At 36.2% G+C, this 72,089-nt stretch overlaps 1 long non-coding RNA gene across 1 annotated transcript; it reads left to right on the top strand.

Annotated features, from left to right (window-relative positions):
* Positions 1–21,724: 21,724 nt before the first annotated feature.
* Positions 21,725–69,412, top strand: LOC134810905 (uncharacterized). Its single transcript, XR_010159655.1, has 2 exons — positions 21,725–21,847; positions 69,201–69,412. It is a non-coding gene; the product is annotated as an uncharacterized LOC134810905 (long non-coding RNA).
* The last annotated feature ends 2,677 nt before the right edge of the window (positions 69,413–72,089 follow it).

Raw genomic sequence — 72,089 nt, 5'->3', positions numbered from 1 at the left:
CAGCATAACTTATTTTACAAGATCCAAATATTGTTAGAGAAAAAAATATTATTACCTCAGAAGATGAGAAAAAATGATGGGTTTGTTGTATGTGAATGAATGTGTTTTAGATTTTAGTATTGTTCTCCAAAACTTTAAAATCTGTCTTTTCAGTGTCTCATTTCTCTGCATTGTTCATTGCTCTTTGTATTGCAGGTGGTATTATGATTACTTAAACCAGCTTAGATAAAATTGACAGAATTAAAAAGCCTGTCTAATCAACAATTAGAATATTTAGTAATGGAACTTGACTCAGTAATATTTATAATTACAGGCTCAAATACTTCTAGGCATTTCTCTATCACTTCTCTGAATGTTTTATTTTGTTTTCTCATTGAGCACACTGCTTTTACTCTCATGCTGACAAAATATTGAAATATATGTTTTAATATTTTTGCCACTTAAGATTTTTGAAGAATCAAGTTTTTAACATTGCAGAAACATGCTCTGATTTTTTTTTCTTATATCAAGTATTCTCTCTTAGATCAGGAACTTGGAGCTAGTGGGACCATAATGTAATACAAAAGATTTTTCTGGAACCACAGAGTAAAGGTGGAAAGAGGACCTAGTAGAAGGGACTATTTCATGAGGGAAAGAAAAAGATGTTTACCAAAAAACAAAATGAAAAGGAAAAAATGTCCACTCTATTCTAAAATTGATGCCGTTATTACAGAGTTCATGATATAACAGAGAGATGTTCAAACATGACTTTTAGTATCAGTGCAAATCTAAATTGGAAAAGTAGAGTTAAAATTAACTGTTAAATATGAGAAAAAATTCCGAGATGGTTTGATCAGGAAAGTTTGTACTCAATAGCAATATGTAAAACCTTTAGATGACAGCAATATGTATAAACCTTTATTTTGTTTGAAAGAAGGGCAGAATAATAACATTATTATGAGTCAAGCCCATCAGTCATTCTGAGTATTACATCAGAAATCATTCTGAGCTCCAAAATATTCATCAAATACAGTTTGGAGTATTACATTGATTAGTATCTAAAAACAGAAAGATCATATGCAATGTAATAACTTTTAATAGTCAGTCTATCACATTAATCCCACTTTTCTCTACTATTTTTATACCTTGTCTTTGTCATGTCACTCATCATATAGTCTTGTATTTATTTGTTTAGTATCTGCCACTATTACTTGACAGTGAGTTTCTTAAAGGTAGAGACTTCGTATTTATATCCTTCGTAGTCTATAAAATGCCAGTGTAGTGTGTGTTCTGGAAAAAGTATTTTTTAGCCACACACACAAAAAAAAAAGAGAGAAAGAAAGAAATAGGACTAACCAAAAGCAGAAATTTATTACCATAAATCAAGGATTTATCATTATAAAAATACTAGAATTTGTAAATAAGGAAAATAATCTATCTGTAGTTATTTTAGGTCCAAAACAGAAGAATTTTAAACATAGCAACAAGAAAGAACATGAACATTGGAAGCATCTTTTACAAATAGAAAAAATCAGATCTACTCGATATTGGATCATTGAACTATTGACCACAACTAAGGTCATGTGTCATTTAAGGACTAAAGAATAGTTGAGCATTTAGGTGAAATTCAGGAGGTTGCAACTTCAATGCTTTTAGATATACTAGATCAGACTATTTCATGTTTTTTTTTTAAATAACAAATGCAAATCTTTTGTACCATAGCAAAAATAGATTATAAATTGTGATACTAAAATAGTTAAATTGTTCTCTCTAAACTATATAAGGCATAGTATTTCAGTTGTAAATATGTTTTAAGTATAAAATAAGGAAAGCTTAGAGTAACAGGAGGTAAAGATTCAATATAGATCGGATAGTTCAGGTTTTTTTTAATGCCTGATTTTTAAAAATACAAACGAAATCAAATAACAGGTAAGACAAAAAAATGGGAAGACTTCAGATGGTTTTCATTTTTTCTATGCTTGTTACTAATGGAGATAACCAGATAGGAAAATGTGTTTAACAATTTAACCTAAAACTTTACTATCAAAAACAATGAAATACAAAATAGTGTAAAAGAATGGTGATATTTTTGCATAAATTATAAAAGTAAAATGTAAGACAAAATAATGGGACTAATATACAAAGTATGAGCTGTCTTTCAATATCTCACTTTAATAATACTAGCCACAATTTCATGATAAATTATCATGATAAAATGTATTCTAGAGTTAAAATGTTTACCCCCATAAGATATGGAAGTCTTAAGGTATCAGGTGATAGTAAATTACTTCTTTCTAGTCACCGTGTTCAGGAATAATCAATTTAGTGTGTCCTGTATTTAGAACATACAAGCTAATGTCAAATCATTAAATAATTATCACAGTTTTATTAATAATTGTAATATATTTATGCTATATTTCATAATCAGCAAGACTGGTCCAATAATTTGCTCACTACGAATAAGTTCTATACTTTGGAAAATAATTAACTCTCTCAGGCTGCTAAGCACCATTTAACATACTAAAATTGTGATTTACTAAATGGCAGAAGTTAACCTAAATGAAACGAATGCAGTTCTGCAATTTTTTTTTTTTCTTGCTCTGTCGCCCAGGCTGGAGTGCAGTGGCATGATCTTGGCTCACTGCAAGCTCTGCCTCCCAGATTCACATCATTCTCCTGCCTCAGCCTCCCGAGTAGCTGGGGCTACAGGCGCCCACCACCATGCCTGGCTAATATTTTGTATTTTTAGCAGAGACGGGGTTTCACCGTGTTAGCCAGAATGGTCTCAATCTCCTGACCTCGTGATCCGCCCGCCTCGGCCTCCCAAAGTGCAATTTTTGATTATTGTAGTTTTTGTGGCCTCTGCAGTTTATACTCTATATTGTGCCTCATCTGAGTAATGCTCTTACAAAAGTTTAAGGAGAATACACTTCTTCGGATTGTTACACCTAATATACTATTATGACCAAGACCATAGACTGTTGACCTCTGGGTGTTAGGTGCTTCCATTGGGTGGCTTCTAAAGACACACCAAGGGAAGTAATTAGAACTATGTGCATGACAAAATTAATAGATGAGAAATGTCTGAGTGCCAATACATGTTTATTCTAAGAAGCCTTTCATGCAGTTGCTGGGGATCAAGTCCACATCATATTTTTACAAATTTTACAATTACAAATTGCAATTATAATTACAACTTCACATCAGAGTACACAACACCTGTAATTAGAAGTCATGCTTATTTTGTCTTTTTCCTTAGTCATCACAATCAGGACACAATCATGTTCATTTCTTGTGACTCATGACTGTGCCAAGGAGATAACTTGAAAAAAAATCCAAAGAAAAGAAACTAGATGAGATTTTTCAAATATTGGTTTTAATTTGGAGATATCTATACTGCTCTTGAGTTTTCCTAAGGAAATGCTGATGTTCCTAGTATTATTTCCAACAAAATAAAAAGAAATAAAAATAGATTTGTATATGCCCTTATTTTTATTAGAATATAGATTTTTATTTCATCTGGAAACACTTTTTAGTTATTTACTTGGTGAAGAAATCTGAAAACAAAGACATGTGCCAAAAATATATAAAATTCATTAAGGCAATTTTATTGTATGATTTCTTGTGCCTTTGCAGCACTGAGACCTATTTTTCAATATTTCTGAATGTTGAAATAAATGATCACAGGTTCTTATATGTCATAATACCAACAGTGGACATTTTGATTGGTTGCTTAAAATTATTTGTTATGAAAATAAATAGCGAGTAGTGACAGTGAAAATGTCATGATCACAATATAAGATGTTAATTTGTAAGACTGAAATTATTTAAATTTCAACAAATGTTTTGGACAACTTACAAATGTAGTTAATATGACAGACAGACCACGGTTTGGAAAATGAGTAAAAAACAATATTTTGAAGCAGTAATATAAATAAATGTGTAAAGTATTGATCTGAGAAATCTGAAATATGCATTGAAAAGGTTTTGAAATCTTCTTACCATCAACATTTCTACATCTTTTCAAATAACAGTTCTTCTGCCTCTCTGCCATAAATAATTTACTTAGTTCTCCTAAATTTCTAAATTCTAATAACAAAATTCTTAATTATATCTAAAAGCAAAACTATCTCTTTGCATTACTGAAATGTCATGGCCAATGGTCAGTTGGGAATAAAAGAATTAACAGCTGGTCTGTAACTTGTTTTCTTCTCTGAAGCACCTGGGAATAAATAGTCTAATCAAATTGCCCTCAAAACATACTAATTGAATCTCTTGATAGCATTTATTAGAAGAGTGTTTTCTTATTTATGGAATGTTTTTAGCAAGATATACCTGGTCTGTCTAGGTTACTTATGACAAACACACCTGAAATTTATGGATGTATGTGGTATGATACTCTGGAAAAATGTTTCAGTTAGAGATGGAATTATCAGAGAAATAAATATTGGTATTTCATGGTTGTGCTGATTATAAATTCATTGCCTCTCAACCACAAATTCATCTTTTTAGACTGCTCTGGGAACATAGATTTGGGTCCTTTTAAATGTTTGTTTTTCCTGTGCCAGTTGGCAGAACGTTTTGTCAGCAGAGGGCACTGCAAGAGAAAAAGAGCTTTGTTCTGTACTTCGGATATGTTGGCTTTGTAGGTTCCTATAGCGTTCATAGCTTCTCTAGTGCCTAACTCTCTCAGCTCAAGTCAGGTAGCAATATCTTCATAGCCAGCAGCTTCCATGACACGTCCCATCTCCAGAGCAGTTTTGAAGAAGAGTGGCCTTTTCCCAGTGTCCACTTCTGCAGTGTGTGGCAATCGGTGGCACTTCACAGCACCTCTCAAACCACAGGCACTTCCACAGTATCTGGCCCCTGCAATGCACATAGGACAGCAGAATCATGTAGTAAGCAGCTTTGTCCAGTATCCCGGATAGTGGATTTCTGGCAAGTTCCAAAGGCCATATTTCCAGCAAGTTCTGCTGGCATGACATCTCACGACTTCTCTGTCATCCAGTGAGCAATAGCTGTGCCCTCTTCTACAAAGTTGAGAACTCAACAACTGTGTGATTTTCTCTCCTCTTAGGACCCAGAATGATACAATAATCTAACTAGCTCTGTTTCTGAAGGTGATGCTCTGATTATATCATGTAGAAGCATAAATGTTAAATTTGGATGAGTGTCTTACAAAAGAGATCTGAGTGATGGACTGGCAGTCTCAGGCTCTTCTGCACCTTGTCTGTGTCTTTCAATTACCTGTAACGTTTGAGTTTGATTCTGAGCAAAGTATTTGATTTTCGTGTCTAATTTTACAACTCACCTTTTTGTGTTATCTCTGTATATGTAAAAGGAAAGCACAAACTGTCATAAAAATTACATTGCTGACTCCTAAAAATAAGACAAAGGGACAAACATTCACTATGAATATATATTACAAAAGCAGTGTTGGAAGAGTACTAGCATGTTCTAAATAAAATATGTTAAATGGCTTCACCAAAGAAAAAAGATAAATTTGCAAAATGTAGAGTTTTTGGAATATGAGTATATTATACCTTCATTTAGTTCTATAGAATCCTTTAGGTTTGGCTATCATTTTAAAAAAGTATTCTCAACTCTGGATACTCTACTAACATCTATTCTCCATTTCCCATACACACAAGTATCTTTCAAAAATATACTATTTTATTGTAAACTCGATATTTTTAGCACTCTTAGGGCAATGAAAGTGAGAGTAGATAACCTAAGGATTGGATGAAAACAGATTTAGTAACAATAGTTTGACTGACAATATGGTTTGGCCCCTATAATCCCCACATGTCATGGGAGGGTCCCAATGGGAAGTAACTGAATCACAAGGGTGGTTTCCTCCCATGCTGTTCCTGTGATAGTGAGTGAGTTCTCACGAGATCGATGATTTAATAAGGAGCTTCCCCCTTCGCTTGGCTCTCATTCCCTCTCCTGTCTTCCTGTGAAGAAGTGCCTTCCGCCATGAATATAAGTTTCCTGAGGCCTCCCCAGCCATGCTGAACTGTGAGTCAATTAAACCTCTTTTCTTAATAAATTACCCAGTCTTGGGTATTTCTTCATAACAGCATGAGAATGGACTACTACACTTGATTACTATTTAATAAAAATTAAGAAATAAGACAAATGCCCAAAATCAAGGAATGTGTATTTTTAAATATTTCCTCATTTTTTATTTCACAAATAAGACACAAAAAACTACTAATTGAGTTGTCATGAAGATTCAATGAAATAATGAATGTGAACATTCTCTCTTTTTTATTATTATTATTCAGGCTATGACAACTAATCTACAAAACAACCAGTTCTAAAATTATGACGACTTATTACACGAAGGTTTAGGTATTGTTCACAATACATGACTATGACTAGGAACTCTCTCACTTCTCCTTACCCCAGGACTCAGACTGAACTGAATGAGCAGCCACCAGACTAAATGTTGGCATTCTGCTGGCAGAGTGAGAGAGATCTCTGGATAATCTTACATCCACAATTAAATGCTCCAGTTTGGAACTGGAACTTGTTATTGCCACTAACGATGCATTGGATAGAAGTAGTTATATATCAGCCTCGCTAAAAGGGAGCCAGAAAAAGTATATCAGGGTTCTGAATATACACAAAAGCAGAACTACTTATAAAGTCAGAGTGATAAATACCGTAATCTGTCTTCTTGCTGTGAAATATTTCACTCAATTTTGAACTCAAAACACAATAAACCTTTTCACTGAAAGACACCTCAAGTCCAAAATCATGTATGATGTGCAATAGGTTCTATACCAGGTAGACCTGATCCAGACATTTATAAAGTGAAAAAAAGTATCTGCCCCTTAAACACTTCATACACCACATTAAATGCTCCCATTGACAAGAAAGAGAGAGAGTAGAAAATATAGATCTCACTGGTTTATAGCAAAACAGAAATTCTGCTGTGCAGTTATTATGGGGACCCTTCATTGTGGATGGAGAATGTTTCTTGATTAGGCCAGGTTATTTTCCTAAAGAGTGGGGGATTCCAAAATGATATTCCTCCATGAACTTTGCCTCTGCCTTCTAAGATTTTTTTTTCCATTTTTCATTATTGCTTGATTAAATTTCAAGTGGGCATTAGAGGATGTGTTTGCTTATGGGGCAGTTTTCTCAAATTGTTTTACCGGAGTTACTTATATCCACAGTTAGTTTTGAGAACATTTTGGTTCTTAGATTTGCTATATTTTTTTTGTAGTTTTTGCTTGTATGATGCTCTCTTTTGTGTTTTGTCTTTTTGTTGTTATTTTCTGTTTTAATTTCCATTTTAATTTTAGACTCTGGGGGTACGTATGCAGGTTTGTTACAAGAGTATATTGCATGATGCTAAGGTTTGGGCTTTTATTGATCCTGTCACCTAGCTAGTGAACATAATACCTAATGGAAGGCTTTTCAGCCCTTGCCCCTCTTCCTCTCTGCCTCAGTCCTTCCCACTCTCCCAACTTTTGGAGTCCTCAGTGTCTATTGTTCCCCTCTTTATGTCCATGTGAATTCAATGTTTAGTGAAAATATGACATATTTTGTTTTTTGTTTCCACATTAATTCACGTAGAATAACAGTCTCCAGCAGCATACCTGTTGCTGCAAAGGACTTTCTTCTCTTTAATGTTAGGTAGTAGTCTGTGTGTATACGTGCCACACTTCCTTTATCCATTCTACCACCGATGGGCACACAGGTTAATTCCATGTCTTTGCTATCGTGAATAGTGCTGCAATGAACATCAAGTGCATGAATCCTTTTGGTAGAATTATTTATTTTCCTTTGTGTATGGGATTTCTGGATCGATTCGTTGTTACGTTTTTAGTTCTTTAGAAAATCTTCAGATGTTTTGGTGATCTGCGTTCCCATCAACAATGTATAAGCGTTATCTTTTCTCTACATCCTGCATCTGTAATTTTTTGACTTTTTAATCATAGTCATTCTGATTGGTTTGAGATTATATCTCATTGTGGTTTTGATTTATATCTCTCTGAGGATTAGTGATGTTGAACATTTTTTCATGTTTTTGGCCACTTGCATGTCTTGGTTTTGAGAAGTGTCTGTTCATGTCCTTTATCCACTTTTTAATGGGGCTGTTTTTTTCTTGTTGATTCATCTAAGTTCCTTATAGATACTGTAAATTAGTCCTTTGTTGGATGCATAGTTTGAAAATATTTTCTCCCGTTCTTTGGGTAGTATATTTATTCTGTTGATAGTTTCCTTTCCTGTGCATTAGCTCTTTAGTTTAATTAAGTCCCATTTATCTATTTTTTATTTTGGTCATCTCACCAGAAGTGTATTAAAAGGCTTGAGAAAAGATTGTGAGCAGTGTCAACCATGGATATTATGTTTGCTCTTATTCTTTATCTCAATGCTTTATTCTTCCTAATTATAAATCCTCACCAAGAATATTATTTCTCATATTTTATTGAAGATTTTATAAAACCTATAGATAATAATTAATCAGGTCTGTAATGTACATTTAAACCTAATCCACATGGATATTGACTCCTACTGTAAATCCTTAATATTACATAGTGCATATATTAGTTCATCGGACATAGCACATTTTAGTCAAGACGTCCCTCATCAACATGGATATCCCCTACCAATTTTTGATGTCTTAATCTACCAAACTCCAAGAAATCATCATCCTGCTCTGGAGTGCTACCCTCCTCGCTCCAGGCCAATGATACTTGGGGGTGACTACACTGAAACTATACCTGGCATCCAGTTCTTACTTCAGGGCCATAAAACTAAGATCACCCACATATTCCCCTTAAATAAGACATCTCAATGGGCTAATGACTACCACCATATTAACCAGTCACGGGAGCACTGTCATGCATTTGGTATTTTTAATTTTGGGGGTGATATCACTTAGCATCATAGAAGACCTCGTCCCTGCCAAATCCACTGTAGACAGACTCGGATGAAGTCCATAGTTTATATCTCGGCTGATATGAGCAACTAAAGGGAAGGCAGTTGAGGTGTAACTACAGCCGAATGGTCCACTATTTCCATGCTAAGGGTGCTTCAATATTTTTCATCTGCCTCTTCTTACACGTTGGCTGAGGTTTATACTATGGATCATTTACATTTCTAGAAACCTGAAATATCGGTATTATTCTCCTACTCACAACTATGGCAACAGTATTCATAGGCTAGTGCTCCCGTAAGGCCAGATATCATTCTGAGCAGCTACAGTAATTACAAATCTACTATCAGCCATTCCATATATTGGAACTGACCTTTTGCAATGATGATGTGATGTAAAATCCATCATCAACATAATGCAAAGTAACTGAAAACCTTGGGATATTTTCTGACAAAACATATGTTAACTTCTCATTGGTGATTAGTGGTGATTCAAACATAATTGAGTGAAAATTAAATAAATGTGCCATTTTTAAGTGTAAAATAATTACTGTCACTTAAAGTATGTATGTAAAACTCATAATTTTCTAATTTACATTGACATAGGTTCTAAGGCTTTAATAAAGGTTTTCATCAGGGAAAATACATACTGGAAAGTTATCTGTCTCTGAGAAAAATATGAAGTTATGCAATAGAACTAATAGTCTATGCACAGGTAGCAAAAGTCAATATTGCTAAGGCCTTGCTCTGGGTAAATATTGGAGAGGATGAAAAGTAACATGAGCTTAACCTCGTTGTAGATTAGCATGGACTGAATGTTTATGACCTGACAAATTCATATATTAAAATTCTAACCCTAAAGATAATGGAATTAGGAGGGGGCCTGTGGGATATGGGATTAGTGCCCTTATAGAAGAGACTCCATAGAGATCTCTTGCCCCTTCCATCAAGTGAATTTACAGAAAAAAGATGGTTATCCAGGAAGCGGGCCATCATCAAACACTGATTCTGCAAGCACCTTGACCTTGGACTTCCTAGGCTCCAAAACTGTGAGGAATAATTTTTTGTTGTTTGTATTCTACTCAATCTATGATATTTTGCTGTTGTAGCCCAAACAGTCTAGCACAATGTCCCAAAGAATATGAGTATACATATACATACATATATGACATACGTATGTAAGTATACAAACATTGATTTCTGAAAAAGTCATTCTTTAATATATGTTATATTTCTACATTTCTATTTTATTGTATATGCTAAGATAGAATGAACCACATGAGTTGCTTCATTCAATTTCTTGTTCATTTTCCAGTTTGCACTTATATCATGTCCTTTCTTGATTTCTAATATATATCTCTTCTCAAGACTAGAGAAGTACACCCAAGTCCATCTTTCTACAGAAGTTTCCTGGAGAAATAATCTAAATAAATCGCAGTCATCCCTGCGTATCTTTGGTTTCAACATCCATGGATTTAACCACAATTGATCAAAAATATTTTTAAAAGTTGTATCTGCACTGACTCTGTAGACTTTTATTTCTTGTCATGATTCCCTAAAGAATACAGTGTCATAAGTATTTACATAAAATTTACATTACATTAGGTATTATAAGTAATCTAGAGATGATTTAAAGTCTGTGGGAAGATATGTGTAGGTTATATGTAAATACTACACCATTTATGTAAGGGACTTGAGCATCCCTGGATTTTGGTATCCATAGTGGAGTAAGTCCTAGAGCCAACCGCCAACAGACACCAAGGGATGACTCTACTTCAGCGAAAGGGAATAAGCAACAAAAATAATCATTTAAGGAGACCACTCCATTAAAGAGACCACTCTTTTATTTGTTCTTTCCAAAAAATTGTTCGAAGACAAATCACATGTAAATTATTGTCATTTCTAGTCTTTATAAATAATAGAGTGAAATGAGAGGAAAAATAACTTATTTTACCTATATTAATAATGCTTTGTTTGGGGTTTATGCAACTTGGGGATGGTTGAGCCAAAAGAAAAATCATAATAATGACAATGACAATGATAATAATAAAGAAGTAGAAGAAGAAAAGGAGAAAAATAATTGAGTTGCTTGGTTCCAGATAACACTGAAAGTTTTAATTTTGAAAAATGCGTTTTATGATGAAGAAAAACAGGAAGAAAAATGAGAAAAAGAGGCAAGAGAAAAATAATTGGATTGCTTAGTTCTAGATTACACTGAACATTTTTCTTTTTGAAAAATATATTTTATATCTAGTTATAATATTACTATACTGATGAACTAAAAAGAAAATAGAACATTCTTGGTATGCTCTTGCTGAGTTATTGTTTTAGGAATATTCAAGTATTCACCTGCCTACTTATCATTTTTTTTCTTGGATGTCTCATAGGAAACTAAAACACAGTATGTCCCAACTAAAACTCTTTATGCTATTTCCCAATACCTGCTCTTAGTCAAACAAATACATCAATACTTCCTGTATTTGTAAATGTTACCAATTTAAACCCTATTACTGAAGGCCAAAACCTAGGAGTCACAGTTAAAACTTCATCTCATTCTCTTGAAATGTTAACATAGAAGAACAGGTGAAGTAAAAGTAGAAGGCTAGACCCTCTTGCGCTGACCCCTCCCTTTTTACCTCAGTATAGATTCTTAGTAAATTGTAGGGAATTAAAATTCCCCAAAGGGTACATTTCTTCTGTACAATATTTATTCAGGCTATATAATTGAAGTAGAATTCCTTTACACCAGAGTGTGAAGACAAATTGCCTGCGAACCAAAAGTAAAACCCCAAATACCCTGTAGAAAAGGAAGTTCTCTATTAAATTTCATTTAATTCAGGCTTTTCTGAGTGAAATTAAGTGTCTATGTTAGGATCATGCTTGTTCCCGAAGGATCACCCATACAAAGCTACAGCCATACCAAAAAAAAAAAAAAAAAAAAAAAAAAAGAAAAGAAAAAGAAAGAAAGAAGAAGAAATAACATTATGCGATATAATAGATGGAGGGTTGTGTAAATAAATAAACAGATAAATAAAAATGGTAAAAATCAACAGAAAGGATCTTTAACTTGTTTAGCTGGACAAGAAGAATTGGATAGTACAAAGATTTCTGCAGGTCATATGTTTGAAAGGGCTTACCAGAGTTTGCAGGGTGTACTCATGTATGGCTATTATTTAGGTAAAGAAAAGGGACAGCAAAAGATTGACTGTCCTGCATGTCCCTCTTTTAAATCAGTAAGGTCTGTGCAAAAAATGCAAGTCGGATTTACAAGTCAAATTTGTTAAACCCATTGGGCCAGTTGCAAACCATTGTTAAATATACTGACCCCAAGGGTCCTTCATCAAGTTTCAGACTTAAAGAGCACATTGTAAATCCACTGTTCTCATACTGGCCAAGTTTAAAGAAAGTATTTTAAGTTCATCTGTAAATCAACTCTATCTCCTGAAACAGCCTAGTAAATTTCTTAAGTGACTGCATATTTATATTGAACATAAATGAATTACTTTGTTTCAACATGTGTCTATAGTAGGGTTTTTATTTGTTTTTTAGTTTGTCCAGTAAAAATGTACAAATTAGAACTCTAATAATTTATGCAATATTAATTGGGTTAACAGGGATTCCTGATTTTCCAGAAAAAATGGTTAGATTCAATAGTTCTATTTTGTATTAAATGGTGATACATATCTGTATATACACATATATATATGTAGCTACATCTATATATAATTGCAAGAAATAAGGTTAATTTTTCCTTTTATTTTCTTTATTTAATTGGGAAATTTATTGTAGATGTGTGTGGATGTGACTGTGGTGTGTGTGTTCATCTAGTAGTAAGTGACTTTTCATTATAATTTTATTTTTATTTTTTAATTTATTTAGATTTTGTTAGAACAGTTTGGAGCTCAGGTCAAAACTGAGCAGAAAATAAAGAGTCCCCATCTACCCTCTGCTACCACGCATGCAGAGCTTACTCCACTATCAACATACTCCAGAATGGTATATTTGTTCCAATTGATGACCCAACATTGACAGGACATTATCACCCAAAGTCCATAATTTATATTAAGGGTCATTCTTGGTGTACATACTATGAGTTTTGACCAATGTATTATATTTTTATACTATTATAATATCATCCAGAAAAGTTTGACTGCCCTAAAAATCTTCTGTGATTCAAATATTCATCCCTTTCTTTCCTCTAATTCTGCGCAACAATTAATCCTTTTACTATCTTCAAAGTTTTGCCATTTTCAGAATGTCATGTACTACTACAGCTGAATCATATAGCACATACAATTTCCAACTGGCTTCTGACACTTGGTAATATGCATTTCTTTCCTCCATGCCCTTTCATGGCTTGGTAGGTCATCTCTTTTTAGCAGTGAGTAATATTTCTTTGTCTGGATATACTATTTTATTTTACTCAGTCACTATTGAAGAGCATCTTTATTGTTTCCAAATATTGGCAACTATGAATAAGCTGCTATGAATAGCTATGTGCATGTTTTTATGTAGGCATCAGTTTTCAATTCATTTGGCTAAATACCAAGGAGTATGATTGCTGGATTATATGCTAAGAGTTTGTTTAGTTTTGTTAGAAATAGCCAAACTGTTTCCAAAGTAGCTGTACAATTTTGCATTTCACCAACAATAAATGAGAGTCATTATGGTATATTTCTCCCCCTTGAGTTAGAGCTGGTGCTGTTAGGAACATCAATGACAACATTACCATAATCATAGCCTAAAATACACCCCAATTGCCTGGAAATCATTTCTTTTCTTTTCCTTCTTTTTAATTTTTTTTTCTTGGCTGATAAAAGATAATGGAGGTTATAATTTGGGGATCCAAGAAAACTCATACGGAATTAAAAATATAGACAGGGGAATATTATACTTTGATCTACTTCCTAGATCATTCAGATGCTGGTATTCTAAACCACGTGAGTAATTTTCTTCTCAAATTGTAGAAAAATTGGTATCTTAAATCTGCTTCATGAGATTAATATTCTCTGTTAAAACAGCTTTTAACAGAGACAAAGTTAATGTGGGAGAAATTCCTACAGAAATGACTAATGAGAAAGATTTTGAGTAGCCAGTTTTTTGCACTGTTTATGATGCATTACATAGTTTGGACAGAGACAAATTTCCTGCTCACAGTATTTTTCTTTAGGAAAATAGTTTCTTAAATCCGTAAAAATTCTAGTAGAGATTAATACAATTTAAAATGAGATTGATTCAATAGCAGAAAGAGTTAAACTCTAAAAATCTACTATATCCAGGTCAAAAGCCTTGACAGACTATCAATTTAGACAGTAAAAATTTCTGGGAAGGAAGCCAAGTGAGATAGCACCAAGATAAAGAGCCGTAAATCTGAAGAATGAAGTTCTCTCTGCTTCTAAAGGACCACCTTACTTATCCTGCTCTTTTTAAATTTAAAGATATTTGCTTTATAAAGTCTGAGGAAAATGGTGGGGACTTATCAAGGGTTAAAGGCAACAAGCATTAATTTTTGCCTCCAAGTTCATTAAGACATCAGACATATTTAGAAGAACCCTAAGCTGTATGCCAGAGTTCAGGTATTTAGGATGAGATAAAGTTTATTTCATTCTTTTTTCATAGTGGGATTACCTTAAAAGAAAAAGACTACTATAATTTTGGAGGAAATAAATAAACATAAATCTGAGTTTGCAAAGTTGAAGTAACTGGAAATGTCCTCATGTTTCCCTGGGTATGTTTTTAGAATTAGTTTATTCTGCTCTTGCAAAAATACCATTCTTACCTAAATAGAGCAAAGGAATACAGGCCATTGATTACTGGGCATTTTAAGTGAGACAGCTCAGAGATGTTAACCTTCACCAAAATTCTAGCATTCAAGATACAACATTTGATAGTAGGGTTAGTGAGTAAAACTAGAACAATGATACAGATTTTGAGGAAGGAGTGATCGAATCCCCTATTTATAATATAATTATGTAACTGATGCCTGTGAATTACCTCTGGTTATCAAAAAATAAATGATGTTGTATCTTCTATTGATATAAGGGCATCTGATAGAATTTTATTTTGAAATATCTCTCTGCATTTCAATTTGTTTGGTAGAAAGTCAATGATCTGGGGAATGCATCAACTTCAATACAAGTTCATGTTGACTGCCAATACAGGTTCTTTCACATTACTTTGGCAAAGCAAAAAAAAAATCATATTTCCTGTTTGGTTGCCGGAATATATAAATTTATCAACATTTCCATAACCTGAAAAAAATAGATTATAAACCAATGAACTTTGAAGTTGGGTTTCTTTGGGAAGTAGAATTTGAAACAGAGGTTTATATACAAGGATTAATTAGGAACTGCTCTTTTAATAAACATTATTGAGGAGTGAAGAAAGCAGAATTGGCAGAACAATAATTTGAACTAAGATTTGGTTACAACAGAGGTCTTGGCTGATCAAACTCAGAGCTCTGGCATGGGGATAACCCTACAGACTTGTCTTGTATTGAAGCCAGGCAACTTGCCTTTACATTCATTGCCTTGGCCAGATATTGAACACTGCCTTCTTGGGTAAGAGAATATAACTTTAGGCAAGAAAACTTTTTTAGATGAGAGTCATTCTTAAAGAGGGGCTCAGGAGATAGATGTGAGCTGCCAACACTGCAAAAACCTGAAAGAAATGAATGATTTATTCTGGTAGCAGGGGATCTCTAGGAAGCCCTAAGAGCGTAGACCACCTCTTGTGTGACTTAGAGCTGCTTGTTTGTATAATGTGATAAGAAAATACATTTTAAGTAATTTTAGCCAGCAGCTCTTCCAGGAATAATTACAAACTGATGTTTATGCGTATGCATTAAAGTTCCTATTGCTATACCTTGTTGATATTATATTCCTGCAGTTATATGCTCATAACTGAAACTGATTCTTATGTTATCTCTAATCTACTACCAAGTCTAGTTTTGTCTTGTGTTTGACTTGTGCTTCTAGTGGTTTCAGAGATTTACCTGACGGCTTGACTAAGAACTTTATCCCTGAGTGGTCTTAACTCCTGATCAACAAGCACTTCTCAGATGATAGTTAGTGAACTTTCCCACTTACCTTCATTATTTGGCAAAGAATAGATGCACAAGTGAGTCACTTGGGTGCCTGAATATGTATTATTAGTTCAACTATCTCCTGATGATTTAAGTTCATTATCTCTAAAAAGAACATGACTTGTTTCCATGTCAGTGGTTCTCCTGCAATGAGGAGCCTGAAGTGAATGAGTGATAGCCATAGGTTCGAATTGAATTGGACTCTTGCTATTTCCCTAATAGAAGCATTTTCCTTCTGAGAACCAGGCTCCAAAACAAAACCTACAGTTGTGTAGATAGGAAAGGCAAAATCTCCAAGTGTGTTTCTGGAGAATGCTGAAAAGTGACACTACTACTTATGCGCTTTGGATTGTATTTTACTTATTAAGGACACAAGGCTTCATAATTGTCACTGATGTAGAGTGTATAATTTATCTTTGCATATAGTGTCCATCACCACAAGGCATCATATCCAAATGGCACTTCAACTTCACCTTGAACAGGCCATTCCTTTGCCCTGTTAAGCCAGCACCTTCTGTGTACTGAATGGTGCAGTAATATGATAGGACTCTTGGATTTTAGATCATGAGTTGCAAAATTCTTGATAAATAATTGGTCTCTTAATCCAATTCAGTATTATTCAGGATCCTGTGTTGGTGAATGAAATACTCTGTAATCCTTAAATATTGTATGGGCAAGACATTATGTGCAGCAAAGGCAATACCATACTTTATATGTGTTGATTCTAGCCAAGATAAATTGCCACACCTTTTGGGATTGAAGGGGTCCAAGGTAATGTCTCTTTGCCACAACAAAGTGGCTGGTTAATCCCCTTAAAAGACAGTGACATGTTAACAGTTCATAATTTTTCACTGTGGGTTGCAGTTACAGTAGCTAAATTGCCCTTCTCACTTGATGTTCACCACGACAGTTCTTTTTATATGCCTCCTACTCATGGTCTCCTAGTCTGTCATTTCAGACCTAGATCAACCAGCCCAGTCAAGCCATTCATACTGGGGTGTGTGTGTCTCATACTTTTCTCAGGCTTACTCTCTTTTCTCACGGAGTGAAGGTCCAGATTTAATGTGAAAACTAACCATCAGGAAGGTTTTCCCTCCCCACTGCCTTTCAAGGGCACCTAAAGGAGGTCTGTAGTATACTCCAAATGCATTTTCCGCTTGCCCTGACATATGAAGTGAAATCACATACCATATCAAGACAATCCATCTGTAAAAACAAGCATGGTCTTTCTACTCCTTCTGCTGGTTTTATTGGAACCACCCTAAAGGGACACAGTGTGAGCTCATGGAGAGGCATGGTACAAGCATCGGGCATGGTACAAACACAGTGGCTGGCTACCTGCTCACACAATTTACTTCCATCCTCCAATATTGCTTGTGAACTGGGTTTACCACTTTTACTTCACCATGAAATCCTGCCTACCCATCCAGTTTTACGAATTAGTGAGTGCAACAGAACTTACCTCATGGTTGGCATTTCTAGCTACCAGGCACCTTGGTGTTTTTTGGACAGGCACTTCATTTCTACCTGGATTCACTATCGTGTCAGGAACTGCTTTTCAAATGGTATTTTCCTCTGTGGATGGCATAGTTTTATCAATGATCTATCAGGCTGCCTTATGATTCTCCCATGGAGGCTTGCTATAAACTCCACACAGTGTCTTTCTGTAACACTAACAAGTCTAGAACCATAGGGTCTGCCAAATCCTATAATACAAAAATAGGATGGACTTGCATTACATTTCAGACCTTCTTCAGCATCCTTTCCTGCTCTGATACTCACCAAGAGTTGTTAGTCTTTTGTGTCACATAGTATATGAGTTAAAACATCATTACAAATTGTGGAACATGGTAATTCCATAAACCCAAAGCCTACCAAAGATTTTGTGTGTTTGTTTTTCTCTCTTATTGTGGAAAGTGTAAGTTACAATAATTTCTCTATTACCTTAAAGGAGCCATTCCAGTATATACATACCCTAAATCACTGGAAGCCTAATATTTCCTACTAATGATGAATGCCCCTGAATATATTTAAGCTTTATTTCAACCCTCTGGAATGCATGTGTCTTACCAAAACTTTTAACCTACTGGCCACTTCTTGTGAATTGGGAGAATTAATGTAATACAGTTGATATAGAGGATCAATGTCATAGTCTCTATTTCTCTTCAGACCATATTATGGCAGAGAAAAGAAGAGTTGGGCAAGACCAGAAATGTATGTTGTTTAGGATCCCATCTATATGCAAATTGTTTGGTTTTCATTGTTGTTAGTTAAGGTCTTTTGAGAAGCACACACAAAGACATAATTAGACAATGAAGACATTTAATGGGCAGGAGAAGGTAGGCAGAACCTTGTAACCTTGACATAGAATTTATAACTATAAAAACAAGGGGAAAGAAAGAAGAATTGATTTGGAAGAGTCGCAGACTGCAGTGAAGCTCTGAGAAATTCTTGACCAAGTAAATGAGAAGCCCCAGAGGAAAAAATGCCCATTAGTGGAGTACTACATTGGGCTAGAAACAACCCAACTTTATTCCCTAGTCATGCTTATTCTTTGTCTATAGGAAATCCGGAGAGAATGCAGCCTTGTCATGAAACTGCTGGAAATCCAAATGTGTGGCAGATGGAGGATTATTACCATCTACGCTGCTCACAACAGGTTCTCTTGAAAGGACATCTGAGCAGCACAACTGCATGGCTGTCAAAACCTGACTCTGATCGGGTTTTAACACTATATTTATAATTTTCTTTGGAAAGAAAGCATCTATTTTTTGGATCAGACATTAGAATTAATTACAGCAATAACAACATCACTTTCCCTTATCCCAGTCTCTCCAAGGCAATGAAATAAGGGCAGTTGTCAACTGCACTTTCGGGTCTGTGCTACAGAAGAGGAGCCCTCAAGTGACAAATCTAGGATCTTATAAGGAGCTGCTGTGCAGCTACCGCCCTCCCCTCCTGAGGAAAGAAGAGAAACCTTATTTTCCTAATGTAAACAAATCTCAAAGAAAAGTCCCTAGGTTTTTGTCTTCCTTCATGGCTTGAGGTTTTATTCCTTTTCAAAGTGTAAACACATGGTTCAGAAAGAAATAAACTTATACATCTCTCAGGAGTATTTTATTCTTAGGTTTCTGTTCAACAGTCCATTAACCTAGATTGCCTGTATTTGTTGCTCTGAAAGCCATGAACATTCAGAAGCATGAAAACATTTTTTGCTACAATTTCATACTTTTTGCACCGCACAAATACACTTAACATATGCACAGGCAGGAAGCAGCTCCTCTATGGCTCCTACGGGCCTCTCTTTCTCAGTTCAAATTTAGAAGAGGGAGGTTAGTGACACGCAGACCCAGCTCCGTAGTTGTTTTCAAGGCCAAGCTTGGCTTCTATAGCCTTCTTCCTCTATTATTTATTCTAAATTCTCATGCTCAGCTATCATCTTTGCAGTTTTGGTTTCTTATGTGGTAACGGAACTCAAACTCTCATTCCTGAGTGATGTGAGTTCTTGGTAACCACCCTCTTCTGAGGCCAGAAATGTTGCATGAATACATTTATGGTTACAATTAGAAAGAAAACACTAAGGGATACTAAAATGAATTGATGGCATGAGTTACACACCTATTTCTTCCTTCCCTAATTGTGTAAAACCATCTGTACCACTTTCTGCTGATCAGAAGAAAACACCCTTGTCAAGATAATGCGTTCTTTACTTATCTTCTGGTCCCTATACACAAATGTCTAAAGTGCTTAGGTGGCAAGCACCTAAAAAGCTAAAACATGTAGTTTAATGTGATGCTTACTGTATCATGAGAAAGTGATCTTATGTAGTCTAAAATTCTCCTTAATTCATTATTACATTCCTCCACCCTTGATTCAGCACCTTCAGAATCCAATCACACACATACAATCCTGTCTCCTTCTAGTAATTGTTGGCTAAGATCTGCAATTCACTTATGACGTATTCTGTACCATTAATAAAAATGTCTATTCCTTTCCATACCGGATAATATTATGAATTAATGCTTGTAGTAGGCTAAATATGGCCACCCCCAAATATTAAGTCCTAATCCTTGAGACATAAAAATGTTAAGTCCTAATGCTTGTGACATAAAAATGTTATGAGGCAAAAGGGTCTTTCAAATGTGTTAAGAATCTTGAGATGGGAATATTATCCTGAATTACTAGGGTGAGCCCCAAATACAATTACATGCACCCCTATAAGAGGGAGGGAGAGGGAGTTTTAACACAGACAGAAGAGGGGAAGGCAGAAGGCAAAGATAGAGGCAGAAATTGGAATGATTAAACCACAAGCCAAGAAATGCCCGTAATGACCAGAAATCCTGACAGCACTTTGATTTGGGATCACTGATACTGACTTCAGACTTTTAGCCTCCACTATAAGATAATAAATTTCTGTTGTTTTAAGTCACTAATTGTGCTAACTAGTTAAAGCAAACACTGGAAACCAATACAATGCTAATCATTAAAACTGCACTTAGAAAGAGATGTAAGGTTAGATGATGAGGGGAGCACATGTTTTCAACAAGGAAGATAACTGTGCATTTTCTTCAATAGCTGAGTTTTCAGCTTTAACACAGAGGACTGAGATATTCTGCAGGTATAGAGGTTCCAAGAGAGTCGGAGGTTTGATGACTTCTGAATACATTGACAAAGATAACTCTATATGAAGTCTCAGAGTCCCAATTCTTTCTATCAGGTCTCTGACCTCAGTGTAACATATTGCTAGCATTGAGAATACAGCTTTCTCTGGAGCTCTCCTTCTCTCATAATTAAGACTTAGCCATGATCCTGAGCTTTTCCTATGTTCCAGCTGTAGGAAATGAGTCTCTTTACATGCTGCCAAGGAGGCCATCTGGCTTTCACACTTAGGTTTTAATTGGAGATTAATCATCCCCAGACGTTCTGAAGCATTGAAGAAACTCAGCAGCACCCACTGGATTTTATAAAGTTAGTATTACTAATTCCTATAGAACTCTCAAAATCCTGAGCCATTGCACTTTCTAATATATTCCTTTCCACTGGTATTTCTTCTCAGTTAAACACCAATGGAAGTTTAATAATTATACCACTACCACAAGTCATACCCATGGGCTATTTATTAGTCAGTCAACTACCACTAACAGTAGGGTCTTCACAGCCAACCAGCCAGCAAGCCATCCAACCCCAAACTCCCATTTTAGAGTTGGCTACTTTGGTTGACTCCTGGCTTCAAATGTTTATGGTCAGGTTTCCTAGGAAAACAACTCTGACACACAGATTTACATACAAAACTCTTTTTTGTTTATTTTTTGGTCTTTCGTTTTGTTTTGTTTTGTTTCGTGGGGAAAGAAGTGGTTTTCTTTGTCATCCTGGTCCTTAATAGTATTAGCCAAGGCTCCTCTCAGCTGCTCTCCTGCCCTGCTCTGCCCTCTACAGCCCTCTCTTGGAAGGACTCCCCTCTCCACCAGTAGAGGACGCCAATGTGACATGAAGGCTGCTGGGAAATGTAGTCCATGGTCTTAAAGGGTCTGCTCTGAGTCCCAGGAACCCCTCCTCTAGCTGCAGGATGGGCTTAAACCTTTTAAGCCTAGAATTTACAACAGTTTGGGGGCCTTTCTCTCTTGGTTCTGCAATTAGCCCTATCCAGAACACTTTGCAAAGCTTAAGGAGAGCCCAGGGCTGTTCACAACTTCCCCTTCCTCTAAGGCCTCCAGCACAGTGAGGTAATGGAATTGTGATTATGACATCATAGACAGTTCAGCTGCTTGCACTGGGGGAAAGGGAGAGTATCATGGTTACAGCTGGATCACCTAAGGCAGAGAGGGAAGGAACCAACAGGTATATGAAGAAGACTGTATTTCCTCCTCAGGAAGAAAAAATCACCTATAAGTAAGTCTCCACCACTGCCTCTCACTTCAACCAAAGTTTCAAGTCCTTTTTAGAAGCCCTGAATTTAGATGTTAGAAGGTGAAGAGATTGGGGAACAACTAGATGGTTACTGGTTGTTATGTAAATTTCAATCTCAGCAAGCATTAAAGATGATTCAAAGAGATTGGCAAAATAATGGGAAAAGGAGAGGTTTTAAATAATGCCTTCATGTTGTGATTTCTTTGTAGGGCAGAATTTTAGATTTTTAATGTATTGGAAAGTAGTAATAATGCAATTAATTGTTATGGTTATATTTAGTAACAAAGTTCCTCAGAAACATCTGTTTTCTCTACATATTTTGTGTTTTACTTAAGACTAGATAGATATTTTGAACCCAGAAAATTTGAGACAGGTCTCAGTTAACTTAGAAAGTTTATTTTGCCAAGTTTGACGATACACACCCATGACACAGCCTCAGGAGGTCCTAATGACATGTGCCCAAGGTGGTCAGAGCACAGCTTGGTTTTATACATTTTAGGGAGACATAAGACATCAATCAATACATGTAAAATGAACATTGGTTCAGTCCAGAAAGGTGGGAAAACTCAAAGCGGGGAGGGGTCTTCCAGGTTGCAGGTAGGTGAAAGACAAACAGTTGCATTCTTTTGAGTTTATAATTAGTCTTTCTAAAGGAGGCAATCAGATAAGCATTTATCTCGGGAGTAGAGGGATAACTTTTAAAAGAATGGAAGGTAGGTTTGCCCCAAGTAGTTCCCAGCTTGAATTTTCTTTCTGGCTTAATGATTTTGGGGCCCAAGATATATTCCTTTCACATTTCTTTCCTTTCTTTTTACAAATGTTTTGGATAAGGCATTTTAGAAGAAAATGATTCTTTGGTTCCAGGTTTTGTCTGTATCGCATGGCTAGAATGGTTTATTCCTAGGCAGGTAGGCCCCAAGTTATTAGGAAAGCTCATGGTTAGAAGGTTGTGAAGTCTCATGTCCTGTAAAGAGAAAATAGGGGGAGGAAGGGAGAAAAACAGTAACAAACTGAAGAATAATTCTGGAAAATCGATATAGGCCATATTACTCTGAAGTCATACATCAGTAGGCAGGTATGAAAGTGGCTTATATATGTAAGTAGGTTGCTGTTATTTTCTTCTGAATTTTAAGATGTCTAGCTTCAGTTCACAGGGCTTTAGGAAAGCACAGCTTAGTTTTCAGTGATTTCAAATCAGGAAAAAATGTGGGAAAAAGGAAAAGAAAGAAGAAAAAAGTGAAAATATTATTTTGGAGGCTTGTAGCCAGGAAAAATTAGAATTCAACCGAAGCTGTAGAAAATAATAAAAATTGAAAAACATGAGGCAAGACTAGAATATAACAAGAGGTGTAATATAGTTTTTGAAACAATCTTTCTGTCTCCAGTTTCCCATTTTTACTAAAGAAAAATCATAGTAGGGCTGATTTGCCTTATTATACTTGGCCAGATTATTTGTATAAAGTACAGCAAGAATAATTATTTTTCATATAGAATTTTTTAAATTGGCTTTGATGGAACTTTGTTCCACAGAAAGAATCTCAGATAAGACTTTTTTAAAGCCAAGCCCAGCCATCGATTTCTACCATCAAATACCTACAAGTTGGGTGAATTTCCTCTACTCTTGGGGTTTCAAGATAAACTGTGGGCTCCTGGACCTGTCAGAAAGTGACATTCTTTACTTACTACAGGTCAGAAACCCTGTACAGGGACTGTGGAAACTATGAAGGCAGTCTTCCAAAATACTTTTACTGGCTCCATTAAGTCATTTGATTCTTTAAAGGAAAGCACACCATTCCAGTCAAAGGCTTGGTAAAAATAACCAGATTTTTCCAATTGTGTCCTGTTACAAATGGAAACAGATTTTTATTGCACTTATGCAAATAACTGTATTGCCATAAGCTAAGAATACACACAAATAGTTTCCAAATTCTGGCAAAATCAGGGAGAAACAAATATGCTCCAAAGTTTATTCATAGGATTTTAATACATTGTTAAAAGCTGTCAATAGCTCAAAAGTTTCAAGACCCTGAAAAATAAAACAAAGCAAAAAGTCAAAAAGATTAGTTCAGTTCATGCAGTTAATTCCTGTTCTGCTTGATATTTGTGAATATTTTAGCTCTCCATCAGTCTTAAAAATGTTTCCTCTATTCTGATATCAAAATCTCCAAAGTTATCAGAAACCTGCATTCAAGAGCACCTGTTACAGTTTAATAGCTGATTATAAAACCACCTTCTAAAGAGTACCAAAACAACCCAACAGTTGTCCAGGGATGACAAAAAGTTTTAGGGTAGCCGTAGTCAAAGGCACAGTTGACAAGAAAATCTGTTACCTCTGTGGCACACAATAATTTTAACATAACAATTATGACTATTACTTATAATGTACATGTCATATGAGAATTACAGGAGTTTCCCATAATTTGGCAACACATACCAATAACATATTTATACTAATACAGCCCAAAGAAAACCAAACGCCATTTCATATTTGACAATGCTTCCTGAATAATATTTGTACCCAATAAGCCAAATGATGTCATTTTTGGACTTTATTAAACCTAATATCTTAAAGGATTAATTAGGTCAGAAAAAGACATAATTTATAACTTGATTTGGGAAAGTCTGTCAAATATCAAGGGTTTAAAAGACTTGATTTCACAAAATAGGATTACTATTCTGTAAATAAGCCATTCATTTAACCAAAGTGATAACTCAAGGATTTCAAAAAAAAGGTGAAAACCTTCATTCTTTGAGAGAGGAGACTTAATTTTCCAAACAATAAGCCCTAATAAAAACATCATGAAGGTAATTAACTTTCTTTTTCAAAATTTTACCAACAATTATATAATTTTAATCTTGACCATAAGACATAACTTCCATAAACCTTTGATAACCTTTATAACCTTTATTAAGGAATTGGTTAATGCTTAAAGAAAACCTTGTTAATCTGACATAGGGGCCCATATACTGTTGTTGCATCAGTGTAATTTGACATTGATGATTAATTTAGAGAGAAACTGAATTTATTTTATCTTTCAAAATCAGCCCTTACAATCTCATGTGCCCACCTCTTCCACTATAGCCCCTGGGCCTTGAGGAGTTGAATAGCTTTAATTTCTGGCCCTGTGTCTCAGGAATGCACTATAGTTTGATTGGCATCTTCTACAGGACCTGAGGATGAGGCTTTAATTGCTATCAGTATTTAAGATTTAGTAGGTCTTGGTGTCTTTTTTATACCCAGGTGTCAAAGCCCTGTAACTCAATGTCATAAGAACTTTAAAGGCACATATAGGAAGATACATGGATGTAATAACTTTAATTAAAAAATATATACATGTATCTTATTTTTTCCTAAGCAAACCAGACTTAATAATGGCATGGTAATTATCTCAATAAAACATAAAATCTGTTAGGCCAGTTACCAAAAGGCAAAAGAAAAGATCTCCTTTACTGCACAGAATATTACGTTGTTTACATACTTCTCCTTTAATTCCAGAGTTAGTTTTAAGGGCTGCATTGCACTTTTTATATATTATTTCACTGATCTAAAATTATGTTTACATGCAAAAATAGGTAAAAGCCTCTCAAACAAAACAGTGTTATGTTCTTTTACTGTTTCACTGTTACAGTGATACCCACAGGAAGTGTCTGCTTCGTATTAAAAACAGCAAAACAACCTAGAGAAGGATATTCAGACATGTTTTCAATACACATGGGCTAGCCAAGAACCCTATCAATGATGGCAGCACCAGCAGATTTCAAGAATTTGAGGCCATCATTCTGGTTTCTTGCCAGAATGATGACCAGCCTTCTTCAGCTAAGCAACCTTGCCAGCAATGTGAGCTATGTGGCAAAGACAGCACTGATTTGGCCTAGATGGTTCGGGATAATCACATGACCAGTGAAGCCAGCTGCTTTCATTGAGGCATAATTTTTACTGTTACCAGCCACTTTCCTGTAACAAACATATTTCACAGAAATGTTATTAATATTGAAGCCCTTTTGTCCACAAGAAGAGCTTCTCTCAAAGCTTCCTGGTGCATTTCAACAGGTTTTACTTTGGATGTAACACTAAGGAAAGCAAAGGTGAACATGATATTAGGTTTAATAATTCCAGTGTCTCCTAGGACCACAGGGACAGTACCAAGTCCATCAATTTTGTAAACATCCTGGAGGTGCTGATGCTAAGTCTTGTCAGTTAGTGGGCAGAGAAAGAAGTTGAATTTTATTATTGTCTCCCAAGCCGAGTTGTCTTACATCAAGGCCCACCATGATCCATGATCATAGGTGTCTTTGTTGCTCATCCAAGTGTGTATTTTAATTCATACATTTGCTTGAATGACCAATATTTATAACTGTAGTCTATGGAGGTTGTGTTTTACTTAGTCAACTTGCAGTAACCAGGAATTCCATTAACAGTATATCTATAAAGGTGTTTATCTGTGTTTGATCTATTGAATCTCCTCAGAAACAGAATAAATGGGCAGTCCTAAAATTAATTTGGAGATTATATGTCTATTTCATTAAACCAATTAAAGTTACTCTTAGTGCTTCTGTAAGAGTCACAACCAACAAGGCTATGCATACCTTAATTCATACTCCTCCACGTTTACTGAAGGTCAAAGTTGATAACCAGAGAAGTTTATGGCATTTGCATAATGGTCCAGGACTACCATCTATGACAAACCTAGACTTAAGTTGATTGGACTCTACCACAGCTATAAATGATCTTATTCTAGATTAAATTAAATTTGTCTAATCTTAATCTGGAAAAATATTACAATTGAAAAAAATTTGATGGGTTAAAGAGTTGGAAACAAATCCACAAACAAAGCCATATAAACTACATAAATTTGTGACTAATCAGAAACTTTGAATGGTGGATGCTCAGGTGATAGATAAAAATATGTAGATCTTGAAAAACTGGGTCTTTGTCTTTATTGGAATGAAATGAACTTGTTTCTGGGCTTTTTCTACAATTATGCCACTGATCTGTTTATCTTCATGCCCACCCAAAAAAGCTTTACATTTTAGGCCAGGCGCGGTGGCTCACGCCTGTTAATCCCAGCACTTTGGGAGGCCGAGGCAGGCAGATCACGAGGTCAGGAGATCGAGACCATCCTGGCTAACGCGGTGAAACCTCGTCTCTACTAAAAAAATACAAAAAATTAGCCGGGCGTAGTGGCGGAGGCCTGTAGTCCCAGCTACTCAGGAGGCTGAGGCAGGAGAATGGCGTGAACTCGGGAGGCGGAGCTTGCAGTGAGCCGAGACTGCGCCACTGCACTCCAGCCTGGGCGACAGAGCGAGACTCCCTCAAAAAAAAAAAAAGAAAAAAAACGCTTTACATTTTATTGTTTGTAATATTTCTCTATCTGGCACACTTTCCTTGGTTTTCTGCAGGGTAATCTTAGACTTTAAATGTTCTTTATTTTTTTCACATTTTGAATTACCTAGTCCAGTTTCATGAAATACCCTATTGGAATTTTGAGTGTTTATTTTCATGAACAAAGTGTATCATTTTATGTATGTTTCTTTTCTATATTTTTAAATAAATTATATACTTTGATTAAAATGGTGTTATTCCATATTATAAAAGATTAATTTTATGCATATATTTTATTTGCTGTTCTATTTAATTTTTACTTTAACTATATGTGAAATTAATTTATTTTAATGGCTCTCTTAAAAAGCAAGCATTTAACTTTTAGTACTCTGTTACTACATATATATTTTTAAAATAGACAATAATATTACTTAAAATATATGTTTATTTTCTTCCTTTATAGCATATATATTTGATATCTTATTTATACGGTTACTTATTTATTTGTTATTAGTATTTGTTTATTGTGTTGGCTAAGAATTCAAAAACAATATTGAAGACATGGTGTCAATATGTGTATCCTGGTCCTTGAATTTGCTATAAATAACAATTATGTCAGATTAAGGATGATCCTTTAGTTTTCTATGAAGCATTTTTAATCTCAAATGGATCTTTCCTTTTAAAATATTTTTAATCACATAATTTATATATTATGCTATTGTGAATTACTCTAATATGTTTAGTCAAATAGTCTAAAGGATATGTTAATGCCATGAATCTCATACCCATGATTTTTATCAAATAATTTTTAACATTTTGTTATCACTATGGATTATGTTAACATGCTTGTTTTTTATATTGTTGAGATTGTACAAATATTGAATTTCCCAATCAGACTCTCATGAATCAGAAATCTCAGTCAGTATCAAAGCTTAGCAAATAAGCACCAGCTTATCTGAAACAGGGAGAGGGCCAGGACTTAACAGCATGACTCCCTAGCTGTTTTCTCCCCTAATGTGATGTGCATTGGCCTACATTAAAATATAAATTTCTAAATAAGGTGGGCAGTAACAACACTGGTATAGAAGGCAGGTCATGAAACATCTCTATTTTATACTCAGTTATTGGCTTACATGACATTTCCCACAAAATCATGTCTCATAAATTCATGTATTCTAGACTTATTTACTATAAGCAATCCTTGACAAATATGTACATCCTGCTAAAAGCAAATGATTAGTTTTTTTTATTTCCCCAAAACGTTTATCTCGTAAAGGAATGAAAAGATTGCTGATCTGCTGCTACACCCACAATTAAATTCATGTCCCCATTGCAAATTATCATGTATAAAGTAAACACAATGCCAACAAAAAATTTGAACACAATTTTCACAAGTGAGTTATCATGTAATAGCCACCCAGGTTCAGAAATAGAACATTGACTGTACCTTGGAAGGGCTCCTTTCTAATAACAATCCTAGTCATCACTGAGAGGTAATATCTAATCTAATTTTTATGATAGAACTCCTGTTTTCCTTATAAAATTATCAGCTGGGCCCACTTCCTAAATAATAGAGTTTTATTTTTCCTGGTATTGAAATGTATTTATATGGATTTTATATAAATCTTATAAATTGATTTTTATAAAAAATATGAAATTATGTTATTTTATTTTTTATTATTCTTCTATCTCATTATATTTTATATTAATTCAGGTTGTTACATGTTTTTGTGTTTAGTTATATCCACTAATGAATAGCATTCCATTCTATGACTCTTCCAAAATTTATTTAAGCGTGCAAATAGGCCTTTGTGGTACCTCCTAGTTTGGTTTAATATGGGGAAAAAACAGATTGTGTATTATGCAGAAGCATGTATGGTCATGTTTTTCAAAAAATATTGTAAGGTATATACTTCTTGGTTCACATTTATTAGAAAATGCTAAAGTAATTTTTTAAAGAACCTTTCATATCTCTCCCATAGGGGAATATGGAAGTTCCATTGTTCTATTTCTTAAAAAGTAAATAAACAACAACACTAACAAGAAAACATTCAGTGTTGGCAGTCTTTACGAACTTTAGCCATTCCTAGCTGTATAATGGCATCATATTGTGTACTAATTTAAATTTCTTTCATTTATACATTTGAGCACATTATCTTATAGCTACTGTCCATTTGGATACCTGCTTTTTTCTGGAGGCCCTGTTCCAGTATCTAATTTTTCTATTACCTTCTTTCTTTTTTTTTTTTTTTTATTTTACTTTAAGTTCTGGGATACATGTGTGGAAAGTGCAGGTTTGTGACACATGCATACCTGTGCCATGGTGGTTAGCTGCACCTACCAACTTTAAATTTTGTTTCTTTCTACTGATGTATTGAGTTACTTAAGTATGCTCGATAGGAGCCTTTTTATTATGCATCTTACATGTCTCTCACAATATGAATTACATTTTCAATCTCTTAATAACTCTTAAAATCATGAAGATATAAACTTCTATTGTCATTTATAAACACTGTTGAATCTTCCATATTTTCATGTACAAATTGAATGGGAACTGATGGTGGGCTATAATATTCGACAGGCATTAAGACTCTTTTCTTTCCACATGGTTACAGAGCAAACGAATAACAGGCATTGAAAAGATGACACTTGCCCTGCTTCCCTGAAGTGCCACCTTTGTTGTAAATTATGTGCCCATATGGGCACGTGTCTACTTCTGTGTTCTTTTCTCACCTCTGTTGAGCCTTGTACAGGTATCGTTGTACAAATATCAAAATATCCTGTCTTAATCATTCTGGCTTTACAATTACTCCTAGTATCTGATAGAGCACGACTTCTTAAATTGAGCGTGTATACATTTCATCTGGAGTTCTTGCTAAAATGAAGATTCTGATTAAATAACTGTAGGTGGAGTCTGGAGTTCTGCATTTCTAAAAAGCTCCTACGAGATGCTGATGCTGCATAATCATGGACCTCACTTTGAGTAATGAGGCAATGAAGTCAGTCCTCCAAAGATGTTCTTTTTATTTCAGTTTGCATTAATTATTCTGGCTTTTATGCATTTCAATTTAAATATTGTTATCAGTTCATCAAGTTTTGGCCCCTAAAAAGCTACAGCCAAGTAGCAGTGGCAGCAACAAAAACAACAACAAACTTCCACGGGAAATTATACTTGAATGTAATTGTGTCAATAAATTAATTATAGGAAATTGACAGTTATAAATTACCGAGTTTTCCAGTTAAGGGACACAATTCATATCAATAATAATTCACTTATTTTACTAAGTGTTTTATATGTAACAATTTTGCAATTCATTAGATTTTTTTCCCTAGATGTTTATGTTATTTATATGGCATACTTCTTAAATTTTGTGTTCAGTGCTGGTATGCTATCATGTATTTTTTTTATGTTGTTTTCTCTGGTCTTTCTGATATGCTACTTTAGAGCATTAAAACTATTAACTAAAACACATTAAACAGTGTAAAATTGTATGCAATTTATTTTACTGTCTTCTTTTATACTTGTTCATATATCAGAAAAATTTTTCTCAACAGCAAGGCAACTATTGATAAGGAGTTACAACCTTTACACAGTAGACTCTTCATTTAAATTTGAGTCATAGAGGTTACTTCTTTTCTTGTCATCACCTGTTTAGTTTATGAACTAGATACATTCCAGTTGCATTAATGTTTAAAAGAAAAAAATTATTAATTTAATTAACTATTTCTTCTATCCTTGAATACTTGTACAGAATAAGGTACTCTAACAACAGTTAAATATTAGATGCATATTATTGTTGAATCATTTTATTTTGATTGACATAAAGATACATCAACTTGCAAATGATGGCAGCAGTGATGCTTAACTCAGTAGTCTTTAATAGCTCATTTATTTTTGACCCATTTTGAAGTATGAATTGAAAATTGTTGTGAGAGTAAAAATTGCCTTTGAAAACAAGGCTTCTACAGCTTTTATTAGAAGCCCTTGAATAGTAAGTGAGTTTTGAGATGGTATATGTTTTCTTTATTTTAGAAATTATTAAGGCAATTTCCTCCGATAATACTAAAATAACTTTAGAAAATAATATGAAAATGGTGAAAGTACATCTAATACTTTTATTGTAACCTGAAGCTATTCTATGAATATATGAATTGTCATTATTTTCAGTGTTCTATGATTAAAGAATAAAAATGACTTAAGGATAAAGGGTGCATATTGCTTCATAATATTTAGTTGACAATTACCCATATTGGGAAAAAAGGATCAGGCTTACTTTAAATAAATTTTAATGTTATTATTACAAGCAATTGTATCTCTTAATTTCCTACATTTTATTTTAATAATAGACTAGATCTCAGCCTCAAAGAGTTTTCATTCTCAAAGTTACTTAGAGATCACTTAACCTTCAGTTACAGTTAACCCTTGATGTCACATCAGTATTAATCTTACTTGGAAATAATTATATTATTATCAATTGAATATAAAATAAAACACATTTTAAAAGAAAAGCTGAGCATGGTTTTATTTTGTAGCTAAAAATGTAATTTAAGAATCTACTATTTAATTGTTTAATCTAAACAAATTCTCAAGCAGTATGTCTACCATATGTAATTGATTTTTTATTTTATGGAGTCTTTTGATGGGCAAATATTTTGAATTTTGATTAATTTCAATTTATCGATTTCTTTAGTTTATGGTTGCTTTTTCAATCTCCCTAAAAAAATTTCCTACCAATTGTTACAAAGAAAATTCCTTTAAGACTGTATAGTTTTAAAAAGTATCTTGCAATTTATTATTCATTTTCAATCTGATTTGATCTTTTTAAGTTCTTATATTCACATATGAAGTTTAGAACTGCTTGTTAATTTTTACTACAAGCCTTCCTGGATTATATAACGAAGCATTGGAACTACCAGTCATTTCAGGGAGAACTAACATCATAACGATATTGAGTCTCATCAAAGTTTGGTAGTTTTCAGTGTAGTGCTCTGTCACTTCATAAGTTAAAGGTATTCCAAAATGTCTAATTTATTTTATCCGATGGTAAATGTCATAATTAAAGAAAGAGGAAAGAATCATGAAAGGTGGCCCTTGAAGAGGGCTTCTGGCAGAGTTAGGTCAGAGGCACACTTTCTTACAGACTAAGAGTTTTTAAGTACTCAAGGTGATGTTTATCAGAAGCTTGGACTGCTTCTGTGTCTTTTTATCGTGCTTATCTGGGAGGGAGAGTTCTGTGTCTGTTCCTATACATCTTTCTGCAGCTGCAGACATACTCCCTGAGTCTGCTTTTAGCTTCCCTATCTTAGTGCACCTGAAGGGAAAGGAATGAGCTTATTAAGGCCCACTGTTTTACTGGGGCCCATTGTATGAGAGTGAAGTTTGGCAGTTACCCAAGAGACTTTCCCCTCACCTCCCTCTGTGCCTGAGCTGTCTTGTCTGTGTTTTATTCTCTGCTCTTTCTGGCTGCTTGTAGTTAGAAGAGAAGCTTCTACATGATTTCCTTGAAATGCATGAGACTGGAAAGGGAGCTAGAACTTAAGGTGGTGGTGTTTGTCCAAAATGACAGTGCTCCTCCTCTGTTAGAAGGACCATTTTTATAATTTTTGTTTTAGTTTTTATTGCTAGGTTATAAAAAGAAAATTATTATTATATACTAGATTTTAGTAAAAAACATTTAGAATCCTTAGCATTTTCTCAACACAGACATACACACATAAAAGAGATTTTACTTATTTCTCTATCTGTATGCTTTCTAGCTTTAGATTATGCCACTATTTGTTCTTTCTAGCACAATACTGAATATAAATGTTAAGATGGGCCAGTTGCAGGGCCTCACACCTGTAATCTCAGCACTTTGGGAGGTTGAGGCAGGAAGATCACTTGAGCCCAGGAATTCAAGACCAGAATGGGCAACATAGTGAGACCCTGTCTCCACAAAAAATGAAAGTAGCTAAGATAAGAGGATCACTTAAGCCTGGGAGGTAGAGGCTGCTGTGAGCCATGATTGAGCTACGGCACTCCAGCCTGGGCCATAGACCCTGAAAAAAAAAAAGGAGGGGGGGAAAGGAAAAAGAAGGAAGGAAGGAAGGAAGGGAAGGAGAGAGGGAGGGAGGGAGGAAGGAAAGAGAGAGAGAAAGAAGGAAAGAAAGAAAGGAAAGGAAAGAAAGAGAAAGAAAGAGAGAGAAAGAAAGAAAAAAGAAAGAAAGAAGAAAGAAAATAAAAAGAAAAGAAAGGAAAGAAAAAAGAAGAAGGAAGGGAGGGAGGGAAAAGTTAAAAGTTAAGATAACATACTCTTAACCTCCAAATTGAAAGAAGCCATTTAATATTTTAACAATAATAATCTTAGTTGTAGATTATACACAATGTATTCTAACCTTATAAAGTTTCCTATTTTATGAAGATTTTTTTAAAATTATAAATTGGTTTTGGATTTTGTCAATGTGCTTCCTGAATATGTTGAGATAATTTTTACCTTTTTTTGTTGATAATGTGGAATACTATTTTGGTTGATTTAAAATGTTAAAACAAACTTCCATAATTGAGATAAACCCATGCCTGAGTGTGTTAAAATTTTTATATGTTTTATAATTTGATTTGATAATGTTTTATTAAGAAATTCATATTTTATTTTTGAGTGACTTAAATGGAATAAATAAAATACAATCGACCTTTATTTCCTGAAAGAAGTTTATAAAATCACTGTTTTCATTATTAAAAGTTTCACAAAATATACCAGTGAAGCCACCAGGTCCTTGAGACTTTTTTCAAAATATTTTAAAACTATAATTCTTTTAAAGTGATTTAGGCCCCTTCAGTGTTTTAAATTCCTTTTGTATCAACTTTGCTAAACTGAGTTTTTGAGAACTTTGTTCATGTCATGTAAGTTATTAAATGTATTAATGTAAACATTTTTCTTCATATTGCTTACTAGTTTAAGGTATTTACAATGTCTAATGGTATCTCCATCATTTCTAATGATTATTTATTTTTTCATTTTTATCTTGATCAACTATGTTAGGAATTTATCAAAATAACTAATATATTCTATCTGTAAGCTTAAATTTATGTTTCCAACTTTGTTAATGTCTACCTTCATTTTTCCACTTTCAATTTGTTCCACTTTCAATTTGTGTGGATTGGCTTTCTAGCTTCGTAATATGATATATTACATAATCAATATACAATTGTTTGTCAGTATTATGATTTTTAGTTATAGAATTTTCATTTTAATAGATTCTATTTCTGTAGAGTCTTATACAACCAATAAGATGATACTGTTCTTCATGTCTGTATTTATATTTAAAATAGCAGCATCAAAGTCCTTGTCCCCTATTTCCAACATATGGGTCAACACTTGATGTGTTCCTGCTTATTGCAGTTTTTACCATATATTATAATATATGTATATATACACACATATACAAATGTATGTATACACACATACACACATATACAAATGTATGTATACACACATACACACACACACACACAATCTCCTTGAACAGATTCAAGAGTATCCACCAGTAATTTGGTTGCCTGACAAAATTGCCTGCATAAGGTTCAATTAAATAATCTAATTGCTTCATGAGAGCTCTTCATTCTGGCAGAGCTTTAGCTTCAGAAATGCATAACCTCTGAATCTCTATACATCAACAATGACTTGCTGCTAGGCTTCCCAGAGGCCTCCATGAATGTGCTGCCAAGCTTTTGGCCAAGGACTTTAGGAGAATCCCTTCACAGTTTTCTGGGTGGGGGTCCTCTTCTGTATAACTTTACCTTTCCCAAAACCTGCCTAACAAATTTGCGAACTGAGAAGCTCTGATTTTCCCATGTATGCACCTCGGCTCAGCTTCTATCTGCTTTCCTGATTAGGAATGCATTCAAAGGTAAAACCTTGGGTGAATGTGGAGCTCACTTATGGATCCAACTTCTCTCGCTCTGCTGTTTGTTATCCAACACCAGAAAACAGTTCACTTATAAATGTGTACAGTTTTGCAGTTGTTTAAATTGAGAAGTTCACCTTAGCTATGGGTAGAGGAAACCCGTATTTTTAACACTACGTGAAACAATAGAAAAGGAAATATTGTGAATTCAGAAAAGCTACTGAACCAAGCTTCTGCCTAAAACTTACAGAAACTAATTTGACACACACACAGACACAGACACACACACAGACACACAAACACGTGCATTCATAGAAAATTATGAAGGTCTAATTTTAACCAAAATTATCTTGAGAACAAGAGGATTAGGAACACTGCTAACACTGTATACTCACATCAAAAATCTGCTAAAAATATCATAACCTTAACCTGTTATTCGAAATGATTAAGAAACATTAAGATATTTACAGGACATATGAAAATACAATATGTGAAAGTTATAAATATCTGAAATGGGTGGCAGGAATGCAGAAATAATTAACTTTTTTAAGTATTGGAAATTAAGATTAAACAAATAAGAACCCAGGAGTGAATTACAAAAATAATAATGCATTAAGACGCATAAACGTTAAAAAAGAAAAAAAAACAAAATATAAAATCAATATAAGTTTTTCAACAGAAAGTAATGAATATTAAATATAGACAATAAAACTCTGAGTTAATAGAAATTTCTGAAGGAGAAAATCATGCAAGGGAGCAGAACGCATACTAAAATGTATTATTCAGAAAAACTTTATTGAATTAAAAAAAGAAAACTATGTAATGTTCCAGAATGATCAATATGTATTCCAATAGAACTGCTCGACTTCAAGAAAAAGAATCAGTTCTTTGAGAATCTAGACAAAAACAAAAGCATGAGGTATAAAGGGAAAATGTAGGAAGTCTTATATATCATCAATTTATGACAAAAGTATATATCAGAAATAACATATCTAAAATTCTCAAGGAAAGACAATGGGGCCCTAAACCTCAGCCATTACTGAGAAGTGGAATATTTAAGTTCCAAGAGTTCATAACTGTTCCTTCAATAAGAAAAAGAACAGCTGAGTCTAATGTTCCCTTCACTTGTGATAAACATTCTTTGGATGTAAATAAAACTATGAAGAATAAGTTTCTCCTCTGAAGTAGTTGCCTCAAACCCAGGTGTCAGAGAGCACAGATTGCTTATGATTATAGGCCTGATGAAAGGACAAGAAAGTTGTAACAGTCAAATTTCATTTTTAAGGAACTATTTTATTTATTTATTTATTTATTTATTTATTTTATTTTACTTTTTTTCTGGAGACAGAGTTTCGCTCTTGCCCAGGCTGGAGTTCAGTGGCATGACCTCGGCTCACTGCAACCTCTGCCTCCTGGTTTCAAGTGATTCTCCTGCCTCAGCCTCCCAAGCAGCTGTGATTACAGGTGTGAGCCACCACGGTCAGCTAATTTTTCTATTTTTAGTAGAGACGGGGTTTCACCATGTTGGCCAGGCCTGTCCTGAACTCCTGACCTCAAGTGATCCACCCACCTTGGCTTCCCAAAGTGCTGTGATTACAGGTGTGAGCCACTGTGCCCTATCTAAGTACCAGTTTAATCAAAGGGTTGTATGAGCATCCCACAAATGAAAAAGTGGTTGAATTAAAACCCTAAACTGCCAAGTAGCCATGGCCCATGACAATCACTGAAGGTTAACTGCATCTGGAGAAACAATGTTTAGCCGCAAAGAGACTACCGTTTGTGGATCAAGGATGGAAGCCTGGAAGTGTATGGAGTTGTTTTCGTTCTTTCTCCCTGGTCCACTTCTGGCTATCACAAGAATAGAGAAACTGAAGAATCATACATATGCATCCCACTCTTTGACTAAAATAAATTCCAGAAATCAATCAGGTCATATTTTTTTCAGCAGAAAAATGGTTTTGCCTTGAACTTACTTCCAGGGGACACGGAAATGAAGAAGTTGATGGACTATTTGGAAGGCCCATGATCTTCACATAAATAAATATTATTATTTCCATTATAAAGATGAGGAAATTGAAGTCCAAAGTAAAGGAGCCATTAGTTAAGGTCACACAAATATTAAGTGATGAAGAAATAATCCACCTTATGCAGTCTGACCCAATAAATTATATACAAAAACACCATACTATAGTACCTCTCTTTGCACTACACAGAATATACTATTGAATTTATGTTGTTATATTTATAGATATTATCTTGATTTTATGCAACGTACTTGCCTACTTTCTAGTTGAAGTATTTCTTCAAGAAAGCCTTGCATTATGTACATTCAAAATGTAGAAGCACATCTGGCAGCGCTTACACCACTGTCCTATTCTTAGGCTCACACAAAAACTTCAGTGAACTTCCTAGATCATTCAGTTTAGAACTCATGCTAAGTGAGTGATGAAAGCCTCATGGGTGCTTTGATTACCTCAATTCCTTGTCCATTCACTGGGAAATAGTAAGAATTACATATGACAACGTTCAACATGAGGGAACCAATTGCTTTATGTTGTAATATGGCTTAATATGTACTTACAAAAAGATGCATTGAATCAAATAGCAATCTCATCAGCTGGCCAGGTTATTCATTTAATAGACACAGGTGAGTTATACTGACAATACGGAAGTAACCGCATTTGTGACACTGATAATTCTAAGAAATATCACTACGAGCTGTAGAAAATGTGACTCGTGTATTTAATTGGCAATATTAGAATTTCCTGACATTACACTGTGTCAATTCTCAACTCTTCAATGAGAAGAAAGACTAAGAGGCTTGAGTAGAATAATTTGTTCATAGCTTTACTGTGTGGCGTTATATAGTCTGTACGTTTGGAATGCATGCATGTAGTGTTAACAAGATGTGTTTGTGTGCAAGCAAGGGCAAGTGATGTTGACTTCTCACCTCTGTAAGCCAAACAATATAGGGAGAAAACTTTAAAGATACCAGTTAAAATTAAATATCAGATCTCACATGCCAAGGAAGAAAATATTTTGTACATATTATAAATGAGACTTTCAGAGTTAAAAAGCATGAATACTTTTTTTCTTACCACACAGTTACTAAGTGACTGAGTAAATATCTGAGCCCAGCTTATTTCTAAAGCCCACGTGCTTAATACTGTGTAGTTTTACATTTTTTCAGAAGACAATAATAATACATCAGCTGAGTGAGTATAAGCCAATATATACACTTCAAATAAAATGCTGCAGTATTTTCTTAAGGCTGCCATAAGAAAGTATCAAAAATTGGTGGCTTAATGCAACGCATGTATTTTTTCACAGTTCTGGTGTCTAAAAGTCTGAAATCAAGGTGTTGGCGGGGTGAGTTCTTTATGAGGGCTTTGAGGGAGAATCTGTTCATTGCCCATCTCCTAGTTTCTGGTGTGTGCCTGCAATCCTTGATTTTCCTTGGCTTGCAGATACATCACTCCAGTCTCTGCCTTTGTCTTCATGCGGTGCCCTTCCTATCTCTGTCTTCTTCTTATAAGGATACAAGTCATACTGGATTAAGGTCCCAGCCTACTTTAGTATGACCGAATCTTAAATTAACTAATTTCATCTGCAATTATGTTATTTCCAAATCAGATCCCATTTTGAAGTACTGGGTCATGACTGCAACAAATCTTTTGAAGGGACACGATTTAACCCAGAATATCTACTACATGCTGAGATGCTATATGTTAATTAACATATTCAGAATGTGTTATTCATGACCCAAGGAGAAACCGTACATCTTTTGAATCTTTCTTCCAGTTGAGAGCTAAACAGCAACTTTGATTTCATAAGCAAGCGTAAGATTCTTTTTACAAAATAATTCAAAATGCAAGAGTTGTAAAAATATTATGCAACAGAACAGTATAACAAATTTACTGACTGGAAAGTGAAAAACAAAAAGTACAAATAGCAGTATAAATAAATACTTCATATGTTCTGAAAGACAGAAGATATGAAAAAATTTTCAGATATCTCTGAAATATCAGTCCAGTGATGTGCAATAACTAATAGACTTGTGGACTCAATTAATTATGTATTTAGAGAGGAAGAATGAGAAAGTGCATTTTAGCAAGAATTCAGATAGATTGCAAGGATATGAGTAAAAGCAGAGAGGTATGCAGAAATTTGTTGTGGAGGTTATAAATTAAAGGGCAGTGATTATGCAGTTGTATGCTCAATGTTTGATATTCATTATTTTTATCCATAATAATTAATTTTAAAAATTAATGTTATTTTGCCAAAGAATAACTTATTATAATTATATGTCAGCCCACATTGTTGAAGATTAAGTTCATTATTGTATTAGTGAAAATGCTTTACAGCACTGAATTAATCAAAATGTTAAATTTAAAACTTCATATAAAAGAAATTCATCTCACGCCTGTAATCCCAGCACTTTAGGAGGCCAAGTCCGGGCGGATCACGAGGTCAGGAGATCGAGACCATCCTGGCTAACATGGTGAAACCCAGTCTCTACTAAAAATACAAAAAAATTAGCCAGGCGTGGTGGTGGGCGCCTGTAGTCCCAGCTACTCGGAGGTTGAGGGAGGAGAATGGCGTGTGAATCTGGGAAGTGGAGCTTGGAGTGAGCCAAGATCGCGCCACTGCACTCCAGCCTGGGTGATAGAGCGAGACTCTGTCTCAAAAAAAAAAAAAAAAAAAAGAAAGAAATTCGTACTTCATATAAAAGAAGTATGGAGCTAAGTATTCCAGGGTTGAGCATCTATGGAGTTCTCTATACCATACTTCACTATTCTTGTTGATGGTTTTTAAGTTGATTGTTTTATTTTGACTTCTAGAACTCTAGTTATGACAATGTTAGACTAGTATAAAAAACAAAAGGAGGCTCCAACTGTACGTAGCTGCCTAGGTTTCCTTGCACCTTGGTAATTATTACACTGCTGAGTAAACAGCAGCCAATATCTGTTTGGCATTCTGAGCCTCATTTATGCCAGCTCTGCACTGACTATACCAGGATGCCAAAATAGTTGAAAGAAGAAAGGGAAGAGGGCAAGCCCTTCCCTAAAGATTCAGCCACATTGAAATAGCACTGTCAATCTCACCCAACACTTGCTCTTATCATTCACTGCCAAAAACTTCTACCTAATGTGAACAGGTAGAAAAAACAGGTTGCAAGTAAACATATTACTTCCCCCAAACTTTGTAAGGAATATTGTGCCCAGATTGAAAAAAGGTTTGTGTTTCTCAGGAGTAAAGGTAAGATGGATGTTGTATTCTCTATTGGAGAGCCCAAATGTGAAACAGCTCACTTGCCAACTGAATAGTTTCAGAAGTATTGAACCCAGCCTTCAGATTTTCAATTATGTAGACAGGTTGAATTAAGTTCAAAAAGGTTAAACTATTTTGCTGAGGTCACCCCAATACCTAATGCAACTATAAGAATGTAAATCCAGGTCTCCTGGACACTAATTCATGTTTGATTTGAATATAATATGCCCCTTTGAATGTAATTCTTTCTACACAAGAACAAAAATTATATTCACAACTTAAATGCAGAAGAGTTACTTCTAAATTTTTACCTTTTCAGTCATCTTTAAAAATGAAATATAAAACAGATATCAGTGTTCAAATCATAAATGCTAATTTCAATAAATTATTAAAAAATTAACACATTAATAATCACACACCAGTTTTAAAAATTACTACCACTGGTAATGCTCCTGTCCTGCCACTTCTGAGTCAGTAATTTCTCTCTTCACTCAAAGGCAAGTAACAGCCTGATTTTTAACCCCATAAAAGTTTGCCTGGCTTTGTATTCCAGATTTATAAAATCATATATTTGTATGTATTATGTTTGTAAAATTTAACCTAATACATCACAGTAACTAGTTTTTTTAATACAGTATCCTTTTGTGCAGATTTTTAATATTCTATTGATGATATATTTGAGTAACTTCTTTGTTCTGAAAATGCCTCTATTCTAAATACTGCCTCTATGAATACTCTTACACATGGGCTTGAGGCATGTATACACTAAGTCCTTACTTAACATTGTTGACAGGTTCTTGGAAATGGTGACTTTAAGCAAAATGTTGTATAACCAAATCAATTTTACCATAGGCTAAGTGACAGAAACAAGAGTTAATTCCCCATGTCATATTTCTGGCCACAAAAACATTACCCAACTTCCAGATAAAGACCTGAAAGACTTCTATCATTGAACATTAACATAAATGTGAGCTATGTATACACTTAAGAAAGATTAATAAAAACAAATAAGATAATAATGTACAATTTTTAGTGATTCAGGGAGTGATGGTGGTCATCGTCGTGAGTTAAATCAAGGAATAAGTGATTGCAAAGCAAAAAATTGTAAGGAGCACCTTCTACCACCGTGCAGGTCAAAAACAATCACAAATATGGCAGGCTTGCTGAGAGTTTTCCTCCCACATCATTTATTGTTGTGCATTTGTATGATTATCATATACTTTACAGATGTTTATTTTAGGACAATTTGTGTTTTGCATTCATTCACTTTCTAATCAGCTTATTCCAGTGCAGGGTCACAGGTGACCACAGCCTGTCCTGGCAACTCAGGGCCCAAGGGACGAATCCACTTTATGCAGGACAGTATTTCATTGCAGGGCACGCTCACACACCCCCCACACTCACTCAGAATGGAACCATACAGACATGCCAAGGAACCTAACATGCACATCTTTGGGGTGTGGGAGTAAACAAGGAGACCTGGAGAAAACCCAGGCAGACATGGGGAGAACTTGCAAACACCACAGACTGGCTCCAGACAGGAATCATTTATTTTCTTATCAACATTATATTAAAATAACAAGAAGATGTTGAATTAAATGACGTTATTCAAAGACCTGTGCATTTCCACTTGCTAAGAGAGAAATTGCTGGGTTATATTGTGTGTATTTAACTTTATTGAACGCTCCAAAGTGTTTGCAATCATTTTACTTCCACCAGCAGCTATTGGGAATCCTACTTGTTCCATATTTTTTACGATTACACAGTGTTGTGATTGTTTAGATAGATAGATAGGTAGAGAGTAGTTAGATAGATAATGATAGATAAGATAGAAAAGATAGATGACAGATAAGACAGATGGATGATAGATAGATAGATAGATAGATAAATAGATTATAAGCAGCTTTTCATATTGAGGCTGCATTGTAAATAAATGGCTAGGTCCTCATAGTCCTACATTTATCATTTTTTGGGTGATGTAGCTCTTTCCATCTCAGGACAATTTATATGGAGTATGGCAACCAAGTAGCCAGAAGCATGGCTGAGTAAATAAATAATTTAGTAGTGAAGGGGCATATGCCTCATGCCTACCACTATTATACCAGTCCAGCTCAAAATTATGAAGTAATGGTAGTTTTAGGAATACAGTAATCAAATAGTTAAAATAGTTGTGCAATTCAGAGGTAGGTGTCTTTTTCTTTTCAACAATATTGACTTCATGAAGCGTATCATCTTATAATGAAAAGAGTTATTGATGTTACCATAATTGTTCCTTTGGATCTTTGAAATAACGCATGTTGCTTTTAACATATCTTGATTTAGTCTTTTAAATTTTCATTCAAAATCAAGTCACACTTTTAATAATTTAGGCATAACTTTGTTTTAAGACTTGATTCAGGCCATTGCCAATGTAAAATAAATTAGGCATAGCACTTCTTAAATCTTAGAAAAGGGGCTAGTTAATACTGTTACTGCCCAGAGCTATGATTAGAAACATGACGTGACTTATTTGATTGAGTAGTCTTTTCCAATGCTTACATGCACAATAAATACTAAATTTATTCTAAGAAGTGCTACGTGGTGGTAGGAGAGGTATTATTTATCATATATTATGTGCATTTTTTATTATTATGTCTATTCTATATTGGTATTTGTGATAGTTAATACTGAGGGTCAACTTGATTGGATTGAAGGATACAAAGTATTGATCCTGCGTGTGTCTGTGAGGGTGTTGCCAAAGGAGATTAACATTTGAATCAGTGGGCTGGGAAAGGCAGCTCCACCCTTTAATCTGGGTAGGCATAATCTAATCAGCAGCCAGCCTGGCTAGAATATAAGCAGGCAGAAAAATAAAAGAGAGACTGGCCTAGCCTCCCAGCCTACATCTTTCTCCCGTGCTGGATGCTTCCTGCCCTTGAACATTGGACTCTAAGTTCTTCAGTTTTGGAACTTGGACTGGCTTTCCTTGCTCCTCAGCCTGCAGATGGCCTGTTGTGGGACCTTGTGATCGTGTTAGTTAATACTTAATAAAGTCATATATATATATATATATATATATATATGTGTATATATATATATATATATATGTGTATATATATATATATGTGTATATATATATGTATGTGTATATATATATATAAAACTCAAACACACACACACACACACGTTCCATTAGTTCTGTCCCTCTAGAGAACCCTAATAAGGTGCTTTAAAAATTTTTGAACATCAAAATATATACCATATAGGTAATTCTCTTTTAAAATTTTTCTAACCTTAAAATGCCAAAAACAGCATTAACAGAAAAATATACCATATCCAAGGTGATAAATTATTTAAATATCAATATTGTTATTTTTAGTGTTATAAAATGAGAGAAAAAAATGTCAAAACCATTCAGTCATAGATGGACATGTAAGAGGGAGAGAGGCACCAAGGTGACTGCTAGAGTGTTGCCTTGGGCTGCTAGAGAGATGGAGGTGCTGTCTCTTAAGATGAGGAGACTGTATGTGGAGGGGATGGTTTGCAGCATTGGCCACTCTCATTTCAAGATACTATTAGACATTCAAGGTGTCATGAAGGCAGTTGAAATGATGGATCTTGACTTTGCACCCAAGACTGTGTGGTAGATAGAGCTCCCTCTCCCCTCTCCCCTCTCCCCTCTCCCCTCCCCTCCCCCCTCTCCCCTCTCCCCTCTCCCCTCTCCCCTCTTTCCACGGTCTCCCTCTGATGCCGAGCCGAAGCTGGACGGTACTGCTGCCATCTCAGCTCACTGCAACCTCCCTGCCCGATTCTCCTGCCTCAGCCTGCCGAGTGCCTGCGGCGCGCGCCGCCACGCCTGACTGGTTTTCGTATTTTTTTGGTGGAGACGGGGTTTCAATGTGTCGGCTGGGCTGGTCTCCAGCTCCTAACCGCGAGTGATCCGCCAGCCTCGGCCTCCCGAGGTGCTGGGATTGCAGACGGAGTCTCGTTAACTCAGTGCTCAATGGCGCCCAGGCTGGAGTGCAGTGGCGTGATCTCGGCTCACTACAACCACCTCCCAGCCGCCTGCCTTGGCCTCCCTAAGTGCCGAGATTGCAGCCTCTGCCTGGCAGCCACCCCGTCTGGGAAGTGAGGAGCGTCTCCGCCTGACCGCCCATCGTCTGGGATGTGAGGAGCCCCTCTGCCTGGCTGCCCAGTCTGGAAAGTGAGGAGCGTCTCTGCCCGGCCGCCATCCCATCTAGGAAGTGAGGAGTGCCTCTTCCCGGCCGCCATCACATCTGGGAAGTGAGGATCGTCTCTGCCCGGCCGCCCTGTCTGAGAAGTGAGGAGACCCTCTGCCTGGCAACCGCCCCGTCTGAGAAGTGAGGAGCCCCTCCGCCCGGCAGCCACCCCGTCTGAGAAGTGAGGAGCGTCCTCCCTCCTCGTCCGGGAGGGAGGTGGGGGGGTCAGCCCCCCGCCCGGCCAGCCGCCCCGTCCGGGAGGTGAGGGGCGCCTCTACCCGGCCACCCCTACCGGGAAGTGAGGAGCCCCTCTGCCCGGCCAGCCGCCTCGTCCGGGAGGGAGGTGGGGGGGTCAGCCCCCCGCCCGGCCAGCCGCCCCGTCCGGGAGGGAGGTGGGGGGATCAGCCCCCTGCCTGGCCAGCCGCCCTGTCCGGGAGGGAGGTGGGGGGATCAGCCCCCCGCCCGGCCAGCCGCCCTGTCCAGGAGGTGGGGGGCGCCTCTGCCCGGCCGCCCCTACTGGGAAGTGAGGAGCCCCTCTGCCCGGCCAGCCGCTCTGTCTGGGAGGGAGGTGGGGGGGGTCAGCCCCCCACCCGGCCAGCCGCCCCGTCCGGGAGGGAGGTGGGGGGGTTAGCCCCCCGCCTGGCCAGCCGCCCCGTCCGGGAGGTGAGGGGCGCCTCTGCCCAGCCGCCCCTACTGGGAAGTGAGGAGCCCCTCTGCCCGGCCAGCCGCTCTGTCTGGGAGGGAGGTGGGGGGGTCAGCCCCCCGCCCGGCCAGCCGCCCCATCCGGGAGGGAGGTGGGGGGGTCAGCCCCCCGCCCGGCCAGCCGCCCCGTCCGGGAGGGAGGTGGGGGTGTCAGCCCCCCGCCCGGCCAGCCGCCCCGTCCGGGAGGGAGGTGGGGGGTCAGCCCCCCACCCGGCCAGCCGCCCCGTCCGGGAGGGAGGTGGGGGGTCAGCCCCCCGCCCGGCCAGCCGCCCCGTCCGGGAGGGAGGTGGGGGGGTCAGCCCCCCGCCCGGCCAGCCGCCCCATCCGGGAGGGAGGTGGGGGGGTCAGCCCCCTGCCCGGCCAGCCGCCCTGTCCGGGAGGTGAGGGGCGCCTCTGCCCGGCCGCCCCTACCGGGAAGTGAGGAGCCCCTCTGCCTGGCCAGCCGCCCCGTCCGGGAGGGAGGTGGGGGGGTCAGCCCCCCGCCAGGCCAGCCGCCCCGTCGGGGAAGTGAGGGGCGCCTCTGCCCAGCCGCCCCTACTGGGAAGTGAGGAGCCCCTCTGCCCGGCCAGCCGCCCTGTCCGGGAGGGAGGTGGGGGGTCAGCCCCCCGCCCGGCCAGCCGCCCCGTCCAGGAGGGAGGTGGGGGGGGTCAGCCCCCCGCCCGGCCAGCCGCCCCGTCCAGGAGGTGAGGGGCGCTTCTGCCCGGCCGCCCCTACTGGGAAGTGAGGAGCTCCTCTGCCCGGCCACCACCCCATCTGGGAAGTGTACTCAACAGCTCATTGAGAACGGGCCATGAAGACAATGGCGGTTTTGTGGAATAGAAAGGGGGGAAAGGTGGGGAAAAGATTGAGAAATCGGATGGTTGCCGTGTCTGTGTAGAAAGAGGTAGACATGGGAGACTTTTCATTTTGTTCTGTACTAAGAAAAATTCTTCTGCCTTGGGATCCTGTTGATCTGTGACCTTACCCCCAACCCTGTGCTCTCTGAAACATGTGCTGTATCCACTCAGGGTTGAATGGATTAAGGGCGGTGCAAGATGTGCTTTGTTAAACAGATGCTTGAAGGCAGCATGTTCGTTAAGAGTCATCACCACTCCCTAATCTCAAGTACCCAGGGACACAAACACTGTGGAAGGCCGCAGGGTCCTCTGCCTAGGAAAACCAGAGAACTTTGTTCACTTGTTTATCTGCTGACCTTCCCTCCACTATTGTCCTGTGACCCTGCCAAATCCCCCTCTGCGAGAAACACCCAAGAATGATCAATAAAAAAGAAAAAAAAAAAAAAAGAAATGATGGATCTTGTGGCACAGCTTTGGGAGACATCATGATTTATATGGGGTCCAAAGCCACAAGATCAGACAAGAGGAGAGAATGTGCAGAGAGATGAAAAGGGGACTCAATCCTGTGGCAGAGGTTGGGGAGACATGAAGGATCCAGAAAAGTAGACTGAGAGGGAGCAGCCGGCTAAGAGAAAAAACAAGAGGTATGGTTTATTGGAAGCTTCTAAAAGCAAGTATCATAAGAAAGGGATGGTCACGGCTGGGCGGGTGGCTCAGGCCTGTAATCCCAGCACTTTGGGAGGCTGAGGTGGGCGGATCACGAGGTCAGGAGATTGAGACCATCCTGGCTAACACGGTGAAACCCCGTCTCTACGAAAAATACAAAAAATTAGCCAGGTGTGGTGGCACACGCCTGTAGTCCGAGCTAATCAGGAGTCCCGAGGCAGGAGAATCGCTTGAACCCGGGAGGCAGAGGTTGCAGTGAGCTGAGATCGTGCCACTGCACTCCAGCCTGGGAGACAGAGTGAGACTCTGTCTCAGAAAAAAAAAAAAAGGGATGGTCACTGTGTTGAATGCTGTTGCACAGGAAAAGTAGGATGAAGACAGAGAAGCAATAATCAGATTTGCCACCACAGACATCCTTGGTGGCCTTGGCATGGATGTTTCAGTGGAACAACAGGGCTGGAAGCCCAAATGGGAAGAAATGGGAGCTGTAGATATGGAGGTAGAGACAGTGAGTGCAGTGAAGGGGAGTGGCAGCCTTTTTCCAGGCACCCCACGAGGAGCCTTGAGCTCTGGGCTTCTCCTCTGGCTGACCAGAGCCCTCAGGGGCCATAGAGAAAGATAAAAATGGGTCCTATGTCCTGGAAGTCAGGGCCTGGGTTGGCCAGAGTGGATGAGTAGATGAGCTAGGCTAGGAAGGATGAATCAGGTACAAGAATCCATGTTCAGTCCTGTCACAGCTCTCTATCACAAGAGCCTAGCTTTGAAAACTACTCCCTGCTCATTAGCAGGAAGGATGAGCTCCAAAGAGGGTGGGCTCCAGAGTACAGGGTTGCCAGTGCTGCCCAGCTCCATGTCCCGTCTCTGTGTATTATTCTCTGAGAAAGTGATACGGCTGTACACAGGTAAATGTGTCAGAGAAGCAACACATAATCATTGGGAAATTGCAGAAAGGAGGAAAGGGTCTCTTCTTGGTATATTTTACTCTGGTTTGTATCTGCATGTGATTGTTCTTGCATAATTATAACCACACTGTGAAAAAAAAAAAAAAAAGAAATAAAATGAGAGAAAAGATATGAATGCAAAAACAGACTACTAGATATAATTTTTGTAGAAGATGAACAGATCAAGAAAACCGTTAATGACTATAGGTGTGTCTTAGTTATTCTTTTCATATGCTATACAACAAACATCCAAAAGATAAGAAAATATGTTTTCAATATATGTATAAATTGTTGATCTGTGTGAGTGGTTAGATATGCTTCTTATTCTGATGAATAAAAATGACTTGATACATATGCTTTCATATGTAGGTAAATTAATATAACATTTATTATTTCATTTATTTTTGTATATATCTATATGTATGTGTTTGTAAATATAATATGCGCTTGTGTGTGTGTGCGTGCATATGTGTGTGTATTTCTCCTGAAATTTTATGATGAAAAGAAAAGATTTCACCAATGTCTGTTATTACGGCTGAACTACACAACAGTAATTTAGGTTACTATGTAACCTACATGGCCTTCAAGTGTCCATGTGTATGTGTGTGTGTTTCATTCTCATTTTTAAAATGAAGAATCAAGCCTAGAGAACTGTAAGTAATGTATGCAAAATAATTGAACTAGTAAACGATGCAGAATACTGGCAGTCAGATATTCTTCATATTATTAATACTTTTACTGGTTTTATCATAATACCTTTCTGTTACCACTAAATAATCTGTTTTCATTTTTATTCATTATATTACTTTTCTATGCTTCTAATTTTTCTAATTTTACTTTGGTAAATGCCATCTTATTTATTGATTATCATATTTATTTATTGATAATCGATAAAAATGAAGTACATGTTTTCAGGATATTTCAGAGATTATTTAGCCTAGACTTGGATCGTTATTATTATTTACCTCATATTTAATAATAAAGACATTATAAAAACCATAAGTCCTTACTGGGGAATGGTTATAAGGCTTTTGCATATTTCTTTTTTTATTATTATACTTTAAGTTCTGGGATACATGTGCAGAATATGCAGGTTTGTTACATAGGTATACACGTGCCATGATGGTTTGCTGCACTCATCAACCCGCCATCTACATTAGGTATTTCTCCTAATGCTATCCCTCCCTTAGTCCCCCACCCCCTGACAGGCCCCAGTGTGTGGTGTTTCCCTCTCTGTGTCCACGTGTTCTCATTATTCAACTCCTACAAATGAGTGAGAACATGTGGTATTTGGTTTTCTGTTCCTGTGTTAGTTTGCTGAGAATGATGGTTTCCAGCTTCATCCATGTCCCTGCAGAGGACATGAACTCATCCTTTTTTATGGCTGCATGCTATTCCATGGTATATATGTGTCACATTATCTTTGTTCAATCTGTCATTGATGGGCATTTGTGTTGGTTCCAAGTCTTTTTTATTGTGAATAGTGAATAGTGAATAGCAATAAACATATGTGTGCATGTGCATTTATAGGAGAATGATTTATAACCCTTTGAGTATACACCCAGTAATGGGATTCCTGGGTCAAATGGTATTTCTAGTTCTAGATCATTGAGGAATCGCCACACTGTCTTCCACAATGGTTGAACTAATTTACACTGCCACCAATGGTGTAAAAGCATTTCTATTTCTCCACATCCTCTCCAGCATCTGTTGTTTCCTGACTTTTTAATGATCGCCATTCTAACTGGCATGAGATGGTATCTCATTGTGGTTTTGAGTTGCCTTTCTCTAATGACCAGTGATGACGAGCAATTTTTCATGTTTGTTGGCTGCATAAATGTCTTCTTTTGAGAAGTGTCTTTTCACCTCCTTCGCCCACTTTTTGATGGGGTTGTTTGAGTTTTTCTTGTAAATTTGTTTAAGTTCTTTTTGGATTCTGGATATTTGCCCTTTGTCAGATTCATATGGATAGACTGCAAAAATTCTCGCCCATTCTGTAGGTTGCCTGTTCACTCTGATGACAGTTTCTTTTGCTGTGCAGAAGCTTTTTAGTTTAATTAGATCCTATTTATCAATTTTGGCTTTTGTTGCCATTGCCTTTGGTGTTTTAGTCATGAAGTCTTTGCCTATGCCTATGTCCTGAATGGTATTGCCTAGGTTTTCTTCTAGGGTTTTTATGGTTTTAAGTCTTAAGTCAAAGTCTTTAATCCATCTTGAGTTAATTTTTCTGTAAGGTGTAAGGAAGGGACACAGTTTCTACTTTCTGCATATGGCTAGCCAGTTTTCCCAACACCATTTATTAAATAGGGTATTCTTTCCCCATTGCTTGGTTTTGTCAGGTTTGTCAAAGATCATATGGTTGTAGATATGTGGTATATTTCTGAGGCCTCTGTTCTTTTCCATTGGTCTATATATCTGTTGTGGTACCAGTACCATACTATTTTAGTTACTGTAGCCTTGTAGTATAGTTTGAAGTCAGGTAGCCTGATGCCTCCAGCTTTTTTCTTTTTGCTTAGGATTGTCTTGGCTATGCAGGCTCTTTTTTGGTTCCATATAAAATTTAAAGTAGTTTTTTCCAATTCTGTGAAGAAAGTCAATGGTAGCTTGATGGGGATAGCATTGAATCAATAATTTACTTTGGGTAATATGGCCATTTTCACGATATTGATTCTTCCTACCCATGAGCATGGAATGTTTTTCCATTTGTTGGTGTCCTCTCTTATTTCCTTGAGTAGTGGTTTGTAGTTCTCCTAGAAGAGGTTCTTCACATCCCTTATAAGTTGTATTCCTATGTATTTTATTCTCTTTGTAGCAATTGTGAATGGGAGTTCACTCATCATTTAGCTCTCTGTTTGTCTATTATTAGGGTATAGGAATGCTTGTGATTTTTGGACATTGATTTTGTATCTGGAGACTTTGCTGAAGTTGCTTATCAGCTTAAGGAGATTTTGGGCTGTGATGATGGGATTTTCTAAATATACAATTATGTCATCTGCAAAGAGAGACAATTTGACTTTCTCTTTTCCTAACTGAATACCCTTCATTTCTTTCTTTTGCCTGATTGCCCTGGCCAGAACTTCCAATGCTATGTTGAATAGAAGTGGTGAGAGAGGGCATCCTTGTCTTGTGCCAGTTTCAAAGGGAATGCTTCCAGTTTTTGCCCATTCAGTATGATATTGGCTGTGGATTTGTCATGAATAGCTCTTATCATTTCGAGATATGTTCCATCAATACCTAGTTTATTGAGAGTTTCTAGCATGAAGGGCTGCTAAATTTTGTTGAAGGCCTTTTCGTCATCTATTGAGATGATCATGTGGTTTTTTTCGTTGGTTGTGTTTATGTGATGGATTACATTTATTGATTTGTGCATGTTGAACCAGCCTTGCATCCCCAGGATGAAGCTGACTTGATCATGGTGGATAAGCTTTTTGATGTGCTGCTGGATTCAGTTTGATATATTTTATTGAGCATTTTCACATCAATGTTCATCAAGGATATTGGCCTGAAATCTTTCTTTGTTGTGTCTCTGCCAGGTTTTGGTATTCACATGATGCTAGCCTCATAAAATAAGTTAGGGAGGATTCCCTCTTTTTCTATTGTTTGGAATAGTTTCAGAGGGAATGGTACCAGCTCCTCTTTGTACCTCTGGTAGAATTCGACTGTGAATCCATCTGGTCCTGGACTTTTTTGGTTGGTAGGCTATTAATTGCTGCCTCAATTTCAGAACTTGTTATTGGTCTATTTAGGGATTCGACTTCTTCCTGGTTTAGTCTTGGGAGGGTGTATGTGTCCAGGAACTTATCCATTTCTTCTAGATTTTCTAGTTTATTTTTGTAGAGGTGTTTATAGTATTCTCTGATGGTAGTTTTTATTTCTGTGGAGTCAGTGGTGATATCCCCTTTATCATTTTTTATTGCATCTATTTAATTTTTCTCTCTTTTCTTCTTTATTAGTCTGGCTAGAAGTCTATCTATTTTGTTGATCTTTTCAAAAAACCAGCTCCTGGATTCATTGATTTTTTGAAGGGATTTTCCGTGTCTCTATCTCCTTCAGTTCTGCTCTGATTTTAGTTATTTCTTGCCTTCTGCTAGCTTTTGAATTTTTTTGCTCCTGCTTCTCTAGTTCTTTTAAATGTGATGTTAGGGTGTCGATTTTAGATCTTTCCTGCTTTCTCTTGTGGGCATTTAGTGCTATAAGTATCCCTCTACACACTGCTTTAAATGTGTCCCAGATATTCTGGTATGTTGTGTCTTTGTTCTCATTGGTTTCAAAGAACATCTTTATTTCTGCCTTCATTTCATTATGTACCCAGTAGTCATTCAGGAGCAGGTTGTTCAGTTTCCATGTAGTTGTGCAGTTTTGAGTGAGTTTCCTAATCTTGAGTTCCAATTTGATTGCACTGTGGTCTGAGAGATTGTTTATGATTTCCATTCTTTTGCGTTTGCTAAGGAGTGTTTTACTTCCAATTATGTGGTCAGTTTTAGAATAAGTGTGATATGGTGCTGAGGAGAATGTATATTCTGTTGATTTGGGGTGGAGAGTTCTGTAGATATCTATTAGGTCCTCTTGGTCCAGAGCTGAGTTCAAGTACTGGATATACTTGTTAATTTTCAGTCTCATTGATCTGTCTAATATCGACAGTGGGGTGTTAAAATCTCCCACTATTATTGTGTGGGAGTCTAAGTCTCTTTGTAGGTCTCTAAGAGCTTGCTTTATGATTCTGGATGCTCCTGTATTGGGTGCATCCTCTTTTTGTTTCATTGATCTCCTTTACCATTATGTAATGGCCTTCTTTGTCTCTTTTGAACTTTGTTGGTTTAAAGTCTGTTTTATAAGAGACTAGGATTGCAACCCCTGGTCTTTTTTTTTTTTTTTTGCCTTTCATTTGCTGTTAAATATTCCTCCATCCCTTTATTTTGAGCCCGTATGTGTCTCTGCATGTGAGATGGGTCTCCTGAATACAGCACAGAGATGGGTTTTTAGCTTTTATCCAATTCGCCAGTCTGTGTCTTTTAATTGAGGCAAGTATCCTATTTACATTTTAAGATTAATATTGTTATTTGTGAATTTGATCCTGTCATTATGATGCTAGCTGGTTATTTTGCCCATTAGTGATGCAGTTTCTTCATAGCATCAATGGTCTTTACAATTTGGTTTGTTTTTGAAGTGGCTGGTACCGGTTGATCTTTTCCATGTTTAGTGCTTCCTTCAGGAGCTCTTGTAAGGCAAAATCTGGAGGTAACAAAAATCTCTCAGCATTTGCTTGTCTGTAAAAGATTTTATGTCTCCTCCACTTATGAAGCTTAGTTTGGCTGGATATGAAATTCTGGGTTGAAAATTCTTTTCTTTAAGAATGTTGAATATTGGCCCCCACTCTCTTCTGGCTTGTAGGGTTTCTGCTGAGAGATTGCTGTTAGTCTGATGGGCTTCCATTTGTGGATAACCCGACCTTTCTCTCTGGCTGCCCTTAATATCTCTTCCTTCATTTCAACCTTGGTGAATCTGATGATTATGTGTTTTTGAGTTGCTCTTCTCAAAGAGTATCTTTGTGGTGTTCTCTGTATTTCCTGAATTTGAATGTTGGCCTTCCTTGCTAAGTTGGGGAAGTTCTCCTGGATAATATCCTGAAGACTGTTTCCAACTTGGTTCTGTTCTCCCTGTCACGTTCAGGTACACCAATCAGACGTAGATTTGGTCGTTTCACATAGTCCCATATTTCTTGGTTCTTCCTTCCATATTTGGTCTTTTCACATAGTCCCATATTTCTTGGTTCTCCCTTCCATATTTCGACTTCTTCCTGGTTTAGTCTTGGGAGGGTGTATGTGTTCAGGAACTTATTCATTTCTTCTAGATTTTCTAGTCTATTTTTGTAGAGGTGGTTATACTATTCTCTGATGGTAGTTTGTATTTCTGTGGGGTTGGTGGTGATATCCCCTTTATCATTTTTTATTGCATCTATTTGATTCTTCTCTCTTTTCTTCTTTATTAGTCTGGCTAGCAGTCTATCTATTTTGTTGATCTTTTAGAAAAAACAGCTCCTGGTTACTTTTCACTCTTTTTTCTTTAATCTTGTCTTCTCACTTTATTTCACTGAGTTAATCTTCAATCTCTGATATCCTTTCTTCTGCTTGATTTGGCTATTGATACTTGTGTATGCTTCACGATGTTCTCATGCTGTGTTTTTCAGCTCCATCGGGTCATTTATTTTCTTCTCTAAACGGGTTATTCTAGTTAGCAATTCATCTAACCTTTTTTCAAGGTTCTTAGCTTCCTTGCATTGGTTTAGATCATGCTCCTTTAGCTCGGAGGAGTTTGCTACTACCTGCCTTCTGAAGCCTACTTCTGTCAATTTGTCAAACTCATTATCTGTCCAGTTTTGTTCCTTTGCTGGTGAGGAATTGTCATCCTTTGGAGGAGACGAGGAGTTCTGGTTTTTGGAACTTTCAGCCTTTTTGTGCTGGTTTCTCCCCATCTTTGTGGATTTATCTACCTTTGGTCTTTGAAGTCGGTGACCATCAGCTGGGGTCTCTGAGTGGATGTCGTTTTTGTTGATGTTGATACTATTCCTTTCTGTTTGTTAGTTTTCCTCCTAACGAGTCAAGCCTCTTTGCTGCTGGTCTGATGGAGTTTGCTGGAGGTCACTCCAGACCTTGCTTGCCTGGGTATCACCAGTGGAGGCTACAGAACAGCAAAGATTGCTGCCTGTTTCTTCCTCTGGAAGCTTCATCCCAGAGGGGCACTTGCCAAATAACAACCAGAGCTCTTCTGTATGAGTTGTCTATTGGCCCCTACTGGTAGGTGACTCCTAGTCAGGATACATGGGAGTCGGGGATCCACTTGAGGAGGCAGTCTGTCTGTTATCAGAGCTCGAGTGCTGTGCTGGGAGATTCCCTGCTCTCTTCAGAGCTGCCAGGCAGGGAAGTTTAAGTCTGCTGAAGCTGCACCCCCAACCACGCCTTCCTGCCTGCTCTGCTCCAGAGAGGTGGAATTTCATATATAAGTCCCTGACTCGGGCGGCTGCCTTTTTTTCCAGAGATGCCCTGCCCAGAGAGGAGAGAATCTGGAGGGGCAGTCTGGCCGCAGTGGCCTTGCTGAGCTGCGGTGGGCTCCTCCCAGTTCAAATTTCCAGGTGGCTTTGTTTACACTGTGAGGGTAAAACAGCCTACTCAAGCTTCAGCAATGGCAGACGCCCCTCCCCGCACCAAGCTCTAGCATCCCAGGTCAAGCTCAGACTGCTGTGCTAGTAGCGAGAATTTCAAGCCAGTGGATCTTAGCTTGCTGAGCTCTGTGGTTGTGAGACCAGCTGAGCCAGACCATGTGGCTCCCTGGCTTCAGCCCCCCTTCCACGTGAGTGAACAGTTCTGTCTCGCTGTTGTTCTGGGTGCCACTGTGGAATGAAAAAAAAAAAAAAAAACTCCTGCAGCTAGCTCAATGTCTGCCCAAACTGCCATCCAGTTTTTTGCTAGAAACCCAGGGCCCTGGTGGTGTGGGCACTGGAGTGAATCTACTGGTCTGTAGGTTGCAAAGACCATGGAAAAAGCACAGTATCTGGGCTGGAGTGCACTGTACAGTCCCTAATGGCTTCCCTTGGCTAGGAGAGGGAGTTCCCTGACCCATTGCACTTCCTGGGTGAGGCGATACCCCACCCTGCTTTGGCTGGCCCTCCTTGGGCTGCATCCACTGTCCAACCAGTCCCAATGAGATGAACTGGTTACCTCAGTTGGAAATGCAGAAATCACACACTTTCTGCCTCGATCTCGCTGGGAGCTGCAGACTGGAGCTGCTCCTATTTGGCCATCTTGCCAGCATATTTCAAACCAAATTTCAATTATTCTCTTTTAACCTGTGAAATATTTTAAATGAATGCACTTGAATGTATAATGTATCTTTTTAGTATAAAGATTTTCAGGTAAACTAGAACAATTGGTGTGTAGTTTTTCCTTAATTTTATGCTTTAGATTTATACTTTAATGTATTTTGTAACTCAAATATAAAAGTTTTTCTGTGGATGCTCTGTAACAAAATCCAGTTATGATTAATTAGCAGAATGAGTATATATATGCTTACCAGGCACTGACAGTTTAGTGGGAAGTTAATATTTCTGGGAGACAAAGATCTGGATGACCCTATAAATTCATGTCCTCCCCCTTTGAAGGAACTTAGCAGAAAGCTGAGTCATCCCATGAGAGGAGACTCATGTTCCAGAGCTTGGAGGCTCCCAGTTTGTATCTGAGCAAAGGCTTTTCCTCAGTGAGGAGCAAATTTCATTCTTATGACCTCATTTAGAATTTCCTTGACTTCCTATCTCTACGATGCATAAAATATTCAGAAGGTGGGGTATACTTTCTGAGAAGAGCAGCCATTACATGTGCAGTCCAGCACTGAACACTGGCAAGGCTCCCTCTGAGACAATGGGAGATTTGGTATTTTGTGCGCTCTGCTCTTTCTCCACTTGTAAGTTTTTCTCTACACTTCCCCAAAAGAAAACAACTGTGTTTTACAATTCTTGTATTAGTGCTATATGACACTAATAACCTGTGTGTCCCTGACTATTTGCAAATAATTATAATAAAACAAATGAGTAGTGCACAAACATAACCTTTTTAAGTAAGTATTTTAAAATACATTCAAAGAGAGAAAAAATCTAGACTATTACTTTGAGGGATTTTTTTTTCTTATGATTTCTCCAATAAGCAATTTTCAGTCACTGAAAGACATGTCTTTTGAAAAAGCAATAGTATATAAAATAAAATGTAGGGACAACCTGAGGTAATCTCTCTGAAGTCCCGTAACAGTTTTAAGAAACTCTTCAGGCACAAACAAAAAAATCTCATTAATATCACCAGCTTATTTGGAAAGAAGACAAAAAGACTCAAAAATGGAATGGCTATAATTCTTCAGAAGCATCCACCTGGAAAAACTCTCATATTCATACATTCATGCTAATATAATTCTTTTGTAAGCACAATATGGTGTCTCTGTGTGTGTGTGTGTGTGTGCGTGTATACATGTTTATATCTTAGAATACTCTTTTAATAATGTAGAATAGAAAATAAGAATACTTTTTAATTTAAAAAGTTTAAATCTGATTCAGAATTTAAACTAATTTTTTAGACAAAATATAATTTGAGCTATATATAATATAGCTCTGGAACTATAATTGTAATTTTTATAATTTCTACTTATAAATGTTTATTGTGTAGTTTTCAGTTTTACCTTAGAAGGAAAAGAAAAGGAATCATTATTTTTTGGAAATAAACTTCTCAAATTTTTAATTTATATTAATAATAATTAAGATTGTGCCTTAAACGCCAAATTAGTTTGCTGAGCATAGGAATTGCATCATTGTAGTGAATTGAAAAGTAAACAAATAAACCAGTTTTCAATTTTCTGCCTGGATTTCAAACCTCCTCTACAGAAAGTAAATAAAAACAGTATCATTGAGCCCTTGCTACTCCACGTATACTCCATGCACAGGAGCCACCAGCATCAGCTGTGGGTATTTTTCAGAAGGGAAGAATTTAAGAAGCCTCCCTGGTACTGCTGAGCCTTGACTCTAACAAAACCCCCAGTTGATCAGTTTCTAATTGAGGTTTGAGAATTTTTGCTGCAGACCTATAATTGTTGAACTTGGCTGTGTTTTAGAATCAACTGAGAGGATAATAAAAATGCTAATGGCTGGATTTCATACACACGTATTCTAATTTAATTAATATGACTGTGGCTTGGACATTGGGATTTTGAAGGTACATCATATATTCCAACGTAGTGCTGCTCTTCTAGGCTCTTTACAGAATGCTTAATCTCATGTAATTCTAAACCCAATTTGCAATGAAGACATTATTGCCTCCACTTTGTATTTGAAAAGGGAGGGTACAAAAAACCTTAACATTTTGAAGTTTAAAGATCATAAGGCCGGGCACGGTGGCTCATGCCTGTAATCCCTGCACTTTGGGAGGCCAAGGTGGGTGGATTGCTTGAGGTCAGGAGTTCGATATCACCCTGACCAACATGGTGAAACCCCGTCTCCACTAAAATAGAAAAATTAGCTGGGTATGGTGGTGGGCACCTGTAATCTCAGCTACTTAGGGGGCTGAGGCAGGAGAATTGCTTGAATCTAAGAGGCAAGGAGATTGCAGTGAGCCAAGATCACATCACTGCACCCCAGAGTGGGTGACAGAGAGAGACTCCGTCTCAAAATAAATAAATACATTAAAAAAAAACACAAATATCATAAAGCAGAGCTGGTATTCAAATTGTACCCTCATTTTTCTGTAAAAGTCATATTGTCTTTGGTACATGGTCATAGGTGTGAAATTTCAGGAGCATATACACTGAGCCACATTAAAAATATATATATATTTATATATTTTATATATACATATAAAATCTAAAATGAAAAGTTCTGACCTAGTCTCTTCCTCATAGAATCATTAAGACTAAGAAGTTTACTAGCCAATTTCAATTAAAACCTGGCTTTATTCTTTAAACTTTTTTTGCTATAAAATATCACACAGACTACCAGCAATGTTGAGGTAGGGAAAGTAGTGACCTTTAACTAATCATTACATGTCTAAGTATATAGTATCTGTTTGTTTACTTTTATGTTTATGTAAAAAACTGGCCTATTCCAAAAGATACACGCAAATTAGAATGGATACATGCAAATTAATAAAATTCAAATTCTCCAATTGGATACCATATTGAAATAACAAAGGGAAATTTGGTTAGGAATAAAACATACTTTGAAGTCATATTAATTGCTTGCTTAAGCATACATGCTCATTGTTACATTTGAGCAGCAATTATAAAAATAGAAATTTAAAGAGTTTTAGGAGCCATACTTTTCATTAGGCAAAAGAAAATAATTTTCATTAGGAAAAAACAGATAATTAAAACTTTTCAAACAAAAAATAGATAATTAAAAATGAGGGATTTCATTAAAAATGCTTTTGCATAAAGAAAATGAAAAAATTTAACATACAAAAAATTAGCTGGAATTTTTTTGTTGTTTAAATTTTTTTTAAGCTTTTCAAACAACTGAATGTAAAATAAAGGTGAAGAAATCTTACTGTAGAATTTTAAGTTATGTTTTAGCAGCAGACTATTTTTATGAAAATATCACAAGTAGTTGTAAAATAATTGAAAAAGACAATGACTATCATTTGATTGAGCAAATATATGATACATAATTTCTAAGTTTTATTTTTCATATGCTTTGTAATAATTTCATTAGATAGATATTATTGCCATTACATTTTATAGTTGAGGAAAGAATAGAGGAGATTGAGTTTAACCGAAGACTTGTTAAAAGTATAGCTATTAGACTGAGCAGCTATAAGTGTAATCTTGACCTACTCATGTTTCCTCATTTTCACCAATAAACACTTTCATTAAATCTTAGGCCTTACAAACCTGTTTGAGAATATGGTACGTAGATCAGGGGTCAGCCAACAAAGTGGGCCAAACCCAGCCTGCCACATGTTCTTATGAATAAAGTTCTACTGGGCCAGAGTCATGCTCCTTTGTTTCTGATGTCTGTGGCTGCTTTCACACTACAATTGTTGACTTTAGTAGTGGTGACAGAAATGACAGACGTAGCAAAAACCTTCTCTTTCATAGAAACAAAAATGTTTACTATATGGTCATTTACTGAAAAAGTGTGTCCACCTATGATGTGGAACAATATCTTCTGAAATGTCAGTTTGGAATATTAAAATTATAATCAATATTCATTGGAAAAAGTTTTTTATTGTCTAATATCTTTGGGAAAATGATAACTAAACTATTTTTCTTGTATGATTCCTCAGCATTTTAAATATATTAGTATGTTTTTGAATCTTAAAGGGAGATTATATAGTATAGCTTTAATACAATTTTTAAAACTCTAGGATGTATGTACATTCTTTTAGAGCTAGTTTGTGAGTGCTAGGAATACAGCAGTGCACCATCTGGTAAGCACTGCAGTATGAAATTATAGTTTAATTTCTCCTTTCAATAAATATACCTTCTAATTATACATTTTACTTTAAGAATAAAATTAGATATAATTATTCCATGTTTGTATAATAATTATTTCCAAACATTTTTTAAAAATCAAATAAATAATAATTAGCTGAAAATTTAGGAAATTATTGCTTTTTATATTTATTTCAAACTGATTGACTGTCTCAATCTATTTCTTTCACCTAATTACTTTTGAACACATCAACACTTTTCATAAAATCTTTTTTAGAAAATACAAAAATGGCTTCATTGAGTATTTCTTATTTTGTCGCTGCAAAAGCACAAGCAAGTTAGAGGAATAATACAGAGAATGTCATTAAAATTCCGTCGAGGTTCTCAGCCCCTCTGGTAGCTACAGTCAGTTTAGGAGTTTATTTCATAGTAATGAAAAGTAGAGTTGGAGGACATAATTTTAGTGTAATACTCCAAGAAACATTTGTTTCTCTGTTTAGATGCTGATAGCTTTTGGTAGCAGCAGGTTTGGGGTTACACACTCTGGAAAAAAATCATAAAAGGGTTGCTATTGCACTCTCTCAAATACATTCAAACGTGTGCTTTAACAGCATCCAGATCATTGTTAGAATCAACATCAAAGAAGCTGGTAAGGATGGTGGGTTATTACAGAATTCCATAGACAACGCCTTGGTAGCATTTCCAAGGTCAAAGTTGACTTAAGAAAAAAATTTTTCAAATATTTGTTTGCAAAGTCAAATTGGTCATTCTTGTCCACACACTATTTTATCATGTGAGTATATGAAGAATTTAGCAATGAAAACAATTAAAAGGTCTGTATTTTAAAATCAATATATTTGAACCAAATAAATATGAAAAGGGAATAAAAATATTTAAAAACTAATAGTAGTTAAAATAGTTAGCCATTTACTTGAAAGTTTATCCCAAGCCATATTTCTTCAACATTTGTAACATTTACTTAGATTTTAAGTATATTGGTAAAAATGTTAGTGTCTTTAATATATTTGTTTATGTACTGTGTACTATGGCCCATTGTATGTGAAATCTCTTTAAATAGGGTTAATGATATTTAGTACTACTTTTAGAAATTTGATAGAAAATATATAACACAGCAGTTATTATATATATCTATATATAAATATATATATATATATATATCAAGAAATCTGCCTTTCTCATGGTAGAAAAACTACCATTGAATACTATCCTCACTACCTGGGTGGCAGGATCTGTATCCCAAACCTCAGCATCATGCAATATACTCATGTAACAAACCTTGGCATGTACACCCTGTATCTAAAATAAAAGTTGAAATTATAAAATAATAAGAAAAATTATAAATGTTACAACCTCATCGCGATATCTATAAAGGGTCAAAATCATTTTTAAAACTTCAACCAAAATTTGTTTTATTAAATATATTGCTGTTTTCTACTCCTGAGAGAAAAATGAGAACCATACTATCGACCCTTTGCAGTAAATAAGAATAGGAACTTTTTTAAAATTCAAATTAAAACCTCAGCTAATTTAGTTTGTGTGATTAATTGGACTCCCTTCTTTTCTGACTTTGGTGTAATACCAGGACATGTTTGATTAAAAAAAAGATAAAAATGAAATCATATGGGATAAGAAAAATTCACGGGCAAGTATACTCTGCTGGGCAATATGACAAAGTGAAAGAAACTGACCCAGCCCAGGTAGCCTATGTGAGTCAGAAGTTATTGAATAGAGTTGGCATTAAAAAATAAAAATTTTAAAAGTGTCAGTTATTCAATTTTCCAACTCCTCAGAAATGCCTGTGGTATTGACTGCTGTATCCAGGCCACATCTGTTCTTAGGAGTATTGCAATAATCAGTTTGGTTGTAAAGACAACTTTTCATTAGTCAAAACATTCCACAGTAGCCAGGATATTTTTACTCTGGATTTGAAGCAAGGAAAGAAGTAGCTTGAAAAGAGACACACTGATTTAGACGTTTTGCAGTGATAGCAATATGCTGTCTCAAAAACAATAAGGGGAAAATAAATAATAAATAGATTTTATTGATTATAAAAGTCACTGTACTCACAATTTCTTACTGTACATTGTGAATGAATATTACAAGGAGCTCAAATTTGACAGTCTCAAAAGATACTTCAAGCAAATTATATCTGATTGTCTTAAGAGTAAATGCTTGAAAGTCAAGATACCTGCCCTTTTAATATAAGAAAGCTCGTTTTTATTCTCCTAAATTCTGTGGATTCAAGCACCATAAGGCCTGTTAGCTGATTTTGATCAAAAACCTAAAAGACAAAATGGATAAAGTTTTACATATTTCTTGTCTAAAGAGGGAAAATGGGAAGTATATCATCCACAGAAAGCCTGTTCAGTGATGGTCAATATGTTCAATATAGACAAACACAATAGTTTGCCCTATCTTATGGAAACCAGATTTTTTACGCTTGTGAATGTTTTAACAAATGTACATTCTAATTATTGGTTTTATAGTCATTGCTTAACTGAAAAATAATATTTGTTTTATATTTATAATTAGCACTGTTAAAAAATCAAAAGACTGATTTAGAGTGTGTCTGTACAAAACTGAGTTGTGTGACATTGACAGCACTACATTCAGAATTAACTTAGCATATGTTTATGTATATTTGTTTGTATTTTTTCTCATTTATTGTTCTTCTTTTGTATATCAAGTGATGTTTAATGTAATTTATGCAACAGAGGAGTGTAAGTATTTGAGTCATTTTGGAGTAAAGCATATAAAATATTCAAGGCTTTATAATCCTTAATGATTACACATGTTTGAAAAAAAATGCTTCACTGGTTATCTAATTTCATTTCAGTATTAAAAGGAAAAACACACTATCAGCATTTTAAATTTATGATTATTACACATATTCAAAAAATTTGTTGAAGATGGATGTGCATGTGAAATAGTTAAGCAGAAGAGAAAAAACATAATTACTGCTAGTCTTATGTTGTCAAAAACTGTTAAGAGAACAGATTTTATAAAAATAACAAAACTAATGTAATAAAAGATAAAAAAGATAATATAAATGTATGGTAACAAAATAAATGTCTCACATTCCCTAGTTAAGGTAAAGAGATATTTACAGAGCAGGAAATAGTGGAGCGGAAATAATTATTATAGTTCTTTTTTATAATTATAATGTTGCCATTTAGTAATAGGAAACAAGACCATTGGGGAGCTTAAGGATAAAATATGTGCCAAACTACAGTTTAAGAAAGGGCACTGGGGCTGGGCATGGTGGCTTACGCCTGTAATCCCAGCACTTTGGGAGGCCAACGCAGGTGGAGCACGAGGTCAGGAGTTTGAGACCAGCCTGACCAACATGATGAAACTCCATCTCTACTAAAAATACAAAAATTAGCCGGGCCGTGGTGGTACAAACCTGTAATCCCAGCTACTCAAGAGGCTGAGGCAAGAGAATCGCTTGAACCCGAGAGGCAGAGGTTGCAGTGAGCCGAGATCACACCACTGCACTCCAGCCTGGGTGACAGAGCGAGACTCTGTCTCAAAAAAAAAAGAAAGAAAAAAAAAGGGCATTGGGTATCCTGTGAACAAGACTATGCTTAACTAGAGTACATAGTACTGGTCCAAATAACAAGAAATGAAGCAGCAAATGTGCATTGCAGTTAGTATCGGTGCAATAAAATTAATACTCACTAAAAAAAAAAAGAAAAACCATGTTGTATCATGTACATTTTTAAGATTTAGAAGATGAATTCTCTTAAAGCAGGAAATGACCATCTATATACGTGATATTTTTAAAAGGAGCTGATTGCTGAATTTATGGGACAATCCAATTGCCAGTAAAGAAATTAAAAATAGTAAACTGGGGCCAGGCGCGGTGGCTCATGCCTGTAATTCCAGCACTTTGGGAGGCTGAGGCAGGCAGATCATGAGGTCAAGAGATTGAGACCATCCTGGCCAATACGGTGAAACTGTCTCTACTAAAAATACAAAAATTAGCTGGGCATGGTGGCGGGCCCCTGTAATCCCAGCTACTCAGGAGGCTGAGGCAGGAGAATTGCTTGAACCCGGGAGGTGGAGGCTGCAGTGAGCCGAGATCCCGCCACTGCACTCCAGCCTGGTGACAGACCAAGACTCTGTCTCAAAAAAAAAAAAAAAAATAGTAAACAGAAGGTGAAAAAAATTAGTAAAGACAAAGCTTTGAAAACACATGCAACTAGTAGTTTGGTCTTCTGAATAATATCTAAAGATATCAAAGTAAATGGATCACTTAGAGATCATGAACGTGACTTTATCTCATGGAAGATGGAAGATATCTAATCAAGTTCAATAAAATAAAGTTGCTCTGGTCTTATGCCTTAGGATTTTTATGATGGTAGAAATAAAATATATTTAACTTCATTTTCTTCCAAAGCCTAGGAATCTTTATTACCACTCACTTGTTTTCTTAAAAGAAAATGAGTATTAATTACAGCCACTTTTAATTTATTTATTCACTGATTTATTCATTGACTTATTCATTCATTATTTTTGATAAAAGCTTTATGAGAGCAGAAGTTTTTGAGGGTCTCTACATCTGCTTTATCTTATCTAACATCTGTAATCAAGGTATCTTAATATTTTTTTAACTGCTGATTATTAGTATATTGAACAATACATAAAACATTGTTAAATTAATGAAAAAATAAACGAGTATCTTAGAAACCAAAAGGTTATGGACAATTAGAAACCTTGAGTCCAGAAAAATCTGAAAAACTAATTCTTCAAAGAGTTAAGATAAAGTAAAAGCCAATAATTAGAATGATTCGTTTGATAAGAGTTCCAAAAGTTACTGGCTACACAAGCATAACGTACCCCAAAAGCCAGAGCTGCCAAGTGAGGATTTGCATCTCTTTCAAACAGGGATTGGTTCAAAGATTTTTGGGGAGTTGTAAAACACCTAGATGCCCTTTTATGCACCATATACCATGTAACTGACCCACTTGTTCCGTGGCAGAAGATGGGAGGTGAAATAGGGAGAGACTGCTTTTTGCTGTGTGGAGATGTTTGTACACCCAAGAGAAGAAAAAAAATGGAGATATAAAAATAAGAGAAAAGAAAACTTGCATCCTAAGCAATTATAACCTCAATTTATCTTCTCCTTTTAGAGTCCCAGAATGCTGAAAGCCAATCTTGGAGATTGTAAGTAGAAATTTGAAACGTATCTCACCAGGGAGTTGATCAAAATAAGAAAAGAGAACTATCAATAATAAAATTTCAGTAACTCAGTAACTCCTAACGAAAAGTGCTTTGCTCTTTTATCACCAAATTTGTGAGCATCACAAGTCCATCATATCAGCCACAGAGAAAGAGCTTCCCACTTGTTTTTATTTTATTTTTTAAATATTGTTTTACTTACATAAGAAAAGAGGAATCAGCAGAAACAAAGCCTCCAGATGAAAGAGGAAAAACTTAAAGACATAAAAATGACCAAAAAAGTTACACACAAAACAATAATTGATACTTTGTAAAAATTTAAAATTATACATAATGAGATGTTTATAAAGATTCATATATGTATTTATTTAATATAATATATAATATAATGTATGTATTATTCTATGTTTTATGTATAATAGCAGAAATAAATCTATGTTTTATGTAAAATAGCAGAAATAAAAAGTCATAAAGAACATTGGAAGGTAAAGTTGATTAAAGCTCAAAGAAAGTAATAAACTAAATATCAAAGAAAGTAATAAACTCAAAAAACAGAGAGCTATATTATGATAAAAAGAGATAAAGTTAGTTAATCTATAGGGCAATTTCTGAACATAGAAGAGAAGGCAGTAAAATAGAGCAGGGGAATAAATAAATTTTAAATGAATAGTTCAATAACATTTCCCAAGATTGAAAAGTAATAATGTTCATAATGGAAAGGCACACCCAGCAAGATGAATTCCAAACAAGACGAATAAAGTTGCACACCAACATTTGTCATAATGAATTATCAGAGCACCAGAGAAAAATAGATGTATACAAAGGGTCCAGAGAGAAATGAACTGAAAATCAACAAATAAGAAAAATAATATCCTCTACAAAGAAAAAGTAAAAATGGCATTGGACATCTTGACAGTAATATTGGAAGACAGAAGCAATGTGAGCAAAGGCTTCAAAATTATGAAAAAGAATTATGTCCTGCCTAGAATTCCTACTTTCAGCCAAACTCTAAATATCTAAAACAAGAGTAGAATAAAAACATAATGAGATATGCATCATTGTAATAAATTGCTTTTCCATCTATTTATATGGCAAATACACTGGGAGATGTGTTGCATACTCAATGTGCTGTAGTACACCAAGAAAAAAGACACAAATCTCAAGAAATAAAGACTTCCATTTTCTCCACACCCTTGCCAACACTTACGTCTTGTGTTTTTGAAAATTGCTATTATAAGGGAAATGAGGTGATAGCATATAGTGGTTTTAATTTGCATTTCCCTGATAATTAGTGATGTCAAGCACCTTTTCATCTTGCCACAGAGGGAAAATTGGTAACTATATGAAATGATAGATATGTTCATTTGTTTCACTATTGTAAGAATTTTCTCTATCTGTATATCTATAGATATATAGATAGCCATAGATATATATGTATGTATATAAATGTGTGCATGTATGTATCTCGTAACATCATATTATATACTTAAATATAAACAAATTTGTTTAAAAAATTTAATAATAGAAGCACTCATAGTCTTAAAAAATAACCATAATATCTGAGAGCCAGGAAACATTTTAGAAAGGGGTTTAGAGAATTCTATGCATGAGGATTAAGGGAAGTGCCAGTATGCCTGTTGTGTGAAACCACTGTGAGCAAACACTCCAAACTGGGAAGGGAAAAAAGCATTACTGTGGAGGGCAGAGGTCAGTGTGGTAGAGGAAGGACTATGGATGATGACATCATGGGGTGCTCAATTCATGTGGAATGGAGATTCAGATCTACAGTAAGTAATTGCAAAGAATCTGTGAAAGGTTCATATAAAAATAAGTCTAAGGAAAGCAAGTAGGCACATATTAACTCCAGAAAACCATAAAGCTAAGCAAAAGTTAGCCTAGATGTGTACAATTTAGTCTTAGTTTCTTTTGTCTATATCTGGTAATTTCTAATATTTATTTTAAAAATAGCTGTTCCTTTTGTCATATTCAGCATTTTAAATTTAAGGTATAATTATCAATTCCTCTTACTACTCATTTGTTTCAAAATGCAGTTTAATGTTTCTTGAGATATTCTTTGTGCCTCCATATATCAAGTTTGGAAAACATTCTATAGATGATATATACACATTATTTTGTTAAGTTTATCAATTGAAATATAATTGACATAAAGTTGACATATTTGAGTTTTTTTTGTGTTTTTATATAGGCATACTATTATGATTGCATACTATTATAGATAATTAAAATAAAATGTCTCAGCCACCTATTAAATAAGCCTTATGTATTTTAATAATTTGGAATTTACATGTTTATATTGTGCCTACTGTATCTCTCAATGATAGTAGTAGTAGAAGAAACAGTAGCACTCATTTTAAGAAATAATTTAAAAATTTATGTTGGAAATTGATCTATGTAATAAGCTCATTTAATGCTCAAAACAATAATCAATATAATTTTCGCCCTTTGACATAAAGATGAAGAAACAAATAAAAATAAAGTTTAAGTTACTTTATTAAAGTTTTACAGATAAGTGTCAGACAAGAATCCTAACCCAAGTAATCTCCTTCTACAGTTCATGTCTTTAAGAACTTTTTTATTTTTGCTTGAAAAGTACAATTTAGCACTCTAGATTGACCAGTTTATTTGTACTTAGGTTATGGTATTCACTTTCTACTGTATTGTAAAAAATTACTAATTACAGTATAAGATTATCCCAAAAGTAGTAGCATTAAATTGTTTTAATTTTATTAATATTAATCTTTTTAAAATTTAGAATATAATGCTATTAAGCAAAGTATGTATTTTTGACCTTCACATACAAATAACCCTCAACAGTTACTGTCAAGAAAGCCTGTATGCTGCAGATATAGAAACTGTGTTTATGTTTAATAGTACAGCTTTATTGAAACATAATTTACAAACAGTACGTTCTCACTCAGTGTGGTTGACAGATTTTTAAAAACTTGTCTTTAAGTAAAAAAAGACATAAAAGAAATCTATTTGGGTATTTACCATAGGCTAATTGATGTAAGCAAGAATTAAATTCCTAAGGCATATTCTGGTCACAAAAACATCATCATACTTCTAAATAAAGACTGAAACATTACTAATATCAAACACTGAAATATGAGCTACACATGTATTTAAGAAAGATTAATAAAAACAAGACAATTATGTACCCAGTTATTCCAGTTCAGGGTCAAGGGTGGCCAGAGCCTACCTCTGCAGCTTAGCGTACAATGTGGGAACCCATTCCAATGGAATGCCATTCCACCTCAGGGTGCACACACACACACACACACACACACGCATACACACACACACTCACCATAGTGGGACTATTTAGACTTGCCAATTAACCTAATGTGCACATCTTGAGATGTGGGAGGAAACTGGAGTTCTCAAAGAAAACCCACAGACTTGGGAGAATGTGTAAAGTCCACACAGAGGCCCCACTGAGAATCAGTGATGTTATTAGAGGACCTGCTGTATATCCACTCATTCAAAATGCACAATTCAATGTTTTTCAGTATATCCACAGATATGTGCAACTATCACCACAATCAATTCTGTGACATCTTCACTGTCTTATACAGAGACTCTATGCATATTAGCAGAGACAACCTTCTTCCCCAAACCCCACTGGCCCTAGGCAACCACCATTCTATTTTCTGTCTCTATAAACTTGCATATTTTGCACACTTCATATAAATGTAATCATACAGTATGTGGTCTTTGTGACTGGCTTCTTTCACTTAGCATGATGTTTTCAAGGTTCATCCAGGTAGCAGACTGTATCAGTTCTTTATTTCAATTGCTGAATAATTTTTCATTGTATGGATTCACCACATTTTATTTATATATTCATCACTTAATGAGTATTTGAGTTATTACCACTTTTTCCTATTATAAATAATACTGCTGTAAATATCCTTGCACGTGTTTTTGTGTGAACATATGCTTTCATTTCTCTTGTGTTGATACTAAGGAGTGGAATTGGTGGATGATAAGGTAACTCAATGTTTAAAATTGTGAGAAACTTTAAAACTCTTTTTCCAAAGTGCTGTACCATTTTGCATTCCTCACTGCACTTTATGAAGGTTCCAACTTTTAAACATCTTTTAAAATGCTTATTTTCCATCTTTTAAAATTATAATTATTCTTTTCTTTTGAGACAGAGTTCTGCTGCCTAGGGTAGTGTGTGCAGTGCTGTAATCCTAGCTCACTGCAGCCTCAAACTTGAGGGCTCAAGCAAGTTTCCATCTCTGCCTCCCAAGTAGCTAGGACTAGAGGCAGGTGCATGCCATTATGCCAGGCTGATTTTTAATTCTTATTATGGTTCTTTTTTAGATACATGATCTCACTATGTTGCCCAGGCTGGTCTCAGAGTCATGACCTCAAGTTATCCTCCCACCTCAGCCTCACAAAGTGCTGGGATTACAGGCATGAACAACTGCACCTGGCCAATTACAATCATTCCATTGGCTGCAATAGATGCTGACACCATATTTGTATAGCCTTCTAGACTATGAGCCAATTAAAACTCTCTGCATTATAAATTACCCAGCCTCATGTATTTCTTTATAGCAATGCAAGAATGGCCTAACACATCACCAGTACTGTGGATCCTCACTGCTGTGTTTTAAACCTTTATATTCAAATACAATATCTTTAAATTGAAGCCTTATAAAATTTTCTAACTAGGTAACGACTAGTAGCTTGTATATATAAAGGTAAAGCTAAAGTTGTGTAAATGTTTATTTGATAGTAATGACATTTCACATTTATGTATTTATGTGTGTATGTATGTATGCATGCATTTATTTTATTTGTTTTTGAGACAGAGTCTCTCTCTGTTGCCCAGGCTGGAGCGGAGTGGTGTGATCTCAGCTCACTGCAACCTCCATCTCCCAGATTCAAGCAATTCTCCTGCCTCAGCTTCCTGAGTAGCTGGGACTACAGGTGCGTGCCACCAAGCCAGGCTAATTTTTTTTTTTTTTTTTTTTTTTTTTTTGAGACGGAGTCTTGCTCTGTCACCCAGCTGGAGTGCAGTGGCTCAATCGTGGCTCACTGCAACCTCTGCCTTCCAGTTCATGCCATTCTCCTGCCTCAGCCTCCCGAGCAGCTGGGACTACAGGCACCCGCCACCACGCCCTGCTAATTTTTTGTATTTTTAGTAGAGATGGGGTTTCATTGTGTTAGTCAGGATGGTCTCGATCTCCTGATCTCCTGATCCACCAGCCTCAGCCTCCCAAAGTGCTGGGATTACAGGCGTGAGCCACCGCGCCTGGCCCCAATTTTTGTATTTTTAATACAGACCGGTTTTCACCATGTTGGCCAGGCTGGTCTTGAACTCCGGACGCCAAGTGATCCACCAGCCCTGGCCTCCCAAAGTGCTCAGATTACAGGCATGAGCCACCGTGCACAGCCCACATTTACGTGATAGTATTTGTTTTTTAATATTTGGTATCACTTTTCTTACAATTACTTAGTAAAAAATTTACTAGCTCAGTATTATAAATGTACCATATATAAATTTGAAAGCAATAAAATAGAAGCTGAAAGGTCTTTGAATATAAATGGCAGTATAAATGTATGGAATACAATAATGAAGAGTAAAGAATGTGAAATGACATAATAATCAGACGGAGAGAACAAGTATTATAGCTAGGCCATAACAGAGTTAATCTTCACTTTCTGATTTCACTGTTTCACAAGATATAACTATTGTTTTCTTATTTAAATATAGCCTAAAATCAGTGGAAAACAATCAATGAAAATAACTCAGAATGATCGCTAACCAGTTCTATTCAGACCCCCTTGATACAAATTATTTAAAGTCAAATTAAATACACAACGGATATGATAAATTCTTGCAGAAACAACAAAATCATTCACCTCTGATTATGTTGTCATTGAACGGCCACCTATTTAAAGAAATATTTTTATGTTTACCCCATCTAAACAGTTTCCTTCTTGAAATATGCATTATCTTAGTAGAGTATAGTAAGCACATAAAGCCACGTAAAGCCGCTTATAGTAAGCACCCAATATGCATTAGTTAATTATATGTTGAAGTTTGGAAAATATGAAACATTGGCAAGTAACTGTATAATCATCCATTGGTAGGCATGATTTTGGAGATGTAGAAGGAAATGACATTCTATGGGGCAAGCATTATTCCTCAGTGAGAATGAGAAATGGCCAGAAGGAAATGAAATAATAACCTGGCTTCATCATTACCTTTTCATCATTATCCAGCCCTGTGCTTATTAAGGGGGCACAGCATGTTGGTTAAGCATATAGTCTTCAGAATTATAGAATCTGAGACAAAATTTTTAGTCTGCCAGCTTCTAACTTTATGATCTTAACCTACAAAAACCTCTGTTTATTTCTCTGTAAAATGAGTATAAAAATACTAACAGGAGTGCTTACAAAATTAAACATTTATAATGTTTGACATAAGGAGACAGTAAAATATAGACATCATTTTTCTGTCTACACACCATGATATACGTTTACTCATGTTATTGTAGCATTAATATTAATTTATGCATTGCATAATTTGTTTTCTCAGCATTTCTAGATAGCTAAGTGCCTCATATTACATAGTAACATCTGAAAACTAAACGAGTGACATTTACACGTTAACATATATCCAAATTATTCTGATGAACCATTAAAGCATAGATTTCTACTCTACTCTCAAGTTTATGATTCAATAGGTCTAGGTGGGACCTGTATATTTTATTTTCAAAAATTTCTAGGTGATACTGAATTGGCTGGTCCAGGACCCACACTTTGAGAATCACTGCTCTAAGTAATAGAATAAATTAATTGCTATATTTAAAATACTAACTTCCCAAGTCTAAAGTTGAATAGTATCTCCTTTTATCATATGCATCTAGATTAGTATCTATCCTAAAATATAAAAAAGCTCGCTCAGACTTCTTCTAGCTTTTATTTTTTACCCTGACTTTAGAAACATCTCTGGAAGTTTTGAAAGTCACCATCTCTATTTCATTACAATATCTGTTTAAGATCATCCTAAACATATTATCATATTATGTACCCTGCGAGTGAAAGTAGCCAACAATTTGTTGTTGTAGTTGTTGTTGCTTTGTTACCAGGCTGGAGTGCAATAGCATGATCTCAGCTCACTGCAACCTCCACTTTCTGGATTCAAGTGATTCTCGTGCCTCAGCCTCCCAAGTAGCTGGGATTACAGGCATCCATTGC

Source organism: Pan troglodytes, chromosome 7 (assembly GCF_028858775.2).
Source record: "Pan troglodytes isolate AG18354 chromosome 7, NHGRI_mPanTro3-v2.0_pri, whole genome shotgun sequence".
Lineage (NCBI taxonomy): Eukaryota > Metazoa > Chordata > Mammalia > Primates > Hominidae > Pan > Pan troglodytes.
The sequence above is the reverse complement of the archived record's forward strand: the minus strand, read 5'-3'. Positions and strand labels throughout refer to the sequence as shown.